Below are 51,885 nucleotides of genomic sequence, written 5' to 3' on the forward strand. Positions count from 1 at the left end.
GTGTACATGCACTGAATAACGAACGAGAAACAAAGCGGCGACAGCAATTACAGGTTTAGCTGCGAGTACCTTTACAGTGCGAGTACTTAATTTCTCTGCATAAATTTATGATTACAATACCACAAACCAATTTCTAATTCAAGTTGGCAATAATTGCCTAATTTAAGCCATCAATTTCGGGTTAAGTAGACCCCCTCTTCATCGCTTGATCTAAGACAATCGTGCGCACATGAGTTTAAACATTGGAAACAGGAACTTTAGATACGACCAGTCCGCGGTCTAATCTTTTCATTTCGTGCACTCCAAGGATGTTTAGATAGTTTAACTTGACTAGACAAATATTTAATATGATAAAGAATGAGTCATTAAAATGCTTTCCTCCAATTACTCCTGCTTTTGTACAACCAACAAAACCGAACTTGTCACAAGGTGAATATTTTAGTTTGGAACAATTCAAATTTTCAAACAAGGCCATGAAGTCATGAAGTCGTCAACAGATGTTGAAGCAGCTGATACCTGAGGAAGAAAATAGTAAGTTTCAACTCCTCTAACCCTAACCCTATAATTAATTGGTTACTGATGAAAGCTGTGTTATAGACGATCCGCCTCAAAATACACCGCGTTCGCCGACTTCTTTAATTAGCGGAGCAAGGATCTTCAATTGACACACTCAGTGAGTAGAGTTTGAAATCATAGTTATTCATTCGGTGACTTTTGCTTCAATTTAACTAAAGGAACAAATCAATGCTTCTTTGCAGGGCTGTTTACTTGGCAATGAAAAGGCTGCTGACGAGTTAAACTTGAATCGTGAGTGGTCGAGTCTGAAAGGACATCAGTTTACCGCACGTACAACTCTGTTTCCCATTCATTCAAAGATACATTCTCGGCAAAGCTTGTTTCTTTTGAATACCTCCAATTAAGGTGAGATACGTATAATGTTATCAAAATTTTGAACTATTCATAGCTGGTGTCCAAATCTTAACATTTATAAGTAAGATTGTGAATGTTACTAAAAACATCCGGCCGCTTTTGCTAGAAAGACAGTTTGTTTCATGACAAAATTTCTGAGGTGATTTTTGTAAACATTATTGACCTTCTAATGACAATTTGCTGCTAAAAAGCACAATTTCTTATTTCCACAAATCTCGAGGTCATGTCAGGAGGGAAGCTTACAATATCTCTTCGCCTGGCTCCGGCGCCCCGGGCAGTGTAGCTCAATAACAGCCTCGAACCGGCGATTATGAGTGCTTGTTAATGTTATTTTACTGCATCAAAATATCCAAGGTTTAAGCAAAGTTGAGTGTAGATGAGCGGTTAGGGATCAAGGAAAAATAACGCCAGGTGGAGATAATATAAAAGGATGAACAAGCACGTTCAAGGCAGCGTGTATTTTTTAGGTAAACAAACACTTAGCATTGGCATGTATTACATGAGAGCCTGCCAGATAATATATTTCCTTTCATCAAGATAAAGTAATTAAATGTAAGCGACTACTATATGTATTATATATCTTTAAAAATACGAAAAACTAAACGAAAGGGCTGCACGACAAGAAGAAAAGAATGGATCTTTCCCACGTCTGTTGATACACCTTCTGTAAAAAAATTTGAATGCTAATTATATAAATACTGATTCGCTCAACGCGCGAAGTCATTGTAGTACTTAGATTACCGCACGTTCTTGAAGAAATCAGTTTGTAGTACTTAAAGTTCATTTGGAGTCAATCCATAACAGATAAGGTCAGCAATGAATGCTTTACAGGATAGCATAATCTAATCACTTCAAGGGGTGAAATTAAGCGGCTGTCTTTATAGATTTGTAATTAAAACCACTTAGCCTTTTGAAACTGATATGGTTAGAAAGTCAATTAAAAAGCAATATAAATAAACGTCATTATCAAGCGTCTTCAATAATACAAAATACCAAACTGTAAAAGTTTTCATCATGTTGTTAACCGTTATGCTCCTCCGAGCGCTCAAGTTTCGATATTAGTGGAAAAATCCCAAGTGTTTTATGTCGAATTTTAGTGACGTCGCATGTCATTATAAAAAAAAACTCGCCGGGTAATCAGGCATCTTAACCACACCGTGATACTGGACAAGAAATGCTCTTCAATTTGATTGGATTTTAATCTGCAACTTGACTCACTGAAGACGCGGCGACATATCATGTGAAATTGGGCCAAAACCTAACTGTTCAACTGTGGGAGTACACATACTTTTGAAGGAGGTAAAATATGTTTGGCCGAAAAAGTAATTGTATTGTTCTATTCCTTAAAATATCTCTTGGGAAATTTGAAGGAGTGAATAGTTCAAAATTATTTGGTGAATGGCTTTAAAGAAATTGAAATTCGGTAAAAGTATAACCACACGCACAATTATTTACTTGGCGTGAACGTGCTTCAGTGTTTTATATTCATACCTATGAACAAACATTACTTAGCAAAAAACATTATTTTATTAACATTTGTTGACACTATCAAAACTAATCAGTAAGAAGCCGTAAAGAACTCAGCTGGCCTACGTGATTCATACTGTTTAAACTTCGATGAAAACAAAGAGACAAAAAGTAGATAGAAAATCCTACGTTTCCCTGTGTCACATATTGATAAACTTGCCTAGCAACCTTTACTTGAATAAGCATCATGAAACACTTCATTCACGTTATACAGGCATATACTCACTTAACGTTAAAAAAATGGCTTCACATTTGCTGAACCATTTAATGTTTGTCCAGTTTTGCATGTGAATCAGTGTGTCGCGTAAAACGCGTATAAAGCTTTTACAACTCGGAAAATATGAATATCCCGGCTTAATTAAATTCTGCGAACTTTCATTTTTGTTTAACCTGATAGACTAGCGTCTTAAAACACATTTCATGCCAATCAGGTTCTGATAGTTAGTTACTATAATGCCGAACAAAAATTTTCACAAGCTGCTTTGTAATTACGTCTATTCGAATTTAAAGCGAAGTTACAGACAATGTCATCTCGATCGTTCGTGCAAAGAACGGTCCCTAGGGTTTTACCTACAAACTTGTAGGTTTAACTTGTCTTTACTGCGAAATAGTTTCTGCATGTGATTGTGATTTTGAAAGTTAAGATCCAGTCTGGCATTGTGAATTGGAACGGATAGTTTGCCTATTTTTATTCATTACCAAATACATTTAATTTCATCTTTACCACATGCCAAATCAAATCATTCATTTAATCGGCAAAAGGGGTTGTTGGGAATGAACCTAACCCTTGTCATAAAACTGAAATGTATATTTGTCAGAGCTTTGTAAATAACGATTAACTGCCTACTGTGATCGTGGTTTACAGGTCCCGAATTCGCATAAATTCAATATAATTCTCCCGTGTTTACAAAAACATTCAGGCCTCAAGGACTGTTTATGATGGTTTTAGTTTTCAATTGACAAACTGTCAACCAACCGCGATTTGCTCTTAAAAGCTTGCGCCGGTTCAAATTCGTGCGCCCGTATCATCTTGGTTACTATATCAAGCACTTTCGCTTGCTGAAGTAAATTCATTTTAATGGTTTCTATAACTCAAATGTCATTTGCTATTGTAGATCAGAGCATTCATAAAATTCAATAGACCCCGCTTTGTTTTCTTTTTCCGCCGCATATTTCCTGAGGTGAGCAAACAAACCTTCACAACGTAAGACAATAATAGAGAGTACCGACTCAATTTTGATGAATTTTGATCGTCACGGTGCTAGTTAAAAATTCATCCTGTTAATACAAGAAATAGATTTTGACAACATAATATGCTGGCAGTGACCGCTTCAGCTTGAAAAGCAAACACGGGTTTATCGAAGCTGACAGGAGCGAATGGGCAAGAAATTAAATTCGTGTTAAGAAGACGTGAATTGGAAACTTAACTTCTTGTTAAAATCAGATAAAATTTGCATGGGAAATTTCGCAGAAATTTGAGGGATATAACAGAACAAAGCGAAGCTTAAAGTTGAATGCCACTGTGAATGCAATCTCAAAGGACCGACATCAAAGTGGGAAAAATATCAAAAGTTTGGGGTAATATATAGCATGCTAATTGACCGGTGTGCGAAAGAAGATAGAGCCTTATGGTTTTGTTAGCAGCTTGACGGAAATTTACATGACAGAAAGAAGTATTGAGCCAGAAACCAATGTTTTGGAACAAACACTTTCATTTTCTCACTGGTTTCTCTCTTTTTTAAGAACTGGTGATTTCGTTGTTCAGACGTCGATCAAGTACACCTCACAGTTGAACGTAAGTAAACTTATCCAGTAATTTCTTTATTTTTCTGACTGTAATAACGTTTTATTTATATATATCCATAACATGCCGCCGCCATTTGGTAAGTATGAACGTGTTGCTCACAAGTATATGACAAGATGTCCGTCCCGGCAACGGTTTATATTAGTTTAGAACGCCGGGAATTTACTTTGAGTAGATTCCATGTAGGAACCTAAGGTCACGTAAACTGTCTTGACTTGAGGCAAAAAGGAAAACCGAATTACAATCAGTGGACTTGATTACTGTCTCCCAAGTCATTTGCTTGCGACTCCATCAAAAATGAACCAGTATTACGGTCCCAAAGCTAGCCTCGGAGGTAAACCTATCCCCATAATTATCAGGCGTTTGAGGTCGGTTTTTATGTTCCGCGGTTCAGCTCATAGAAAAAATTTAACGCAGAAGAAGGGTGTATCCTTGCAGGAGGCCGACTAATCAAGAGCAAAACGCAAATTCAAGAAGTTAAGCGGATCAGATACATTTCACTATCTAAGATTGTCACTAATCTAAAGATAACTATATCAAGGCTATAGCTTAGAACCTGTCTCGAAGTTTATCCGAAACCGCTGTTAACTACTTGAAATTTCGCTTATTGAGATTGCTATTGAACCCCAAGTTTTTGTTTTCTTTCGCGGGTTCTAATTTTGCTTATTGGAACGTTTGTTTTATTAAAAACCCGCAACGGTTGGTGTGGTAAAACAAATAACTCCAAGGTAAGACTCAAAAGCTCTTATTAAATAGCTGTATGGCACATCAAGTAAGCTCTACTTTATGCTTGAGAGATAATTATATAAGTGGCTTGCATGGGAGATTAACTAGAAACGGAGCCTAAGACTTTTAACTTTCCGGTAGCAAATAAAGGAACAATAAAGTACATGTTAAAATATCATCGGAAGTCGATCACTGTACACTAAAACCAATCATTTAAGCTAATAGATCTCGTTAGCGGCTTCGCTTTTAAAATGAAAAAGATGACTAGAGAACATCAAAAACTTCATTGCAACTTAAGGTCAGATTGATGGCATGCATTGTTATGGTACATAAAAACCATATTTCTTGTATGGTTGAGTTGTTAAGATGTACAGTGCCTAGGTATTCAGGTCTTTTTGAATTTCAGACCCATGTAGCAACGTTTTCTGCGTTTTTCGCTTTTTCGACCGCATGAAAGTTGGGGCGAGCTCTAAAATGGGTAATCGAAGAGAGAAAAATTCCTCTTTCCAAACGCTAAATACCTAGGCTTCAATAATTTGGAATGCCACAACTCATGACTAAAGTTCGCTCTCACTCGAAAGGTTTTTAACCAGCGGAAAGGTCAGTTCATTGTGTAGGTGGTGGCGGTGGTGGCTTGTGGAATTTTATCCATAATCCAACTTATTTTTGTTAGCCCCCTCCCCAAGAATAGCCTTTGTCGGGTGATTCCCCCTCCCCCTCCCGATGAGGAAAAGAAAACGAAAAATACCGCCGGTTACAGTTTACAAGTAGTCTTCTGCTTCGTGCGCATGCGTATTGAATCGAGAACAAAGTTGAACTGGTAAACAAGGCACGTGTACACAGGCTAGCGAACCACCAGAATTTTTACTTTTTCTTTTCTTTATTTTTCCCCCTGGAGCTTAAAATAAAGGACTTAAACAAATACGAGGTGATGGACAGCCAACGAGGAACGTCGTGATCATGAAGAGTTGGCTTTAATCATGGCAAATCCAACAAGCAAGAGGGGAAAATGTATTTTTTCTTTCTTTTTTTTTTTTTTACAAAAAAATAACAACATTTTCTTTAAAAAAAAAAACAACAACAAGAAGAAGTAGCGCAGCGCAATACAGCACAGTTTCGTAGAATAATTTGTAAGTTTTTCGGTTTAGAAACACCATACGTAACTTGTCGTCAGAGAACCTCCTTTCACAGCAGTTATGAAGGCATTCAACTCAGTTCATTTTGACCTCAAACTGTTATTATATATTCAGTGATTACTTCCAAAAGAAAGTAGTCCCCTTTATTTAAATAAAAATAAAAAGCTCACTCTGAGATTGACTACCTCAGGGGAAAACAAACAAATATAAACTCACTCTAGTTATTTTTTTCCGTTTTAGTATAATAGAGTTTGGAAAACATCAGCCCTAAATATTTATTAAAGCAAGCCATAAATAACTCCCATTAATAAATCCCATCATGAAGTCACGTTTTCAACTATAGTCATATTTACGAACCTGAAATAGAATTAGTTTCCAAAATAAACCCTCCAATAATGGGTTTCTGCCCAGAAAAAAAAAGCGAAGTGACCATTTCCCCTAAGGAATCAGGTAACTATCGCGTGCTATCGAAGGCTTCCATTTCCTTTGATTGAAAGCCTGACGTGACATTTTTTTGTTCCTCTGAGGGCGTAGTGGTGTTCTTCAATCTATTTCGTAAGTTCAGTTTTAATAATAACTTTAATTTTGAAATACGGCATTGATAACATCGGTACAAGCTGTAGCTGATAGCATTCGACACTCAGCTGGGTGTTGCAAGGAAAAAATTCAAAGCATATACGTACGTATAGGGAGTTTTGAGTTTATTGCTAGGCATGTTGAGTTCTTCCTGAAAAGTTCTTCTTAAATCAACATCTATTAAAAGGCTGGACTCCACGTGGCTGCCAGTGATCCGGCTGAGTTCATATCGATCACAACATCGAAACGGTCTGCTTATCCAAAATTTTAACGTCTTGTTGTGTTAGCGGTCAAATTTTTTTCACGACAAATGAAATTTGAAAAAAAGTAAACTCTGAAAATAAAAGCATTTTGAGCTCAGTGTTGCTGAGATAATGAATTTTCCTTAGTCTTTAATTATTCATAAGCTTAAAACTCATTAACGTTACACAAGAATACAATACTTTATTTAATAACGTAGACAACATGCTTAGCTAAAAAGCTAGATTTCAGATGTTCTACTGAAAACAGAATGCAAAAATATAATGGAAAATAATAATTAACTTGAGAAAATACATTTTAAAGACATGTTTTGGATAGTAGAGTGGTTTTCAGTTTATATTCTACGGCATTCCTGTCACAGTCCCGTATGACAAGTCTTGAGTAGATTGAAAGGGAGAAAAAAAAACCCTGGCCTGGAAATATGTCACAGCCACTAAAATAATAATAATAATAAAAACAATATTTTAAGAGGACAGCGACGGCGACGAGACCGTCAAAAAAACGATAGGTTTATTCACCAAAACAACAACTCTGCACGTGCATTATAGTATTTGGTACATTTTTTTTTGGGCCGCCAATGCATGCAGAAATAACCAATAATGCAGCTTCGAGTAACTTTAAATGAACTCAACGACCACAAAAATATTTTAAAATCGCGTGTTCAGTTAGTATGGCCAAAAGAAATTTGCCGTAAATGTAACTATTTAAATTATGCATTTTTACTTTCGTTCTGAATATAAAGAAAAAAACCTAGAGGCAATATATTCCGTAAAATATAAAGGAAATTTCTATTAATTAATGTTTAAGTGAAATACCAGTCTTATTTTATAAAGACTATTATAATTTCTGTCATAAAACAAATTTAGTAAAGACCTCAAATTTATTAGTGACTAACATAGAAAAAACATCCTACATTTATTTAATTTAGTTTGGATGTTTCAAAATGACTTGAAATAATCAACTTTTTTTCTTTTATTTTGCCACACAAAATAAGCTACAACACGAACAATTACGTCTTCTAAAAAATGGCAAGGAGACCCAAAAGAACTGGAAGGCTACGTTTTAGAGTTAATACGTTGAATGCGATAAAGCAAACATTTAGTAGTGCTTTTGTAGTGGATCAAACACGAGGATTAGTGTTTTATCCGATTTCCAAACACCAGGAAGTGGTTTGGAAAAACGGAGAGCATTTGATGTAGCTTCTCAGACCATTTAAAAATTCTTGAGGAAATTCAAAAACTTCACCAAATTTTATGATTATTAAGACTCCTTCGCAGTAGTGATTTTCTTTGTTTCCTAACCGACAAGAAAGTTTACTCGTGAAAGTTTACCTTAGAGTTCCCCAAAGTAAATTTTCCGGCAGTGCAATTACATTTAAAAGTAACTGCGAACGGGATGAGTTTGCTAACATGATGAGTTCCTTAGAATATTTCCAAAATCACGACTCTTCAATATCCAAGTTCGTTTGTAAACAGCCACTAATGCTTTTCAAGTGAAACCTTCGCAAAGAGAATCAACGTCAAGGGGCCTTTTTCTCTAAGGAACTAGCACTTTTCGCCCCCGCCAAGTCAGATTTTTTTTCCAAATTTATTTCTGATCAATTAGTGATATTTGCCAATGGTGTTCCATAAAACTGTAAATATTTCGAAACTTAACTTTCAAAAACAATAACCGATGACTCATTGGTGACGAACTGGAGGCATATAAAGAAGTTTTGGGTCCAATAATTACTTTCGACAAACGAACCCCGCGCCAGTTTTTAAGAAAAAAGCGTCCAAGAAAAATAACAGCATTAATGTTGTCTTCATAATTCAATATCCAATGTTTTATAGAATTAAAGGTTAGCAATGAAAGCATGATTTAAAATATAAATGGCATTTCAGTTGGCGTGTAATCCACCAAGATTAACGTTATTCGGGTTCGTTATTCAGAAATGCAAATTTAACTTGATTTCTTTGGAAAGTTTTATGTAAGGCCTGCATAAAATTACGCCGGCTTTTATTGTTCATGGTTCCTCATTATGTTTCCTTTGCGGATAGTGACTGTAAAATATAATGTAATCGACGAACATTAAAACTATTGAAAATCCATCCTGATTCTTCAATTCGTACATTGAATCAATGCATGTGCTTGTAAGTAATAACCTGAACCGCGTTCAAAGACTGGTTTCTACCACTGCAAATTGATTATTCATATGAAAGGTCAGTCGATAAATTCAAACGAGACTGGTTAATAAATAAGAAAATAAAAAATGTCTGTTCTTTTTCTACACCGGATCGTCCAAAGTAAACGAAAAATACATTAAGCTTGCGGTTTACAGGTTGTTCGCACGTAGTAAAACCATTTCGGTTATATTATTTATTTTTGTAATCATTAATTCAATTTATTTCAACCAGTATTAGAAACTGAGGTGCGTGCTGTTAATGAAAACATGTGTATAGTTTTTCACGAAAGGTATTACAATTACCGGCCTAGTATTCTACATGTCACCATTAGTGCACACTTGTCCTCCATCCCATTAGCTCCCTTCTGCTGGCGTGTTGATTCATGTATTTGTTCGAATCATACCATCAGATAAATCATTTATTTCAGGTGTCAGCCCGGGCGTCATACTAATCAGAATCAGTCTCCAATTTCTCTTTACAAAGATCTCGTTACAGCTTAAGAAAACACTATCGAGATAGATTCTCAAATTTGAATACTACCAGAAAGTACTCTACTCGGTGGTTTTCATTTAATTAATCCGGCATAAGTGAAGATCAGAAGTTCGCAGAGGAAAATTTTAGGACTTGAACTCTTTGGTCTGTAGTAGAAAAGGTTAAAAGGCTAACCTTGCATGTCGTAATATTTTCGGGAATTAATGGACCTGAATTCAATTATCGTATATTACTGCTCGCTCTGGGCGGAAAAACCTCTGAGTGAAAGACAAAAGTGGCGAAATAGAAAACCAATTAGAACTTAAGCAAGTTGTTAGTTCGTCCATTAAAGCCATTATTGAGGTGCACTTTTCCCTCATGAATTTCAAATTTCAGATAAAACCGGTCACTCTGAATTGAAAAAATGTAAACCACCTTTTGTTGTCGGCGTTATGTTGTCCTCGTGAAACAATCAGCTCAGAAACAATGGACACGAATTATCTTTAGTACCTATAGGTGATGATGAGTGGTTTGAAATTACGACCTGGCCGATGCACCTGCCGCTCTGGAGAATTGATTGTAAATTTTACAGTAACTCGTCGGTGGGCTCGGCTCGCAAGGAGCGTATACCGACAAAATCATTGTGTATGTGGGTAAAACATAGAAGAAGAAATTAATCTTCAGATATCACTGGTCACTGTAGGTAAGTTTGTCGTTAAAATAATTTAAATACTGTGTAATTCTCGTTGAGAGGAAGGCTCACAACATTGAACAAAGTGAAAACTAAAATGTTATACAAAAAATTATTACACATTTTTAATTCTGTATTGTACAAATAATGCATTAATTTCACCAATTCAGGTTGATTGTTGCGACGAAAATATGAAAATCTGATTTAATTTTGAAAAAGATAAAACCCGCAACTCATGCAGATATGGATGCTCATTCTTATGATATAAAACTCTCGTACATTAGTATAATGAACCCCTTAAATTGCATTTTCCACACTTTCAAATCAAGGAAAGTTAAACTGAGAAGACAACATTCACCCTACTTTACAAAAAGATAAAGTTTGAATAATTCTGATCCCACTTGGCCAGAGGTGTGTGTAGATATAATTCAAATTACGCCGTACCTTTTCTGCGCCTTCCTTCGAAGTTTTCTTTAAGACGATAGACGTCTTGTACTGATCATAAAAAAGCACCTTTTAATGAATCAAAGTTTCACTGTGATTCCCAGCAAAATTCAAACATCCAGTCGATGAATTCATTTTTTTTAACGCTAGCTATTTTTTCGATTTGTTGTCATTGTTGTTGTTGTTGTTGTTGTGTATTTTTTTTTATTTCGTAAATCATAAGCTTTTGTCTTTTAAAAAAGATAGAGATTTTTTAAGTGGATGGATTGGACGTACAAAAACAAAAGGAAACACCCGAAGAAAATGATATTAAGATTTTAAGCTTTCCACTCTTGCATTCAATCAAGCAATACAACAAATATGAGTGTAAGACTTACGCCGAGGTCGTAGATAGAATATGACAGTATAAATGCCATTCATCTCAACGCTATTTAGAAATATAGTTTTCTGTGGTACCTTCTTTGCTCATTGTTTCGAAAAATAAACTGAATTTAGCATTACTTGTAGTTTTAAACGTGAGAGCGCTTAAAGCAAAAGGATTAAGAGTGTTCACAGAAAATCCGAACACTGTCAACAACATCGCAGGTAATGATACAATCAAACGCTCATAATTTCTAAACTGACAGATCTGTGGCTTTGTTACGCCGCTACAGGGCATACGTACGGATTAATTATAAGCCACAAGCACTTTTTTAAAAACCCTTATTGCTGTTAATGGCCTGAAAAGTGCTGGTGATAAGCTTTTGTGCCCATTAGGTAAATAAACCCTGCAGGCTGTAGGCTGTCTTGTTTCTTTACCTTGTATAAAAAAAACTGTCAATACTTTGCCGTTACATTCGAACCTAAACATTGTTACGTAACGAATGGGAAACTTCATAATTAAGAAACATAACTTTCGAGCATTAAATCATTCGATTTAATTTTTACACCATCTGTTTTTCTTGACGAGAAAAAGAATTGATCTTTTCTTATAAAATTTGACTACAGTAACAACAACAACAAATGTTTGCGACGTGACGACCGATATAATAAATCAATGACGGTTATTGCATTAAAATATTCTGACTAAAAGCATGATGAATTATACTTAATCTTAACCATTGGTTTTATTTTAGAAGGTTAAAATACATTTAAAAATAAATCATAGGAAATTCTTATTACTATTAAAATTAAAAGGCATCAGAATTCTAATCAGATTTAGATAAGTTTGGTGCCGGTAGGCTAAGGATTTTAATATCAGCTACACATGTGATCTATTTCCAATCTGATAACCCACAAATGGATTTCAACTGAATGCAATCAGAATGTTTTTCACCAATGAAAGCTTTGAGTAGCAATAACATTTAATTTCTAGAGAGTTCTATCAATGTGATGGTCTAACTGCTAAACGCTAGCACTAATTTCATCGTATTAATACAAACTTCAACCACTAAAAGAAACAGTCACTGCAATCCTCGGCCGGAGTGGGAATTCAAGAGGGCTCACACGTTCACAGAGACATTAGATTCAGGTACAAAATTTTCGCACTTTTAACGTAGAATGACCAAAGTTGCTAAGGATGAAATATTCATATTTAGCTAAAGACGTTAACTCTTAATTTTAAAAATTTCGGTCCATAAAACCGCACCGTATTGATTCTACTTTTCATGCAGTAATTTCAAATACGGTTCAACACTGATTCTTTCGATTTTCATTTCGATGTTTTTTTATTCTTTTTAATGTTTTTAAAGGGGGTAAAGATTACCTTCCTCTACTTTTGTTGAGAAAGTGATAGAGCATATCCATCAACTTTTGTGAGGAGCAGATTTTCTCCGGGTACTCCGGTTTTCCCCTCTCCTGAAAAACTAACATTTGCAAATTTCAATTCGATCTGGGGAGTGTCCCTCCAATCTTTGTAATCATTTTCCTAGAGATTCGGTTCGTCGTCTTTCTTAAAAAAAAAAAGGGTAATTGTTGGAATTCTTAAGCACAACCCTAAGGGAGTGGTTGTTCCAAAGCTGCAGAAATTTGCCAATATGTAACTTTAAAAGTTCTCAACAAACAAAAGTTATGCATGAATTTTGCCTAATTTCCTTAAATTTTCTAATGATTTTACCTTCTGATGAAGCATCCTAAGTTGATTAAATTTTATTTTGTTAGGGTTCAGTTTGTTTCATGTTGTGGTATATCAACCGTTACTCAGCTTTTAACTACAATAATCATGCATTCTAAAAATATTGCGCTCCAATATCTAAATGGCACACGATTAAGACAGGAAGAAAGAAATTGGTTGTTCAGAGAATCATTACCCTTATGCAATGTTTTCACTACGTCCTATTTGTAGCGGAACACTGTTGAATCGCTTTTGAATCTGTCAATATCGGCCCCTTCCTTGATACTGTCAGATCACTCTAACTCAATTAAACTTTTAATGATACTTTATTTTGGGCGTTTCGTTATAGTATAAGGCTTTTCGGGGCGGGATGAAAACCGTAATGCTTTGAAAACACCATCTCTAATGTATACACAATCTTATGCCCTGGACCAGGACAAGGCAAAGGGAGGTGGTTATGAGGGGAGGAAGGTTTTTTTTTTCGTTATCTTTAGATGCAGCTATATATCTAAACATTAGACAGTTTCAATATCTAATTTCTCCCGTCGTCTTCGAGAAAAGATGGGCACGTGTCGAGATCGAACGGCGTCATTTGTTGTAAAATCCGGCATCCTTTACTTGAAAGCTGTCTTCGTATTTCATTGTAAAAAGGATTAAATTGATCTCTTCCCTTTACCTGTAGAAACACAGTGCAATACGTCAACTACGAAGGACAGAGATGCCGAGAGGTAAAGCAAAATTCACAGTGTTAAGATTGGGTTGACGTAATTCTAAGGACAATACGATCGTAAACTGGAACTTCTTAACGATATGTTCGCATTTCAGGGGCAATGGTTCGTTTTGGTGGAATATCTGCTTGGAAAAATAATATCCGCCTCAGAAATACGGATTAAATTGTGAACAAAAACTAGCGTTTTCTTTAGCGAAACGTCACCTCTAACTTTCGCGTAGCTGAAAAACTAATTCCGTTTGTTTTTGGAGGGCAAAGAATTCGTTAAAACTGCGAAGAAAGGCCGGCTTGCATTTTTGAAAAACCACCAGCAGCTTGAAAATTTGGGGAATAAGATTCCCTTCCCTAAAGTTTTCAGCAAATTAAAATTTAAAGGGGCACTGTTACGGAGATTTTGCTGCATGTTGGTCAAAACGCCAGGCTAAAATATTTGATTAAGAACCTCTTCTCTAACGTGAAATTGTTCTTAGAGCACCGGAGAAAGAATGAAGTGATTTTTGCGAGCAAGAATAAACCATGATAATTTTTTTAGTAATTGTTCCAAAATACACAGGAGAAACTTGAAAAAAATTGCCCAATATTTTCAAGTTGCAATCCATTGTCATCATAGCCATCCGCCGTCATAGACGAATGATATTAGTATCTGTGCACAAGTAGGGTTATTGTAAACAAAACTTAACCATCATTTTTCCGTTTACATTGATACTAATACATTTTTGGCAATTCAAATGGACACTAAAATAGGTGACACTGCCCCTTTAGGTTCAAGAATCCGAAGAGATAGAAAAAACACCGTGTTAGCTTAAAGAAATGTCCCTTTTAAAGGCTATAAAATGATGTGAAAATACAAGAAACAACATTTTAAACCCCTGCCACGTCCAGTTTAATTTTCTATTTTGGTCAATGGCATGGGACTTCACGTGACTTGGGTATCGGTCCACAGCAGAGAAAAGAAACCTGGACCTCAATCTGGGTGAATAACAACTACATATAGTTGACTACATTATCTTTACTGACGTCACTATTTAAATTTTTCCTCATAAGCATGTATCAAACAATATGCTACGAACAAATGGACAACATAACCTAAAAAAGCACTTCATACTTGGTAATCAGGGTGAATATCAATGTGACATGTTGAATATTCTCGGAGAAATTAGCTTTCAACAACTGTGAAATTTACAAATGTTTGGCCGGGTGGCAAGGGTGGCAAGATCTGCCACCCAATCATGCATTCTTTCAGGTAAAATCTTGTTCTTTTCTCAAAAACTATCTAACATATCACGCTAAAATTTGCAGCGAGTACTAAGTTTGCTGAACACTTTCAATTTTGGGAGGTATTTATTTGTGGCTAGTCTGGCGTTTATGCTAAAGTCTACTAATGAGGTTAAACATGTCAACAAAGATCCTCGCTCCTATACCAATGAGGAGGGGTTATCAAGGTAACCGGTCTATCAATACCTTTAGCAACTGAAACTAAACTTCAAGCATGTTATATATTGCCCGCAGTAGCTTGTTGATTTAATGACAAAATGGCATTGCTACTCGAAGCTTTCATTTGGCTTTAAAAATCTTTAGTGCTTGACATCGAGCGGTAATGAGTAAAAAGTAAAGTAATTTATTTAATGTCAATAACATGGGGAGTGCTTGCACAAACCTCCGAGCCAGTGCCATCAGAAGTAACGGTTTCAGACAGTTTGTTCCACGGTACATCAATTCTGTTGTCGACAGAAAGGAGATAAAGCATGAATACAATGTTACATTTCTGAAAACTTGAAATGCTAATAACACGAATGACAATTTTAATATAAATGGGTCAGCCAACTTGGATCAGCAACTTTGATAAATCACTGCATGCTATCAATCTTTTTGTCAGCGGGAATTGACTGCACTATTGGGACATTTATATAAGTTATGTCCACGGAAGCCGATAAACATTACTCGGACGAGTTAGTTGCTCAATATGGCAGCTTTATTGTTGCTTTAACAACTGTAACTTACTATACGTCTAGTGATACAGATTAGGTACACGTTTTCAAACCATATTTACACAGAGATTAGAGCTGCGAGCAAGTCACGGTTGTGGTTTTGTTTATCAAAGGTCAAGTTGAGAAAGTGGTGCGAATTTACTAACCAATCACAGAGGAGAGTAAAGCAAAACCAAAGCAAAGGCTAATTACTTCCCGGGGGGGGGGGGGGGGGGGGGTACTTCCTTATAAGCGGCTAATGGGGATGTGCCGCTGGATGGAGTCGCATTTTCATGACTGGATTGACTAGAATGGGGTTGCATTTTCAATAGAGTTACTAGAATGGGGTCGCACATTTTCGGATTTTTGGGGCAAGAAAATGCTATTAAGTAGGGATTGAAAATGGTCTCGGTTAAAAAGTTCAGAAAGTTGTTGTTTATTAAATTTAACAATCACCTCGCATTACATTCTGTTCTTGAAAGTAGATGCATAAATAGAAAGGGACTTAGTTGGGATCGCGAAAATTACATTTTCCCAAAAAGTGACTAAGATGGTGTCTATAACTGGCCACAAAATAGACTATAATGGGGCAGGGGCTCTGACAGGCCAGCGGCACATACCCAGCAAAACTGAACCCAAGTACCCCTTCCCCCCCCCCCCCCGGAATTACTTTCGGCAATCAGTTGAAAGCCGCTCTAGAAGAAGTTGGCTGCAATCTGTAATTACTGACTTCAGACATAACAAGCTCTAGATTCTTCTTGAAATCCGTTCTTGGTGTATTAAGGCGCAGCGGCTGCTGGGGTAGTGTTTTGAACGAATTTTGATTATCTTATTACAATACTTTGTGGAAAACCCAAATATTGACCACGACAGCATTCGATTGTCGCGGGAATTCACTGTTGTTAGAGTGGTACCTGTAGTCATAATCCTCAGTGCGTAAAAAGTCTTACCGTAAGATGGTAGATGCTCTCAAAGGTCAATTAAATCAAAACCAGACAAATTCTACTCTAGGCGCCATGGATGCTGAGATGATTTCGGTTTTGCGTTGTTTTGTTTTGGTTTGTCCATTTGGTGGCCAGCACTGAAAAAAAAAGAAGGACTTCTGGAGATTAATTTCATTAATAACCACAGCTGATAAATTATTGATAGACCCAAAAGCCTTGAAAGGCTCATTCAGAATTTCATTTTGTTCTTCACAAAAACTAATTGACTGTCAAATATCTTGGTAAGCTTGAATTTCGTCCTTACGAGGATAAAATGATTGTACTGCAATTAAGTGATCTTTAGTCGGTTCTTTTCATTGGATCGGTAACGAGAGAGACTTTATTGAGTTAATTACCGTGGCTCCACTTCGTGTATTTTATTCGAAATTTAAATGTCATCAAAGTACTGATGATATTGATTTCGTTTTCTCCTATGCAGGTGATTTCGGAAAAATAGCCAAACTACTGTGACAAGCTAAAATATACAAGGTGTGAAGACAAAACAAAGACAGCGAAAAAGGGTGGTGAGTGAAGCATTGCCCAGAGAAGGGGCAGCATTTTGAAGCCATCAGGGCCTAGCCGTTCTAATCGCCGAACAATACTGCGAGCTAACATCCGGCAAAAGGTACTGCCAAGTTCACAAGCTCTCCCCTAAAGCGATGATATATTAGTTTTGGAACACTGTCGGATGTGAAGGTAATTTTGAAATTGAAAATCAGCAATTTAAGGCTTGACGATCTGTTTGCGGCTTTCAAACTCTAACACCTCAGTAATGGTTTCCGCGGCGCCAACTTTGGTTGGAACCACGCAAGAAATGAACAACACAAACGAGTCGTTCCCCGACTTAAAACGCAACGGTTCCAAGCCTGAAGATGCAAACGATCCATTGAAAATTCTGTCGTTCAGTTGCTTGCTTCTGATTATAACTGCCACATTATTAGGAAATTCATTGGTGATTCTTGCGTTCAAGAGGAACTCAAAGATTCGAACGAAAACCAACTACTTCGTGGTGTCATTGGCGGTGGCAGACATTTTAGTGGCCCTGGTGTCCATGCCGATATGGGCTGCTTATCTGATGTCTAGTGTAGTCTTCAAGGAAGGTCTCCTAAAGGTCTGGACGTTCATGGACATCCTCTGTGGGGTGGCCTCCATTATCAACTTGACTGCGATTAGCATAGAGAGATACTTCTGCATCAGCTATCCACTCAATTACCACACCACAATGACGTCACGCAAGGCAATAACTACCATAATAATTATTTGGATTTTCTCGATCATCATGTCCTCTCTAAAGATTATACTGTGGAAATGGCCTCCACCGAACTATGAGTTAATTGTATGCATAAGCTGCTTCTTCGTTCCATTGATCATCATGTGCACAACGTATTGGTTCATTTTCAAGACAGCACGTTATCAAGCGCGCCAAATAGCACTTATGATAAACGGCAATGTCAAAAACTTTTTACTGGCGTCAGAAATGCGTGCCGCCAAGACGTTAGCTGTCGTGATGGGCGCGTTTGTCATAAGCTGGGGGCCGTTCTTCATTATAAACATGGTCTTTGGATTCTGCCCTCGATGCATCACACCCGAATCAGTTGTAGTGGCAAAATGGATGCACTACTCTAACTCTCTCTTCAATCCCATAGTCTACGCTTGCATGAACAAGGAGTTCCGAAAAGCATTCTGCATCATCTTGTTTGGAAGGAAACGTTGCGGTCGCATACTTCGGGGAGGCAGAAGTGAAAATTCCACCGACCAGACTGAACTAAGTCTTGGAACTCAGTTTTGAACTATGGAAGCTGTGTCAAATATCGTTATCGCAACTATCAGCTTGCAGTTGATTTGATTTGTTTGCGACTTTGATAAAAACCACAACCAAATTTAAAAATATGACACACTTAAATCATCATCTAGGCCAAACGAGGAAACTGACGCCTTCCAGCCTAGATCGCTACTGGCTTTGGTTTTGTTCCTTATTAGATGCAACACAGAATGTCTGCTATAAATAGCACGTCGTACGAGTTCGTTTAAGCAATCACAGAGCCCAGAACTAAAACGTTGACGAATTAAAGTGGCTGTGTCAAATTATTATTAGTATCCTTTAGAAAACATCAAAGACTTACTGCATCCATATAGAACGCTGAATAGTATAGCGCCCTGGGCCCTGAGTTCCTTTTAAAATTACATTTCTAAGGTAATACTAGAGAACTGAAACTATGCCTGAGTGAGAGGTATTCGATCTCGAAACCCAGGATTAAAAATTCCGTAGTAGAAGTTGAAAAAGGTTTTTTCCCTTTCGGGGGACAACTTTGTAACATAGTACCCTTTAGGACGTTTCGTCCTAATAAAGAGGTATTTTGCGCAGTTTATGACTATGTGGGAAAAGCATCACCATATCAACTTAAACTTTATTTGGCCTTGAATTATGCAGTAGCACGTATGGCTAACTTCTTCGAGCAGACTTAATAACAATATTACACCATATATTTAGCAAGGGGAACCACGCATTTTTCAGAGATAATTTAGCAACAATTAATAATCCCTTAAAGCTTTAAAATCTGTAACAATGTATGGAAGATTAAATATCTCTGAAAAATGTGTGCTTACTCCCCCCCCCCCTCCCCCCCCCCCCCAACTGTTCTTTAGGATTTCAAGGGAACCACGCATTTTTCAGAGATAATTTAGCAACAATTAATAATCCCATAAAGCTTTAAAATCTGTAACAATGTATGGAAGATTAAATATCTCTGAGAAACGTGTGCTTACTCTCCCCCCCCCCCCCCCCTTCCCAAACTGTTCTTTGGGATTTCAAGGCCCTCGCTAAGATCTTCTTTTCCCGCATAGCCAAAAACCGCACAAAAATACCTTTGAATTAACGATCGTCCTTAAGAAATTAGAGCTTGCCAGACCATTCCGAGACGCACAGAACGTGTCACTGTATACGCAGTAGCAAAAGTAGGCACCGTCCTTAAACATAATTACAGTAAAGACGATATCTCTGCCTCAAGGAGATTCACCGTATTGTGCTTTGAATGATAAAATTATAATCTTTTGACTTTTACCCATGAAGGAATGGGAATGCAAAGTAGTATAATGTATACCCGTCTTAGTCAAAAAAAGCTTTTTTTCTAGTTGTCCGCGGCAGGTTTGTCTTTACAAAAAGAATAAAGTAAAATATTATTGGCATAGGAATGGCAGCAATGTCAGTTACCGTAAACTGCCCCTTATAAGTCCTGGGCTTATACAACTTCGTAAGGGGTTTTAGATGGGCTTATAAACGGAGGGGCTTATATCCTAGGGGGCTTATAACCGGATTAAAAAAAACCGTTTCGAAACAAGCTATAGCAGTGTTGATCGAAATACGTTTATCATTTACTGATTTTTTAATTAAGCTTTAAAACGCAATAATAAATGGAGTTCATTTCAATATTTGGAACAAAATTACTACTAACAACAGGAACGAAACTGGAACTACAAGTAAAGCATTAGAAAGTTACTTTAATGGTATTTTACAATGAAGTTATACGGTAGTTATATAAAGAGTAGATGATAAAAAGGGAGTAATAAACTTCTTGTTCCGCAATAATTTTTTCAATTCTCTGTTTGAAGTAGTATAGAGTTCTGTGAAAGTGCTTATTATCACTCTTAACAAGGAAAGCTAGGGGCTTATATCTGGGGAAGCTTATAATCGGATGTATCTTTGCGTTTACAGGTGGATGGGCCTATAACTTGGGGGGGGGGGGGGCTTATAAGCGGCAGTTTACGGCATTTGTGGAACAGCGGAAGCAGTAAGGTCAAAGCCTTAACGTTGCCAAAATGGTCCTAGCTGGTTGGAATCGTATTCAGTCTTCGTTACTGACTTCTCAATCATTTCCTTGTGCTACTTATCTTTCTGACTGCCTGTGATCCTTCATATAAGTCAGTTATGGATTTGGGGTAAAAGTAAGATTTCGTTCAAGTTACAACTGTTTTCTATAATTTTAGCCGTACTGAAAGAGTAAGAATCCCATACGTAAAAACGCCAGCGGTTTGTTTCTTTATTACTAACTATAACGTTCAGATAGTAAAAATGCATACTTTTGCTTGGAGTCGTTGCCTATCGTTATCGTTTCACGTGTAGAAAATTTCCTTATTAGTTTTGTGACTTACTAAGTTGAGCCAAGAGTGAATGACCAAATGCCGTTTAAGTTTGGACTTTTAAAGTGTTCGAAAATGACAAGATTACCTTCTAGGCAATAGCTTCAACTTGAACACTAAATAAGCCGTTTCCAAGTTGCTTTACATCTGATTATGAAAGCAACGCTTCGTGCATAGTTTTTTCTCATGAAAATTCATATGCAAACAAGACCAATTTTCACATGAAAAGCTTAGCACTTAGCCTCGCTTTCGTAACGAGGTTCAAAGCAACACGGAAATGGCCTTTTGCCAAAAATCTACTGTACGCTTCCGTGGGTTCAAAGGCGGATTTTCTATTACTACAATAAGAAAATCGTGTTTTCCTTGTCCTTTTTTTTCTTTTGCTTAAGTCAACAATTAATCTCCTTTAATGCTGAGGGAACGAAAGTGTTATGTAACTCGGGTGTTTTGGAAATAACATGTCTTAAAGTAAAAGTGGTTTCTGTTTGTTACGTAAGTTATCACAAAATATAAAACAACGCTATTACCTTTCATGCGTACGAGGGAAAATGCCACGAGGTTACGCTGTTTCAAAAACACGAAACGCAACGTAATTGTTTAATAGGATCGTTAAACTACAGCTATCGTGTTCACTGTGAACATTTGAGGCGCTCTTCTTCAGGCTTATAAAAATAGACATTACTATATATGGTTCTCTACATCTACATGTTTATATTATTCTGAGAAATAACAAAATAAATTTGTGTTTATCGCACTTCTTTTCTCCTGGCGACATCACAAAACATTTGGATTTCCTTGCTTTGAAAGACGTTTGCATGTTATCTTTATTGGCGGCAAAAATTAGCGATCAAACGAACATAAAATGACTATAAAACGTTTGTGGAAACAAGGTGTGAAAATTTGCATGATATTCCTGGCTATCATGACGTCCGTGGATTAATTTTCTCAGATGAAACTATTAGTATATATAATTATTTTAAATACGTCCAGTTGCTTTTGCACACAAAAGATATCAATGAATCGTCTTCCAATGGCAGGAAATTACTTCGACATCATCTGTGTGTCTTTTGTATTGTGGGATTTTATATTTTAAACCTCTTTGACGGTTTCTGTGGTAACCAAGAAATGCTCAATTTCGATTGGACGAACGGGAAAAGTTTCGCTTTCGCTGATTTCAATTCATTAGTCCTCACTGTTTGTGACATAAGTGTGTTCAGTGAAGGGAAGTCGTCCGGAGGTTGTATTTCAAGAACGTTAGGAAAATGAGGAATACAGGACCGTAAGTCGCGTTGAGGTAAGGGAACTAGACACTCAGGTAGGACGAATGAAGTACATATTAAGTAAACCAAACGGAGCGACGGCACAGGAGTGCTGCATTCAACTGATAAGAGTTTTTTCGAGTTTACATCGTCCAAACTTGTAATGACACCACTGAAGGAACAAAATCTATCCACCGGAGTGTTCCAATCCTGAATCATTAATTATCTTTCCTTGTGCCAAAAAAATAAAATGCACAGCCAGGGAATACCTAGAATTATTGCAATAGGAAAACTGCGCATTCTTGTAGCGTCACAACGGTTTTTTTTTTTTTTTGTCTTAGCAAGGCTTTTTTGCGTGCTTTCTGACACAATCAAGTATATAGAAGTAAACACATAGACAGTCATATCAGTTGCGTTATCATAAATTGTGCATTTTATTCTTTGATTATAGGTTTTTTTTAATAAATGCAATTACTCATATTTTACTGCTTCCTGGGAAACCGCCAAAAACTAACAAGAAGTTGCAAACAAAAAAAACAGATGAAGTGCAAAAATATCCCCGAATTAATTCCCTTTTTCAACTTCGTCCCAAACCAATGAACTGACATCTGAACTTTTATAATCACAGGATTTATATTTCAGATCTAAAATTCATGGAATTTAGGAGGGAAAAAAACTCGTTTCCGAGAATTTCCATGAATCAAAGAACCATAAGACAGAGGACGGTAGAATAGAATAGAAATTATCTTTTAGCAGTCTTGTTATAAGGCTTCCTTTTCTTTTATTCATCTTACGGGCGAACTGAATGAACAGTCTCTGACCGCAATTAAAATGAGGACTTTTCTCACCCACGTTTTATGGAGGGTATTCTTTAGATTTGAAGAACCTTCAGTTTGTTAATGCAGAAAGGAAAGTCTTCAAGTGTCAACAAAAATATATTTTCAAAGTATTGTGATTAAAGAATCTGAAAACTCGCTCTTTTTAATAGGAGCTATATATGTATCGTGAATCTGTGATATTATAGTGACCAAAAAAGTATAGAGTTTTCCAGGTCAATTTTCAAAAGGTCAATCTTAAAAGAGAGAACTTTCGTTTTCAAAGTTCACAACAACAAACCTTTAAGTAAACAAAAGGAATCGTTCCTTTCTCTCCAGAGAACTATTATTGTTTTAAAATTTTTCCGGATGTCCGCTCTTTCTTGGACTCCTTTTAGCAAAATAAAAATGATTTATGATTGGCATCGGCGCAAACATGAAAACGTTGCTTTAATGTGATGATTTTCAAGATTGCAGCCCGATAAGAGGACAGCATGCAGAGAAACCAGATCAAGAAAATGATCTCCAAATCCTCGATTTCAACACAGTTTATCATCTGCGAAATAAATGCCGTATTTTTTTTTTTTTTTTTTTTTTTAGATCTACTGCATCCGTTGCTTTTTTTCCCTTTTAGATAAATTCGCACTAAGTGGTGAATGTTTTCTTTTTCTTCCAATAATGAATTAAACCTAAGACAATTAAAATTGATTTCGAATGTGGTAGTTCATCCACAAACTTTGACATTTAATTTTCAAAAGCGGCTTTTCAGAAATAACGTTAAAAACATGCTTGCACTCAGGAAGGCGTTTCACTTCGCCCGACGCAACAGGAATAAAAATGCGACATGGCTGATGTGAAACATCAAGTAACTGAGCCGCCAAGAAAGAGCGCTTTTGTTCCCTTTTTCTTTTGCAAACTGACCGGAAAATGCTGTAATATGCATAAAAGCAATCTCAGTTTATTTCAGACAACCCCAGCCAGGTATTAGATGTTATGTGATCGACGACGACATGATACGGCGTATCTTGAAAAAGTTCTTCCGAGACTTTTTTTTCTTTTGCTGAATTCCCGTCTGTCAAATGCTGACAATCTAACCAAAACAAACAGGTTCCTTCGATTTTGGTGTTGTCCATTCTAACGTGTTTTTTTTCCGATGGTTTCGTCCATTTCAAGAAAATTCTACACTTTGAAAAAATCCAAAGATACAACAAATTCAAGTTAAAGTCATTAAGTATTTTATTTATATCGTCAAAGTTTAAGTGCAGGAAATTTCTTGCAGTTTGCCTCTGGCAATAGCCATTTTGCGAGAGCACGCAATGATGCAGTTAAGAGAAAATCTGCCCAAAACAATACCGCGTGAACGCTCCATTCTATTTTCATCGTTTCTTGCCCTTTCAAAAGACTTTCCAAGTACTGATTACAATATTCAGATTTTATCATGTATTTTAATTAAAAAGCAATTGTTCAACCTTTATGATTTATAAAACGATGCCCGCTTTTAAAATTCTTTGTACAAGAGTACTTACGTGAATCAGTTGCTTGTGATGAAATTAGGGAATGTGTCTTGGTAAAGCGACCATCATTGATTAGTTGGCCTTACACACACATAACCATGCAAAGCCTAGTGGATAGAAAACTCTCTGACAAACGGACGAGTTTCGAGCGTTTCAAGTAGTGAGAGGTCAAAAATATAACAAGGGGTTATTGCCTTGAATAAACATGGGAGCAATTGTTTTGACATCATACAGTGATGGGGATACTTCAAGCTGGATTAATCCAGAAATTTGCAGGTTTCAATTTTGTTTTGCCTTTTTGTGTTTGTTTGTTTGTTTGTTTGTTTGTTTGTTGTTTCAATTGTTCCGAAATCTGTTTTAGTAGGGTTCCATCTACCTATTTCTTGAGGCAGTTGCTAGGGGAAAATCTATTTCCCATAACTCAACACGTTTGGCCATATCAAACCAAATTTGGTCAATATTCATTTAACCTTAATCGATGACGTTATTGGGCCACGCCTATAATCACGTGACCCAAAACAGAAAATGGAGCAGAATGCATAGTAATATTTGTCTTTTTTGAAGAATTTGTTGTATCACACTCTTTCAAAACCAATTTTAAAAAAAACGTAAGTATGCGTTTTTGCATTTCGATGTAAATTGAAAAATAAGGATAAGAAATGTGTTAATTTGATGAGTTTTTTGCTTTTCATGATTTTTTTGGTTTTGTTTGTTTTCCTTTTTTTGGTGGGTTTTTTTTTTTTTTTTTTTTTGGGGGGGGGGAGGCTTTTGGTTTGAGGAAAACAGAAAACAGCTTCGCGTTCGATTGCTCCGCTAAAAGTGAGGAGCAGAACCTATACTACTTTGCATTCATTGCATTGTACAGTCTGGGGTGAGGTTATCGTTTCTGAATTACTTTTTGCTTTAGTCCTCTATCCGAAGATCCGCGAGGTGGCTCTTGTTGCTTCACCACTTATACAGGAGTGAGCCTTCCTCGTCTGCCGTAACATCTGCGCTCCGAGGCGTGAGGTAGCTGAAGTCAATTAGACCCGTGACGGCTTCTGGAACACTAGAATTGGGTAACGAGAGAAAAAACTTCTCCGAAAACCTTTCCAATCTGTGATTCACTTTCTTAGCTGTTAAATATTACCTACCAGAGACACGGACTCAGTGACGTTTCACTAGCATTCTACCATGATTACAACCGCCTCGGAGCCACTGACTTTGCGGCTTTCATCTGATCAAACTTGAGACAATTTTGCCATTATGTGAACTTTTTTTTAAACGTTCACTTGTTCGATAACTAGGTGTAATACAATAAATAAAGTTTTCTAAAGAGTTAGTTGAAAAAGCTGACTCTAAAACATGTACATTTCTTTCTTATCCTTTTCAAAACATTTAGCCTTGGTAAATCACTTTCTATCCTTCTGGAATATGCGATGTGGCCTCGATAGAAAGAAAAATGTTTTTTTTTTTTCGAAAACGTGTTCTTTTTCAGATCCATATTGTCCTCTAGCTAAGCAACAATTTTCTGGTAAACTGAAGTGCAAGAATAGACCATTTCTGAGTTGCTTTGAACCTCATTATAAAAGCGACGCTAAGCTAGTGCAAAGTTTTCGTTACGAAAATTAAAGTTCAAAGCACGACTGGACGCTTTCTGTCACAGCTACATCCCTCCAATTTTGTTCTTAAAATCCTTTTTCTAGTGCCAAAAGTTTCCAATTCATGAATTTTTCAGAAGCGATGTTTTATGAAAATTATTTGACATCGGATTTCCATACAAACACTATTATTTCAAGCCTGTTTGCCTACCCGTCAAAATGGCGTCGAAAACCGTGATAAGGCCTATGTTGCAAGACTTGCAGCTGTTTGTCATGGAGAAAACAGATCAATCAAACCTCACTAAATCGCTAGTTACAAACGATGAACCTTCACGTTTATAATATGATAAATTGCAATCATTAATTACTGTAATAAATCTTAGGGCACAAAATGTTTACCTAATTTGAGCACTTACCGCAACATGCTATGTAGCATAACTTCAGAGGAATGAATTGCAAAAGTGGTTGGTATTCACGGCTCTTCTACGGACCAGTGGTAAGTTCAATCCTTCGTCTGTGAAAATCTGTCAAAACATTTGGCGGCAATCAAGTTTCTGTTCCAGAAGTGAGAAGTGAAAGTTGTGACATTCGACTAACACGGCCATGTTTCCATCGAACATGTCATGAACTAATGTTAGTTACAACAGAGAAATGACGTAATTGTCGCTTTGAAATTTCTTTACGAACCAATGTTAAACATTTCTTACCAATTTGATCGTAATAAAACGATGGAAGAGTTTCGTTAAACCTGTCAGGAAACGAGCTAAGTCCATTACATTGAAACGACCTGGGAATTCACCGTCCCGCGATCGTCCCGTCGTGTCATCTTTTTTCTTAGCCGCTGGACAATTCGTTTATTGGTTCAAACCACTTAAATTTCCCGGCATGCCACCAGTGCTGGGTGGCCTGCCAGTTTTTTGACCAGCGGGCTATTTCTGCCCTCAACTTTTTTGATTCAAAAATTTCAACATTAATTAATGAAACAGCTTCTGTCCCCGATACAAATCACAAAGATTATAAGCATCGTAGTATATTGGATGCCGGACTGACAGTCATTTAGTCATCCACTTGTTGCAACCAATCTTGTCGAGGGATGACCAATCTCGTACCCAGAGTCCTGAGGCTTTTTGGCCAGCGCTTGGTCGCCAGGAGAGGCTCTGGAGAATTCGAGAAAAATTTTTTAATTGGCTGCTCCGTAACAGCTTGCATTGTTTTACCGCAGAAATGCTACGGTAATAAAATTCCAGTACCCCAGTCTCTCTCCTGGCGACCAACTGCTGGCCAAAAAGCCTGAGGACTCTGTGTACGAGATTGAGGAATGACATAAAGTACAACTGCTGGTTCGAACTAAAAGGATTTATTCACAACACACAAAACCAACTTTTTCACACAACACGGTTCAACGCACAGGGTGCATGGCAACGCCAACTATCAATCAACATCCTAGCAACAACTAGAACCGGAAACGGAAATACATACAACCTTTGTAACAAAAATCTAGGAAGTGGGAGGCACAAATCTTGTTCATTGACAACGTCACCTTTGCCATCGAACGAAAAAAAAATTAAAAGCTCAACTACGCCACTGTCTTTCGTCTTAATCCTAATTGCATCTGATGCGTTCACAATAAAATTTACATCCATAATCAAAATATCGAATTAATTAAACCAAAATGGAAGGAACTTTAGCCCCTTACTCCTGTATCATGTATTACCGCTGTTCACCACCAACCAACTACCGTTAATTAAATGAATCAGTTCAATGTCTTTTAGCTGTACTGCTTAATAAAAATTAACATAACAATACAAAAACATTAATACGAATTTATTTCAGAGAAAAACGCTAGATAGTTTACCAACAATTGAACAAAAGGTGGAAAGAATAATTGAACTAAAGCTGCAAAATTTATATCTCTTTTAGTTGGATGAGGTATCTTACTTCGATCCAATTTTGATTTGCGACCTGGCGAGTACATTAAATGCAGAAGTAGAAAATGTATGTACCACGGAGAACAACGGTAATGAAATTCACAAGCTAAGTTAGTATCAAGTAAGCACTTGATTCAAGTGCACTTGAAAATCTCATGTCGCACTTTAGAAAACTAGGCTACACACCTGGTGACAAAGTATACACTTGAAGCATAAGCTGTCAATCATCTTTTGCGGTAAAATCAGAAATGCGATTGCTCGCCGTGAAACCATGGAGCCTTTGCAACGGACAAACGTTTTATGTTGTTTACTCTTTATTTTGTCTTTAATTTTAAGTCAGAGAGTTTTAACATTAGAGGAAATGCATAGGTATTTCATTGTTTACGAGTACTTGGCGACAAAACAAAAGAACAGGCGACATCTTCTGAACTGAAAATTGATGGTTCAGGCTGTCTCTAAAGATGAAATTCAAATAAGATCGTAAGTTTAACTATTTTTATCGGCTTTTCCTTCTTTTTTGTGTTTACGTACATTAAACACTGTTCAAAGGACTCCTCAAACTGCGAGGCGTATCTCCAGCCATCCATTTTGATTTTTTTGGGGGGGATTAATTTTAGTTCACGGAAAAATGTTTATCTGTCCTGGCACTGCAGCACGTGGCTTTCAGTTGGTTTCCCTTTTCCTATTGGTCAAGTACGTTTTCAAGTGTGGTGTTGGCCATACTTGGCGACGTACTTCGGCTTCTTTGAACTACGAACGTTTCCATGGTCACTAAGTAAAGTTCAAGTTGGTAGGTTTTACCCCTTCACACACAAAGTCGGTTTCAAGTGCACTTAGATTATACTTACAAGCTCTAGTGGGAAGCCAACTAATAACCATGATCCAAACTGAAAGGGCGCGAGAATGGTCAGTACAGCAAAGTTACTGAAAAATTAAGGTATTCATTTATCGTTTCAAAAGAATTGTAATATTTTTCTTCGCGTGCGTTGTTCGAATCTCATGATTTGAAATTTCTTCGAGATGTTATTTGCGCCATCCAGGGGTAAACAGCAGCCTCACTGCATGCTTATTTTTAATTGCGCTTCCTGAATTAATAAAGGTTAATAACGTAGAAAACAACAAAGAAGTGATGATCACGAGCTACATATGAGCTTCAAAGATTCAAGCTAATTTGTTCTGAGATGTGCAAGCTTACGCTTTTCCGGGGAGAGTGTAAAAAAATACAGGCGACAACGTAACATTCGGTCTGTATTTTAAGTTGTTTGAAAAAAAAATTCGGTTTCAATATTCATTGTGTCAATATTCACTGATTTAATGTTCATTGTGTTGCGATCAACTATACCAGTTTGGGGGCTTTTTCCCCTCTGTGCTCTGTTTAATATAATTAACTCATGCACATTTCCTCAGGACCGCTGGAATCTTGTTGTCTTACTTTAAATCAATATGTTATATTTTCCAGGCGGAGTACGTTTATCTTGATAAGTAAATGAATTTGGCAATGATTCCAGGCAAACCGTCTCAAAGACTGGAAACCATATATTTCGTTCGATGTAAACACGCTGTTTTTCGTTATGTATGCTTGACAAAAAGCTTTCAAACCATTAAGTTTTGCTTTAAGTATGCCCGTTGCTAGTACATTTAGCGTTGAGCTTGCAATAGAAATATTACTCATTCATGTCTCCGCCATAATAGCAAAAAATACCTCATAATAATTGCACCAAAAAACCACAAGTTATTACTTTCAATCAGTGGCATATTCATTAAGGGATACTGTGATATGATTGGTTAGGATAACCTTTACAATTACGGTGTAATATTCAAAGACACCGATAGAGTTTTAAGAAGGCTTTTGCTGTTCATTGAGGTTTGCGCTTTCCATCTATAAATTTATGTGACACGAAAAAATGCCAGCTGTTTTTACAGACACGATGCGATTGATTACCAAAAAAAAAGGTTTAAATTTTAACCTCGGTTATCGGTCATCGCTTTTGCCTTAAACTCTATCTCATTTTTTTATGATAATGATGATGGTGGCACCAAACATTTATTTTATTTCGTTATTCATTACAGCTTTAAAGAAAAGCGTGGCTTATAGTGAAAAAGACATCACACAGACAGGACAACAAAACATCACAGAATAAGGTAAGGTGTCATGTTTTGCAAATCATTTTTCCTGTTATTGTTATATTTACTTCCTCACGAATAAGGATGAGTTAAATTTTTTTTAACTTTTATTCATCGTTTTCTACTGAAATTCAATTACGATGTTAGCGTCAGAGAAGACAGAGTATCTATAAAAGGTTAATATTAAAAAATTCTTCACTTTTTAAAAGAAAATATAGTATAGGCGACTAGAAAACTGCTTTAACTGTAAGTCAGCAATGACGGTATAAACATGAGAAAACTATCTAATAAAACTTATGTAAGCAGTGAAACCAGGAATGAACTTCTGATAAAACTGGGTTGCGTGTATGCACGTGAGTAAACATCGTGTATTTTTCCTTGTTAAGCAAAATAAATTACAGAAGCCGGAAAGTAGTCTGAAAATCGAGACACGCCGTCAACTGTAGTTGTATCAAAAATTGCTGGGAATATATTACTATTTTAGGGAACCTATTGCTTTTCACTTACTCTTTTACAACGTACAGTGTTTAACATTTCACTTCTTTGCACAAGTATTAAATGTATATAAGATCTTCTCTTAAAAGGAACTTTCAATCCTTTAACAGAAGCCGAAGCCAAAAGCTGATAATTTAAAAAAAGGCATTCGAAAAAATGATTAGAAATAAAACCCAAACAAGGCAAATAAATTTTAAAATAATATTACAGATCTGACACGCAACTGAGAATTTTTGTTTTGTGCAAGGAAAGAAACATAAAAGAGCCGTATCTTGTATTATCTTTACAAGTTTAACTGAAATAATTTTTTGTCCACAGTAATCAATGCTGACTTGCAGTCCTTATCTGTTGTCGTTAATTTTTTATTTTTTGGTTCAAAATTTTTGAAACCAGTTTAATTTTTATTTCCCTTTGTGCAGTATTCATTAGCAGAATCTGAGACAAAGGCAAATAAAAATGAAACTGGCTAAAAATTTTTGATAAAAATAATTGAACGACAACATATCCACAAGAAAGCTTCGTTTTTAATAGTGCGCTTTTACAAAACAAAATGCTTTAAAAAAATACGACCCACTTTATGCGTATTTCTACTCAATTATAATTCTCCTTTTTGGGGGTATTCCTTCCCCAAACAATAATAATTCGGGTAGTTTTTACTGCATATGGCATTTCCCTAGACTTAACTGACGGAGAAAGATGTAATATTAGACATGCCGCTCACAGACAAAGAAAATTTAAAAAAATTCCGGGTCCACAGCAGGAGATGAGCCCAATACCTTGTAGTACAGCGATTCTCCGTCTCTCAGTGACCCTCGTTTATCGCGTACTGGAATGACCTCGAACAATCTTGACTTAAAGTTGCTTCAATAAGTTATATTTATACTATTTCGGGGGTCTTTTCATCATCCATTATAGTCAAAATGTTGTTTATTTGATTTTCGTGTTCACATAAATCCTATTTATTATACCAAACATTTTTTTCAATTAGGTCCACAGAAATAAATGATATTTCAGGTAACAACTAAATTAATCACAGTTAGTCTCACCAACCTAAAAAGGGGACAAATTGGTAGAGACTGTGCATTGTGGCAAGTCGAAGGGCAAAAAATTGAATTTTAACTAAAAACTTTTTCTCGATTCTAATTTCATTTGCATGACCGTATCATGATATATAAATTCTTGCCAAGAAGTTAAAGAACTGTCTTTTGAATGTATTCGGTGTCAAGCCATCCAGTCTAACCTATTAATTAGCTTTCTGAAAAGAAATAAGCCCCCCATAGTGATCTGAGAGAACTATTTCAGTATTTTAATATGAAATCTTTTCTGTTAGAACCACAGATAAGTAGATATTCCACAACTCTACAACTTTTGTCTCCTCGCGTGAACTCTAGTCGTCAACTGAACACAACGAAAGATTTTCGGATTGAACGAGAACCTCATAATCTTAACTCGTATCTTTCCAATCATTCCAACTCAGGTTTTTCATACAAACCAAGCCGGGTTACAGGACAGGTTTTGGGTAAGAAAATAGCTCGATAATCAATCTCAGGATGCTTGTATAATATCGCGACATGGTTGCTGTGCAGTAGTTGTCTTGCCCGCCCTTTGCTGTGCTTGGAAAAATAACACATAATGTACAGGAAACCTACTTACTAACCCTTCATAGATTTTGATTTTCAACTTGATTTTCAATCAGTTTGGTTAATTCCGCACTATTAAGACTATAATGCAATACTGAAGCAACTAAAGATGCCAGGCTATTGATATAGAACACAAAAATAAGAAACGAAATTAGATCTCGTTTACGGTAACCAAAGCAGCTGAATAATTCGTGCTTTCACCTGTCTACAAGTGAACTGAGTGTCCAGAAAGTTAAACAAAACCCTGAGATAAAAGACCCTTTTCTTGCAATTGTGTATGTTTAAATTACTAGTATCACATGAAAAGGTTTGATCCATATCGTAAATCGCACCGACAAAAGCGAAAGTAGGAAGTAATAGCTTGGAAAGAAGAAAAATTCATTATTGTTATTATTTCAAGAAAATATGCAATATGCTACCAAGTGTAGATCTGGCCACAGTTGTTCAAAAAAATGGATAACTCTATCCAGTGGATAAATCGCTATCCAGCGGACAAAATGTACTCCAACCAATACATTTTATTCGCTGGATAGCGACTTATCCACTGCATAAAGTTATCCGCTCTTTGAACTACTGGGGCCAGGCGGAAAAAAATTTTAAAACGTCCACAATTTGATGCTTTCAAAGAACAATGTACTTAGGTACTTTGAATATTTCTATGACAATTTTGGTATCAAGCTTTTCAGAGCCTCGTATTGAACCGGCTGAAAACCGTCTACCCAACAAAGCACTGAACACTGAAATTTTGTTTCCTCTTTACTATTCTTATTTTTTTAACTGATTCTTTTAGTTGGTCAGTAGTCAAAAAATTCCATAATACAATGAAATTAACATTGTTACTGGCACGGCTTCAATTTCGTTCTTACAATACAGAGCCAATAAAATAGTTTTTGTCCTAACTACTGAAAATCCCAACCAGTTGGTAAACGCTTTTTCACATTTCGTAGACCTGTATGAGACATTTCCCAAGTTATAAAATGTTATTAATTTCACTGAATCTTCTGAAATCTTGATTTCCGGCGAAACTATCTACACAACACAATACTGACTATTAAGGAGATAACAATAACCTCAGTGATCTAAGTCAGTAATGTCAGATATGGCATTCTATATCCTCGTCATGAAGGGCTTCAAGACTCTTTGTCTCATATTAGACACGTTTTGCATTTCATTTGAAATAACCACTTCAGACAGCATTATTCATTAATGTGGCATTTGGCATTCCATATCTTCACATAAATTTATGGAGATTTTTATCTGATTTTATTTCAGTCTGAAATGAGCTCCAAAATGAGTCCAGAAAACAACAGAACCGTGGTGGAGGAGAAGTTTGACGACAAAACTGTCGTTATTTCAACAACTTTCCTCGTCATCATCATCATCATGGCGCTATTTGGGAATGTTTTGGTCGTCATCGCATTTGCAGCGTTTCAAAAACTTCGCAGCATGACAAATTACTTCATAGTCTCGCTTGCTGTAGCGGATATTCTGGTGGCGACAATTTCCATGCCAGTCTGGTTCGCTTATCTCATCACTGGACCCAAATGGATGTTTGATTCATGGATACAACAGGTTCAGAAATTCCTCTTATTTTTCTTCTTTTTCATCATTTTATGTGAAGTCGTCTCACTACGATCTCAGCACTGAAACTCATGGGTTTTAATCAATTGACCGTTCCGAAGTTCATAACGGGAGTTTACACATTGTTCAAATTGCGTCATATGAAAAAATGAACCCAACCGCCAGAACGATCACCAAAAAATTAGTAAGTTTACCAAGCTTGGTTATGTTATCTGTCAAAGGTCACCCATATTCCATGCAAATGTCTCTAATTCTGAGATGGCGTCCACCAAATCCATACAAAGTCTTCATTTTTTCCGATTTTTGAATGGCTTCTACATGGTTTTAATCTAACGACAGAACTTCAAACCTTGGTTAACTGATAGACCTATTCGGCTAACCCAATGTTGTACCCAATTCAGATACCCCGGGGTTAAGATTCTTTGTTTATTGCATTTGCACTATAATGTAGCATTCACATTTGAATGATATGGAAATACTTAGAAGAAAACATTTTATGCCCAAAGGATTTGAATTGGGTACAACATAGCCGAATAGGTCTATCTTTCTTGTGATGGACTCCAATTTCTGATTAAATGAAAATATTAAAACTTTAAAAATTTGAAAACCGCAGTCTCCATTTGAACTCCGGAACGGGCAATTTTTTTTTATGTATAGATTAATACATTTCTTTTTATTTCTGTTAGGTTTGGAGCTGTGTTGACATCCTCTGTGGTGTAGCTTCCATCTTTCATCTATGTTTCATCAGTATGGAACGCTACATCTGCATCTCTTCGCCTCTCAGCTATCACGAAAAGATGACAACACCCAGAGTATTGTTGGCCATCTTCTCCATCTGGTTGTTCTCAATTGTCATGGCCCTGCTTAAGTTAATCATATGGTCGATGCCTCCACCCGTGTACGAGTTAACCGTGAGCATCTCGTGTTTTTTCATTCCATTGATGGTCATGTTGGTATGTTACATGAAAATGTACAAGGCCGCCCGTCATCAGATTAAGAAGATAATCCTCACCGTCCATGGAAGACCCAAGCGATTTCTTCTTTCCAAAGAACTAAAGGCCGCCAAAACAGTGGGCGCAGTTATCGGTGCATTTGTCATTTGCTGGGGGCCTTTTTTTGTTTTAAATCTCATCTATGCTCTGTGCAAAAGCTGCTTACCCCTTCCCGAAGAGTCAGTTCTCGCCGCGAAGTGGCTGCATTACGTCAACAGCGTGCTCAACCCTATAATCTACGCCTGCATGAACAAAGAATTCCGGTCAGCCTTCAAGAAGATCCTTGCATTTTCGTGCTTCTTCGTCCCGGGAGTCCATCGACAAGACATGAGCCTAGAGAAATCGTTCCAAAGCGAACGGAGTTCTTTCCGCTCTCCACGGGGAAGTTCTTCCAGAGGAGGGAATAATTCGCGGAAAGAAAGCAGCTCACTACGATCGTATACTTCCTTAAAAGAGATGAATGGTTACCGCTCGTGGGAAAAGCCTTGTTTTGTGTGAGCTTGCTCTGCAGTTCAGTACTTGCTTATTATGAATAAAGATACGCGTCCTGAGCTCTAGATCAGTGCAGCGGATGCCGAGGCCTTCCTGAACCAGACCCAGTTCGGCCTTGCCGGCCAGGGGACTTGGTTCCAGTATCAAATCTTCCGTCTTTTGACTGCGTTTTGGCTCTCTTTGCCAAGGCGAATGAGTGAAAGGAGAAAAGACTCTGGCAATCTAACAGACTGTCACGTGGAAAGCTGTGATGGACTATGATGATTTATGGCAGAGTAGTAGTGCTCCAGTTGCCACGTTATGCCTGCACCAGCCTCAGTGATAAAATTAAAGGCTCGAGAAAGAAAATCGTTCACATTGCACCTGGCCTGCGAGAGCAGACGCCTTTCCAGCTTTTGTTTACCCTTGACGGGTCAACACTGAGACTCGGAACTGAAGGCGTTGATCTGCTCTAGCAGGCTACACTGGGCCTTGCAAAAGAAAGTTTCTATGTCATCTACTAAAAACAACAAAAGCATCTTTTAGATTCAGGAAGTTTATACAGGTACAACAAACGCAAACGCAATTAATTTAAGTGTTATGAAGACTTTTTTGTTCTACCGTATTCTGGAACATAAACCGTATGGTTGTAATTTTGTACTTTTTGAGTCTTTCAAACTGAAAAAGTTAAATGAAGATTCTCCAGGACGTCCATTGCGCGGTGCTGCCAACTTTTCAACCAGATTTTTCATAGCAAAATTTTGGAGCCCTTTCCAATTTGAAACTCAGGCGCACTCCCGGCGGGCCGGAATGGAAAACGTAGACCCAAATTTTCGTCAAGTAAGCAAGAATCTTTACATACGTCTCAAATAAACTCGAGCACAAGTTGTATTTTACTGCACAGTCATTACTAACAGAAGGGAGTAATCTCCATTTTAACCGAAGCAACTTTTGCAATATTTTAACAGTGGATTTCAGAAAAAGAAGCTTATGTTGAAGGAATTTTGCCACCCACAGGCAAAGTAATCTTAAATTATCTCCGGCTGTATAAAGACGGGTACAAGATAGATTGTAAGTCTAGATAAATGGATGACACCCCAGGCAAATGTGTGTTCGTGCCACGAATAAACTCCATTAAATTGTTCGACACTGACGTGACCTGTATACAGCTCGATTTAAGTCTGAGGTTAACCCAGTATATTATTTTGATAGGTAATCATTTCAGGTCCTAAACATTTTTTTTAAAATTCCAGCTACACAGATCATATGTAGAGGAGTTAAAGCTATAGACTGATTTTCAAGTAACTGGCATGTAAAAAGCAAATGTGTTCCTTTAGTTTAATTTTGTCGCACTTTGTAGCTCTGTAGTTCTTGCGCCAAGTTCTCCAACCAAACAGAGTCAACAAATTACATTTCAACCCTCGTGAGCACAAATAAAAACCAATCACGACATTTTCTTGTTCGTGTTTTTGCTTTGACACTTCTAAGTAGTTCATTGTGTTAATTTTGTTTTTCTTTTCTTTGCCAGATGTAGTTAACGTCACGTTAGTGAGGCCCTGTTAGGGGTTTTCAGGATACAGAATATTCGCGGAAAAAATTACCTGGATACAGGATATTTGAGGAAAAAGTTATTGGGATACAGGATATTGAGAAGTAGTTTCAGGGATACGGGATATTCGCAAAAAATTGTAACATATCAGATGTTTGATGAGAAACGTTCTTGGATTACTAAATACATGCCCTTTTCTGTATTTTTGTTGATGATTAGATATAAATGAAAAATATATAAGTGTAAAACAAACCGTTTTTGATTTTCTTGACCAGTCATCGGTTCATCATAGGCACTATATGTGGGAACAAGCGGATTGTTGAAATACTTAGAAAACCTTAATAAATTTCTCAGAGTTTTGGTGTTCACAGAAGGAATGAGCCACGGGCCAATGTAAAGACTTTAAACAACTGTCACAATATGCTACTTGAAAACGATACCTTTCCAGTTTACGTTTTAATGCCAGTGAACGAATATTATAAAATATATCGTAGCAAGTAGCATATGAAAAATGGCCGATACTTTAATTTCCAGGATATTTGTAACCGGAATTTAGGGGTTAAGGGATATTTGGTCAAAAAATTACAGGGATACGGGATATTAAGACCCCCCCCCCCCCCCTAATGGGGCCTCGTTAGTTTGTTGTTTAATAGTGAAAGGATGTGGCGACTTTAGTTTAAGAGAAAACAGAGATATCAGATATTTGGAGAATTGTTTTGAATAAGAGACTCACTAAATAAACTGTCTCTTGAAACAGAAAACTTGTTTTCTGTAAAAGCGCATGTCCTGTTCTACACAAGGTACATCTTTTGCATCTCTTGATATTATTTTCGTTTTAGCCCATGGAGCACTCACGCAAAGAGGGTGTGCTGAGTTACTGGGGAGAAATTGTCGTCTCAAAGACACGAGCATCAACTTGGTTCCTTATTTATTTATTGCCTTACCTTTTTCCCCGATTTCTTCGTTTTCTACAAACACTTCGTTAACCGAATTACACAATAATAATACGTTTATTTCAACACGGTTGGTCTTTTGATAAATAAGCATATATGAATTTATACACAACTCCATAACAGCTCTTCACAGGTGCACTGGGTAGCAACAGTGTTCCTCTAAATTAGTATGATTACTAGCCTTAGCCAATGGATGTTCCAAGTAACCTTTTCAAACATGCCTCATGATAATCTGCCTTAAAAACGTTACTTTTTGGGGCATGCCCCTTTGGTCTTTTTACTTTGGTTAAAAAACAGATTTTTCTTAACTTGGTCTTACTGACTGAACCTGTCATTTCTTAAACGTTTTGCTAGCTGAGAAAACTACTTTTAAGAGGTTCTTACTTTTGATATGAGTCTGGTTGGTCAGGATCAAATTCTAGTGTGTTACTTTTCAGATGATATCTATAATATGTACAGTGGAACCCGCTTAATATGGACGCCAACCGCCAACATTGACCAATTTTGATGCGTGATCATGTGGTCTCTTGGTCAAACGGACACGCTAAACAACTACTGATCACGCATTTTTTTCTAATCTAGTCTATATATCACACTGACAAGATAAATCTTCTTTATTTAGCGACGGTAACATTCAGTCTAACCCAGACCAGGGCTAGAATTTACTGTGCTTTTGTGGCTTATGACATAAGATGTACGAAGTGTCATCAGGACTATATTGTGAAACAGGTGGAGGGCTGGAAGAACACAAAAGCACTTCTGTACGTGGGGTCTCCTCAGGTTCCGATCACTTCTCTGAAACCGAGAACCCTTGATTTAGGTACCGGAGGAGAATGGCCAGCGACTCGATGCTGGAACCCCATGCTTAACAATAAAGAGGATGGGGAGCTTGACGAAGTCTTATGACAAGCTTCTGTCACGTGACTGCTGCAGTCACGTGATTCCTCGAGGCTTGATTACATTACACATGTAATGGGTCCAAAACTCTAAATGAAAGCCGTTTAAAATATATACCTATTATGCAACTGAGAGGCTTTTTGCTATAAATAAGGCTCAGGTAGAAGAGTTACTAATTTATGAATGAAAATAAAAAAAGTTAGGCAACGTCATTAAATTATATCCCGAAGACTAACTCCAACGAAAAAGAATAAATATAAGAAGCTCTATTCTTTTCAACAATTTGAGTTCTAGTTCAAGTCCACCCTTTACAAGATTTCTGTAGTAGTTTCCAGTCTTTGTCTTGGATTTCCAAGTGGTCCGATTTCCTCTTCAAATTCTAGATGTTGGTTTACCGTTGTGGCCCGTGCCCTTGTCCCGTGAAAGCACGGACATCCCAGCAAAACGTTCTTAAATTCACGCCTGTAGTTTTCGCTGAAAAGCCCATAAAGTACGGGCGTTAAGGCGCAGTTGAAATGAGCGAGAATAAGCCTGAAATACAGAACATTGCACGGAATGTCGACGTCATATGATTCCAAGACTGATATGATGAAGTACAGCAACCAGCACAGCAAAAATGCAGAAAGAACCACAAGGACCATGCGGGACACTTTCTTGTTCATTGTCTCAGAGGGTTGTGTGTTCTCAGTCGCTATGCTATTTCCAGGTCTATCTCGCCTCTTCAGGGTCACGATTGTCGCTGAATACAAAGCCACCATCACTCCGAAGGGCGTGGTATACATGCCAATCAGATTGATTTTGTGGTACGCGACGGCAGACCCAGACCAAAACACTTTGTCCAAGGAAAATTCGCAGTAAATCTTCCCGCAGCTCTCTGCTGTCTCGTTTGCGAGAAGAATCGGAACGCGCATTACTAGAGACACGATCCAAGTCATGGCAATAAGATAGCGAGCTGGTTTGGTGCTTTTAGCCAGTGACTTAAACGGCCGGACTACAGCGAGGAATCGTTCGCCGCTGATGCAAACGGCTGAAAAAATGGACACGCTGAGGGCCGTTTCATGAATAAAATACACCAGTTTACAAAACACTAACCCAGTGATGCCTCTTGACAACCATTTATATCCCACGAGCAAAATACTCATTACCCGAGGCATGTAGACGACCGTAATCAGGAGATCGCTTATGGCCATGTTTACAATAAAGAAGTTTACAGCTTTTCGCATGGAACGTACTCTGAAAACCACCACAGCAACCAAGATATTCCCCACCACAGAGAAGGATATGATGAACACATAAGGAATCATTCTGCTTAGTTTGATGGCCATGGATTCCTCGTCGAAGCAAACACTTTCTACCAGATCTCTTGTATGAGAACACTCAATGTTACTAGGACCCCCTTTGCTCTCCATTACCTATAAAAAGAAGCTTTGTTTAGACTTCGAGTTGTCCGTTGTTTTTCTTAGGATAGTAAAGCGAACGAGACACGCAGGCGCACGCGAAGATTGCCTTTCAGGAGGCATTTTTCGCGCGCGTTAGCGTTCATCGCTTGCTTCATCCCTAAGAAAGTGAGGGACTACTACTCGTAGTCTAGATCAGTTTGGTTTCGGTAGAAATAAAATAATAAATGATCGCTGATAAAACTAAACAGCTGTTTGTCGTTATCTTAAAGCCTGACTCTCTTAAGCTTTTCGTTATGAATCCGTTTCCCTTTCATACGGTTATCAATTCCCCGGCGACATCGTCATCTGTCTACGGTTATTACCTCAGGTTCTTCACTGATGAATCCTCCAGTTTCCGGCCTTCTTTGTGCTCGGTAAAAACCTTTGGCTGTTTAACTCTGGTTATGTCAATTCTTCGTCTCTCTTCCTCCTTACTATTCGAAGTAAATATGAAGACGGGACAAATGTATGGGAGAAAGACCCTTCTTAAATTGCTTCTTTACCTTCGGTCGTTAACATATGAACACTGAAGCGGATTTACATAAATTGACAACCATGGATATGAACATTTCGGCTTTAAAATAACTTCAACCCTTAAAATAAATTTAACCCATTAGTTGTGGTTATTAGTCAACGTTATCGGAAGTATTAAAAAGCCATCATAAATAATTAAAATGAAAAAAGTCTGTTGTCGCCCGGCTAAACTAAAAACATCGCCAATACTGTTGAACGACTGATTATCGTCACGTGATAAACTATAAGGCATATATGGCCGTTTGGTGGTACTAATGGCAGCTTTATATTTTAGCTAAGACCGCGATAATAAAAGAATTGCGAAAAGCAAACCAGTTACGCAATCATAGGATGATTAAAATGATGAATCATTTACATTCAATTCTTGAGGACGCGGGCTTGCTATAACTACACTCTTACGGTGAACTTAAAAAGGCCATTTACGTTATCGGCCATTTTTTATGCGAATTTAACGGCGGTTTTACGTGCAATTTCAAATTTGCTGTGCCGCGGCGACCTTCACTAGACTCCACGGTCGTTGCTTGTGCTTCGCTTTCGCTCATCGCAAAAGCACATGTTGTACCGGCTAATTTAATTTTCATTTTAAAATCTTTTGAAGTGGAGGTAGCAGAGCATATGTAATTCCAGGACAATTTTTTTCTTGTCAGGCTGTCAGGAGCCCCTCCGCCTCGAGGGAACTTTGAACTAAAGCTGCACGACAATTCAACTTTACTCCGATAGCGCAGTGAAAACCGCCGAAGCTAACACAAGACGACCTGAAAACACAAGTGAAGATTTCAAGTGACCCAATGGCTCTGTTTTGCGACTTTGGTAAACGGTTTGGGCGCGAGGAAAGAAGCTAGAGAAAAGGCTTGAGAAAGTGTTTGATGGCTCTATTCCGCGCGCGTTATACATTTCGGTCTCACTTTCTCTGTAAAACAACAATCAGTTAAAATTAAATGCCCATAAATAATATATTCTGCACCCTATCATGAGCAGTCAGAGTTCGTTTCGATCTTCCTCAATAATCGAAGAGACCTCTGCTCGCTGCTTGCAAGGTACATGCATGCTCTATTTGGGATTTTAATGAAGCAAATTGGTAAGTAAGAAACTCCAACTGAATTATTCTAGATCAGACATAGCGTATTTGATCAACACATTTGTCTACACGGTGTACATTAAATCACCATTAGCAGCATGCATGTGTAGATTTTTTCTTCAAATTTTAGCTTTTAGTTTGTTAAGTTTTACTCAACTCTACTCATACAGCTGTCACTTTTAAACTTAAATAAACTATCCATCTATTTATCGACCTTTCCTGACCTGATCAATATTGTTGTTATCCGCAAGGTCCGATCCAGGGCGTGAGTAAGGTTTGTAGAAGCGCTCAGTGATATAATAAAAAACAAACTAGCTTAAACATCAATCGGTTTCATAACATGGAAAACAAATAAGAAATATATATGAAAATTCGTATATTTGAACTGTGGATGAAAGAGTTAATAAATGACAGACCATCGCAGCTATGTACGCGAAAAGAAAGCCTGAAAAAACAAAATCAGGCTTAAACGGGATTCAAACCTATCACGTCTGCGATACAGAGCAGTGCTCTACCAGCTGAGCTATCAAGCCAACTGGGTGTAATTCGTAATACAACCGTCAGGTTAGGCCAGTTCACAGTCAGTTCTCAAGTTTCCACATGATATTTAAATACCTTGCTCACGCATGAATTATATCTAGATTTGTTTCTAGAATTGTTTCAATTCCGGGATGAATGAGGCAAGGAAAGAACTTGAAAATGTCGGCCTAACTTTTTCGAGTTGTTATTGGTTTTCGTCTAGGCAATCTGTACGCCAGAATAACCGTTTTAAAGAAAATTTGGAGAGCTTTAGTTTTTCTGCTGCCATTAATGAAAAAGTTTCCTTTTTGCAAAGTGTTCCTAAAAATAGATAACACTGTGAGTCCCTTTAATAGCATGAGGGGATTTCATCTTGTTTCCTTGGAATCACGCTGTCAAGGACGGATAACCACCCACCCGCACGACGAAAGGGTAAACGTCAAAGGAGAAAAGGGTAAAAAAGGAAAGTGAAAAACAGGAAGCGTGCAATAATAATAGCCACTAAAATCAAAACGCTAATGTCATTCTTCTGTTATCGCTCATGCCCTTAAGCATTACTGACGCAATAACTCCTGCCCCAAAATTTCAAAGCCAAATAGAATGCGCGTTAGCTGGCATAAAGATGACTCCAAGGCCTTTTTAAATCTACGTATACGTAGTTCTTTAAAAAATAGGCCGTTGAGTTCCATACATGTAAAGACAGCAATATATTTTCCTTCGAAGCTGATTTTTCCCATCTTAGTAATTTTGTAGACGGCACAATGTTGAAGAGTGATTTAAATTTCTTAAATGAATATAAAAATAGCTAAAAATATTGAATCTTAATAAATGAGAGAAAAGTTTTATTATTGTTTTTTATTTTATTTTTTGTCTTCCTTTTTTTTTTGGCATAATTGACTACTTACAGTTCGCAAACCTACAGAACACCCTTCTTTTTAAAAATATCCACTAAGTTACACATGGTAAAACAAACCTTTCGTAGATATCAATATTGAATTTCTCCATACAGAACTTGTATACTATTGAATCAGACCGGTGTTGAGAAGATCAAGAATTATCAAAAAGAAAACGATAATTGCCTTGTTCCATCATAATACTTTACGAAATTAGATTAGAGGAAACTGATAATTCAGATCCTTATCAATGCGATTAACTGATGCAAATTCGAAGTAGGCCTAAGACTGTGGCGCCGATTTCTTCATTTATTTGTAGGCGATTATTTACTTACTGTTGAAGCAATCAGACTATAGCTGCTTCCGACTGAGATAAGATGAGAATAAATGGAAAATTTCGTATCTGAGATTTTCTGTGTTTTTTGCGGTGGTCCAATGTGGCGCACTTTAATTTTAAGGAGTGCGTTTCAAAATAATCTCCACTTATTTTGAAACAACATTCGAAACCACTAGTGGTTTAGCGGTGAGCACAGAAAAACTAGAGTTATAAACAAAACAGAAATAAAAAGCTAAAACGTTGACTTCCAAGAAAAACAGAAAAACTATTGAAAACTCAGAACTTTGATGTATCTTACCTCATAAAATGCACGATAAGCCGTCTTTCCTGAATTAATATCCACGGTTTTTAGACTCTTCCAGCCTCCCTCAGGGTCATTAAGGGAAAAAAAAAGAGAATTTCAGATCGTGTTGATGTATCCTTTTCAAACCGAACGCTCTTTGATTTAGTACATTAAAAAGAGCTTCAAGTGTCCCGTGGCGCTAAGAAAAAAAGCTTCACTGAAAGTGGTTTGGATTGTAGAATGTTGGTTTTCGGCAGACGTCTCAATTAGTACATGACGAAATGTCAGACAAACACGGGACAGACTTTTTCCTCGAGAAGCTAAGAAAAAGCAATCATGAGAAAAACTGTCGGCGAAACCATATGCAAATAGGAGAAATGTAGAAATATCTAATATAAATAATGTAAAAGTACAAAAGGATTTCCATTTCCGGTTGAAAACTGATGACATACTATTAATATAAGTTGAATGCAAGAGAAAATGATGTTCTCTTGCTGAATAGAGTTTTCGATTTAAGTGAATCATTTCGGTGCAAATATGAAACCGGTCTGAGGTAAGCCCTCACAGTAAAGCTTTTGACATAGAGCAGGAATATATATATATTTTGTTTTTCACATTCATCTAAATTAGAGGTAAATGTGATGCTGAATAAACATGCCTGGCATTATTTATATTGGCACTATTTTCTCTTACCTTTTTATGATTTTACTGTAACGCAAGACAAGAACATACTCAGTTTTCAGATTTGCTGATATGGCAGAGGTGTTTCTTCTGTCAGTTACCACTGAGAAATGAGAAATTTGTTTCATTCATGAGCTTATCAACCCACGAAGCATTATACTATATCTTATACAAGAACAATTCCCACTAACAACTCAACGGCAGGAGCCAGTATTAATTAAGGTTTTTGTTTTGTATTGATAGCGATTTTTGTCGCGTTGGTTTTCACTTCTTCATCAGCTCTCTTCAAGATTTTAAAAGGCCCTTGGAAAAATTAAGATTATCAGTGGACCTGTGATAATTATATTCTTTTCACACAACACAGATTTTCCGATTTTGGCCGCAACGTACAAAGTTTGTAACTGTCAACAGATATCATTTCGTTTCGTTTCCCAAAGTGCAATAAGCAGTTCCACTTTGACGGAGTACTTTTTTTACGGCGATCGTGATTGGGACGTAAAAATGAAGAAATTTCATATTCAATAACACTCAGTGTCGAGTGTACAAAGGAATGAATTCTCTTCTGTGCCCGGCATTGACAAACTACATTGCGTGTTGTAAGATCAGTTTTTGTCGAGGAGGTCAGAGAGGAGGGTCACTGGTATCTAGTGAGATTTACTACTGCGCATACGTTCTGCGCATCTCGAGATACTCGGGTTTCCTATGGGTGGTGCCTACTAATACAGGAATATTTTTGCGTGGTTTAAAACTATAGGGAGAAAGCAGAACCTAGCAAATGCTTTTGGTATCTCATAAGAATATTGGGGGTAACCATGCATTTTTCAGAGATAATTAAGCGTCAATTTAGGAAAAAATCCCATACATTGCTTTATATTTTGGCGCTTTTTAGAAATATTATTGCTTAGTTATCTCTAGAAAATGCATTGTTACCCCCAATTTTCTTTTTGGATTTCAATAGCCCTTGATAAGATCTGCTTTTCCTGCATAGTCATAAACCGCACAAAAGTATTTCTGTATTAGTAGGCACCGTCCTTAAATTTATTGAAATACGCTGAACTCAGTGCAACAATAACTATGGGCTTGATTCAATCCTAACTTGTTTACATCATGACTCTGGCATCCGGGGGCTAGATAAACGAAGCCCTCCCGCCGAAAGTATTGTTTCTTTGTGATTCTGGCCCCAGGTTCTGCGAAGCAGTAAGTTTACATTTTAGTGCAATCCAACTTAATTTTTTCTGCCATTCTAGCGATCTGTGTACTTTCCGGAGTACGTTTGGTATTCAAGATCCCAAGGCATTCAACTCTACATATATTTCTATACGGCCAGTGTCTGAATGTGCCAGTGTTTGAAAAACGCTACATAATAAAGAAAACGTGGCACGAAGAATAGATGTTTTTAACAGTCAGTTTGAAGAGCCGGTGGACTTCTGGTTGGCACATTAATTTCAATAGGTGACGCTTCAGTGTTTTCTCTTCTACTATGGTGGAGAACAGTGAACACAATTTTGTTCGGAAGTACACTTTATAGAAAAGCCAAACCCGTAATATATTTATTGATCAATCTTTGTAAATTTTAGGGACACTCAACGAAAATATTTAAGCAAAATACACAATATGTTGTCTCCTGTGTTGCCTGATCGTTTTATGCCGTTTAAAGACGTCTTTAATTCACATTGACCTGTTCGGATGCTTTAGTTGAAAATTTAAGTTCCCGAAAGTTTACTGAGGAAACGGAAAAAACTCTTCGACCTCGGCAAGAATAGAAAAAGTTCGACACGGCAAAAGAACTGGGCCTAGTGACTTTGAAATATGTCACCGGCAGTCGTACCCGATACAAGTTTTACAAGTTTATCAGTTTTCCTGGGAGAAGCATATAGCTCATTATGAAACATTACTCTGAGGTGATTCGCTGTCAACGCATCTAAATATAAGTATTCCAAAACAAAAAAAGTTCGAAATTAATTAATACGAAGATAGTCCAATACAGGAGAAAATGAAGGAGAAAATTGGTTTTCCCAAGCATGCGCGGGCTCGCTCCATGTTTCCCGCTCTTTTTGTGCCAGTGGGCGAGTGTGCGAAGCCTTTCGAAGAGATGGAAGAAAACAGTAGGCTTGGTGAAATATCTCTCGCCAAAATACAGAAACATTTAGAAAATAGCACATCAAAATCGACGAAAACGTCCACAAAGTTTGGCATGAGGATATTTAACGGTAAGTACCAATACAACAAACGATTATGAGTCGACTGGGGTGTTTTTTGTTGTAACATGCAACTAAAACAACGTGATCGATGCGATGGTTCAGTAAATTAAACCAAACTTCTTCTGCTTCTCTCGTTGTTCCAGATTGGCGTGCCAGTCCAAGTGGAGCAAGGTTTGCGAAACCGATCGAAGAAATGTCGAAGGAGGAATTGAATACATGCTTGAAATATTTTTATACCTCAGCGAGGAAACAAGACGGTTCGCACTACAAGGCTTCGTCACTCAAAACCATTCGAGCAGCTATCGACCGCTATTTGCGTAAACCACCACACTGTAAACAGTTTTCAATCGTCTCCGATGCTGCTTTTAGAGAAGCAAATACGGTGCTGTTTGCCTTTGTCAAAGACCTCAAGAAATCTGGTAAAATAGCGGGTGTCGTGCACAAAAAGGCAATCACCAAAGGACAACTTAAAAAGCTCTTCGACAGTGGCCAACTTGGACCAGCTAATAGCCAAGACCCGGCTCAGCTACAAAGAACTGTATGGTTTTACCTCGGACTGTACTTTGGACGGCGAGGTCGGGAAAATCAACGTGACCTGAAGTCCGGAATGCTTGTATTGAAAAACACAATTGACGGGGAGGAATATTTTGAACTCAACAGACAAATGCCTCCTTCGCTATCACCCATTAACGCCAGGGATAAATCTGACGCGAAAGTCGTATTTTCTGTTGTGGGTTCTTCAAGATGCCCAGTAGCGACGATCAAGAATTATTTATCTCACCTAAATCCCTTATCAGATGTACTTTTTCAAAGACGGAGTAGGAAGTTCAGTCCAAGAGGAGCGATTTGGTACGGCCCTTCACCTGTGGGTAGAAATGCGCTGGAGCATTTCATGAGAGAAATGAGTAAGAGAGCTGGCATTGAGCCGTATCTTACCAAAACATGCCTCAGAGCGACTGCTCTCTCCATTATCAGTCCTCGCAGCAACAGTGCAATGAGTCACACACTCAAGGCTGAAACAGCAGATGCTTCAAATCAAGCCCTCAAATCTAACCGCCATCCACCAGGTTTTCAACCAAAATGCAGTTCTACCCTCCTAAGTAATTATCTTGAAGGAAATGAAGGCCTGTGTACACGAATCAACCCGCCAGTCGAACCAACAGTCATCGCTACCATGATTGAAATTGAGCAACAGCAGAACTCTGATGGTGAAATTGTTTTTCAGGTACGAAAAATACCCATTGTGGCGGGACAACACAATCAGGTGGATGTTTCTGTCTCAATACAGTAATTCATTAAAGCAACCTTAATGTTGCACCAGGCGGACAAATTAATCATCTTTCACAAATGTAATTGGAAAATACCTCGTTCTGAACCAGTAAATAACCTAATGGATTAGTAGTTGTTCAATAATAGACCCTACTATAGTTCTTGATCATGAGACCGCAATAATATTTATTGAAATGTTTCAATTTGTCGTTTGTGTGGTCGCAGAAGTTTTGTTTTGACGACCAATATAACCTTCGCAGATTTTTCTATTTTACAATTATGTTGAGATAAATGAAAGGAACAATTTTCTTATTTACATTGTTCAGTTACTGGTATGTTGAGTTTTGATTGCAGTTAGTTACAAGCGTTTGTCTAGGTATATTCTTTTTTCAATAAATGAAAGGTCACCCAGTATGAATATTAACTTTCCATCTTTATGGTGAGTGTTAATAAAGTTTCAGTCGAGAAGTTCACCAGTTAACTGTTGTTTGTTATTGTACAAACGTTTATTTATATTATTTTTCCGATAGATAAATGTCTACTATTTAAGGAATAAGATCAGCAGTGGTATAGAAGGCTCGTTTACATTCAAGGCTTATTATTAGCACATAATCTGATGAGGCAACAAACTAAAACAATAACAGAAAACCAACTCCGCACAGCGCGCCTATCTAAATTACAAAGAACAAACTCAGAGGGGCCGGACAGCATTCTAATTACCCGAAGTAAAGGGGTTTTCAATTTTGCGCAAGTTTTGTTTTACTTCGTTCTGTGGTTGGTTTACAAACCTAGCATCACTTTCTCAAGCAATGATAAACAAAACCAATCGTGTCCCGCTCGCATGCTTTCCCGCGCTAGACACCCGTTGCTTCGAGGTCTGATTATTGTTCATTGCGCTTTTTACGACTGTTCTGATTGGCCAGAGTCTTACTCGGATGTTGGATTATGACACTCAAATGAAACCCGCTCAAAGACGAGCAAAAGCCAGAGAATAGTTCATTCATGAAGAAAAAACACTAACAAAATCACTACCGTGAAGGAAGTTTGTATATGTGATCATAAAAATTGATGAGCTTTTATTTGCAATTTCTCCAAGAATTATTGATGGTTTGAGAGGCTACCTCGAAGTTGGTTAAAAGAAAACTTGGCCTCGTTTTTTTTTTTTTTTTTTTTTTTTTTTCCACCCACTTCGCCGCCTTTGGAAATCGGATAAAACACATCCTCTCATAGCCTTTGTACAAATATTAAATTAGATCAAGATACACAAAGAATGTTATAAGTTCAGTTTTTATTCTTTCGAGAATTAGCACGCAGAGAGAGTTTTATAAAATAACTTCCATCTAACAAGCCGCGGACGCTTCTAGGAATTTATTACCTTTACTGAAACCCAAGCGGAACATTTGGACAAATCCAAACATCGCAGGGACTAATCAAGACAATGATTACAAGCAAGTCGGGGACGAGTGAGATCGTCATCCCAAATACACGAAAGAAATGTTGAAATCATGCAAACCAAAGTTCAAAACAAGAAGGGATTAGGGCGAGAGATGTTTCTCGCAGATCGCTCAATCCAACGTGGACTAAAAAGTAAATTACGACAAGAGATAAACTGCTTGCTGTCCAGGGTGGAGTCATGTGAGTGCTGAGAAAGGATTGAAACATGCGGTTTTTACCGCTAATAGCAGTATAACGTCTATAACGTTGATCTTTTTACAAGCATCCGTTTTTCATTCGGTACTGATTTAAAAAAAAAAAACTTCATACAAGCACAGAAAACGTGTCACAGAGATCAAGAATTTAAGACTCTAAGCTACGAAAATAAATATGTACAGTAACAAAAAATGGCAGCAAAACTCGTTTCCTATTCAAGTGGGCTCGCTTAAGAAAGCTTGAAACTCGACCGCCTTTCTTTCTTTCTTTCTTTTCTTCTTCTTCTTTTTTTTTTTTCGGTCCATTTGTTTTACACCAACAACGAGAAACAATGGGCGTTAATCGAATGTTCTACCACACTATGCTATTTTTTCAACGCAGATAGATTGCGTAAGTAAAGAACGTGAATATGAATGGGGTAGCCGATTCAGCAGATCCCTTCAACCAATCGCAGTCACTTTAGTCATCTGCTTCACTGTCACCGCTTTCTTCATCTCCACTAACTGCCTCGCCCACATTGATCTTGAATGGATATTCCTGGTCACACCCCATGTAGGAATCGCACATGAAGTAAAGCGTATACGAGTAATTTCCTGGCGAGCTCGGTGCAACAAAGTCCAGCTTGACTTTGGCTTTCTGTTGGAGTGTTAAACGCTTAATGGAAATCAACCTGTGGGACGAAAGGACATTTGTAGTATGTTATATACAACGGTTAAGGGGCTAACGTCTGCTGAAGTGATCACAAGAGCCAAGACGTCTCATGCATTCCGTGCTTAAAATATCGCAATTTTCCGTAACACGAAGGATCCCATATTCTCTCTGGATGTAATGCTACTCTATGAAAGACGTAGTTAACATTGATCATTATTTATCTTCGATTTCCCCACGAACAGCTACATATATATTAAGACAAAAGTGACATGCAGAATATATCTACACCAAGCTCAATCCTAAACGTCCAAGTCTAAAGCCAATTGTGCCAAGCCGTAATTCCCTTATGGCAATGTAGTGAAATTAAGCTCCATAACTAATAACTTAGGAAGTACAACCGTGTAACACTAAGCCACAGTGCAAACACAGTGCACGCACATTATGACTTGTAGTTGCCTTACCCGTTGTTCTTTGTGTCACCAACTACTAGCCACCAGCCCTCCTCGCGTTTCTGAGGAAAGAACGGTGCAATCACCGGGCCTGGCTGCTCGTCTTCTCGATCAAGGTCAACGACGACATTCACAGCAGAGCCCCTTAAAAAACAAAGACAACTTTCAAGTTCAAGACAATCACTAGCTGGTGATGGTCGATTTGGACGGAAAGAAACAATAAAACAATATTGTAGTTTTTTTCCTGTTATTCCATCAGTCGAAGAGTTTATCTTCCAAACTTCATGATCCCTTCATATTTCTATGCTTTCTTCATGACTAACAAACCGGAATTACCGTTAAGTTACAACTGCCAAGAACGCATCACCAAACCCAGATACAACCAGTTCACGTAACATGATTTAATTTATGTCATGTTTAAAAAACGAGCAGGAGTGTTTTATCGGGTTTAAAACCACGACGCGTAGCCTCGTGGTTTTAAAAAGTGGACGTGATGTATTATCGACCATTTGATAGGTCAATGGGCTTACGGATTATTAATGAGTTTTTTTTAACTTACGCCGTGATGTTGTCCTTGTCGTGTACTTCAAATGACAACTCAATGTTGGGATAACGATTACAAAATCTGGCGACGTCCTGTGACAGAATAAAAAGCGATCAATTGGGGAAGAATGTTGGTGCCGAAACAAACACGCAAAAAAAAAAAATTGCGATTCTATCAAGTATTCTCACCTGCATCTGATTGTCGTCCAGTCGCAAAAGTTTGTTTCTTTCTTCGTCTTCCAAGTCCATGATGTCAAACACTGACTCCACACCCTGCAAAGATATATAAACAGCTATGAAGGGAGGACACATTGCAGAACCCAATGCACGGACAAAGAAATAAGACAACTAACACGAACACTGCTTGAACTTCATTCACCGGTAACATGAACCCGTTCTAATTCCTATTCCGAAATAATACAAAACACATAGGTCGACCACAACAGACCACTGAAATCGAGAATTTTATAGAGCCACTACATTACGATATATATCTTAAAATTCGTTTGTGTGCAAGAGAAATCGGGTGTTAAGCCCGCCGCACACTAGCCGATTTTTTGTCGGCCGACGAAATCTTCACTTGTCGGCTTGTGTGCGGTGAATTCAGACAAGTCTGCGGCAAGATCGGGGCTTGTCGAGCGATATCTGACTACTAGATCTCAAAACGTCTTGTCGGGCCTTGTCGGCTAGAGTGCGGTGGACCAAGACAATTTGTCGGGGCCCTCGCGCGGACCAAGACAATTTGTCGGGGCTCTCGCGCGCGCCTCAACCAATTAGGAAATGTCATGAGAGTCACGTGAACAAGCGTCTTTTCCAACATGGCGGAGATCGAAGCTGAGATCAATTTTCGCCGCGTCAGTGGCGAGTTAGTGATCATGGCGGTCGGTTGGCTCTCTCGTTGTAGCGCGTCTCTTGTCCTG

The 51,885-nt window shown here is 37.6% G+C and overlaps 5 protein-coding genes across 8 annotated transcripts in view; 3 read left to right on the forward strand and 2 right to left on the reverse strand.

Moving 5' to 3' along the window:
* Positions 1 to 407: 407 nt before the first annotated feature.
* On the forward strand, positions 408 to 19,115 carry LOC146464806 (D(1) dopamine receptor-like). 4 transcript variants are annotated; one of them, XM_085129318.1, is made up of 4 exons: positions 408 to 531; positions 759 to 921; positions 4,201 to 4,252; positions 16,943 to 19,115. In XM_085129318.1, the coding sequence occupies exon 4, from the start codon at positions 17,276 to 17,278 to the stop codon at positions 18,290 to 18,292; it is 1,017 nt and encodes a 338-aa protein (XP_084985444.1). In that variant the 5' UTR covers positions 408 to 531; positions 759 to 921; positions 4,201 to 4,252; positions 16,943 to 17,275; the 3' UTR covers positions 18,293 to 19,115. The 4 variants fall into 4 exon arrangements, with proteins under 4 accessions (XP_084985444.1, XP_084985443.1, XP_084985446.1 ...); XM_085129317.1 differs by having other exon boundaries at positions 459 to 673; XM_085129320.1 differs by lacking the exons at positions 408 to 531; positions 759 to 921; positions 4,201 to 4,252 and adding an exon at positions 10,173 to 10,299.
* Positions 19,116 to 21,882: 2,767 nt separating this feature from the next.
* Positions 21,883 to 36,888, forward strand: LOC146464807 (alpha-1B adrenergic receptor-like). Its single transcript, XM_085129328.1, has 4 exons — positions 21,883 to 21,934; positions 29,807 to 29,878; positions 33,268 to 33,567; positions 34,263 to 36,888. The coding sequence occupies exons 3-4, from the start codon at positions 33,274 to 33,276 to the stop codon at positions 35,064 to 35,066; spliced, it is 1,098 nt and encodes a 365-aa protein (XP_084985454.1). The 5' UTR covers positions 21,883 to 21,934; positions 29,807 to 29,878; positions 33,268 to 33,273; the 3' UTR covers positions 35,067 to 36,888.
* A 650-nt stretch (positions 36,889 to 37,538) lies between these two features.
* LOC146464808 (substance-K receptor-like) lies at positions 37,539 to 40,309 on the reverse strand. Its single transcript, XM_085129375.1, has one exon. The coding sequence runs from the start codon at positions 39,845 to 39,847 to the stop codon at positions 38,747 to 38,749; it is 1,101 nt and encodes a 366-aa protein (XP_084985501.1). The 5' UTR covers positions 39,848 to 40,309; the 3' UTR covers positions 37,539 to 38,746.
* A 5,943-nt stretch (positions 40,310 to 46,252) lies between these two features.
* On the forward strand, positions 46,253 to 48,145 carry LOC146464809 (uncharacterized protein KIAA1958-like). Its single transcript, XM_085129181.1, has 2 exons — positions 46,253 to 46,412; positions 46,547 to 48,145. The coding sequence occupies exons 1-2, from the start codon at positions 46,295 to 46,297 to the stop codon at positions 47,692 to 47,694; spliced, it is 1,266 nt and encodes a 421-aa protein (XP_084985307.1). The 5' UTR covers positions 46,253 to 46,294; the 3' UTR covers positions 47,695 to 48,145.
* Positions 48,146 to 48,943: 798 nt separating this feature from the next.
* Positions 48,944 to 51,885, reverse strand: part of LOC146464810 (U5 small nuclear ribonucleoprotein 200 kDa helicase-like) — a 32,686-nt gene continuing 29,744 nt past the window's right edge. The window contains exons 41-44 of the mRNA XM_085129180.1: positions 51,155 to 51,238; positions 50,982 to 51,058; positions 50,435 to 50,566; positions 48,944 to 49,992 (exon numbers count right to left, since the gene is read on the reverse strand). Coding sequence (XP_084985306.1) covers positions 49,782 to 49,992; positions 50,435 to 50,566; positions 50,982 to 51,058; positions 51,155 to 51,238 — 504 coding nt within the window. The 3' untranslated portion in view covers positions 48,944 to 49,781. The remainder of the gene's footprint in view (positions 49,993 to 50,434; positions 50,567 to 50,981; positions 51,059 to 51,154; positions 51,239 to 51,885) is intronic.

Source organism: Pavona decussata, unplaced genomic scaffold, assembly GCF_977016875.1.
Source record: "Pavona decussata unplaced genomic scaffold, jaPavDecu1.1 SCAFFOLD_161, whole genome shotgun sequence".
Lineage (NCBI taxonomy): Eukaryota > Metazoa > Cnidaria > Anthozoa > Scleractinia > Agariciidae > Pavona > Pavona decussata.

Bases quoted from the DNA above. Each gene is read 5' to 3' on its own strand.
- LOC146464806 (XM_085129318.1), top strand. From the start codon at position 17,276: ATGGTTTCCGCGGCGCCAACTTTGGTTGGAACCACGCAAGAAATGAAC.
- LOC146464807 (XM_085129328.1), top strand. From the start codon at position 33,274: ATGAGCTCCAAAATGAGTCCAGAAAACAACAGAACCGTGGTGGAGGAG. The intron at 33,568-34,262 runs GTTCAGAAATTC...TATTTCTGTTAG, and splicing joins TTGATTCATGGATACAACAG to GTTTGGAGCTGTGTTGACAT.
- LOC146464808 (XM_085129375.1), bottom strand. From the start codon at position 39,847: ATGGAGAGCAAAGGGGGTCCTAGTAACATTGAGTGTTCTCATACAAGA.
- LOC146464809 (XM_085129181.1), top strand. From the start codon at position 46,295: ATGGAAGAAAACAGTAGGCTTGGTGAAATATCTCTCGCCAAAATACAG. The intron at 46,413-46,546 runs GTAAGTACCAAT...TCGTTGTTCCAG, and splicing joins TGGCATGAGGATATTTAACG to ATTGGCGTGCCAGTCCAAGT.